Source organism: Castanea sativa, chromosome 5, assembly GCF_040712315.1.
Source record: "Castanea sativa cultivar Marrone di Chiusa Pesio chromosome 5, ASM4071231v1".
NCBI classification, from domain to species: domain Eukaryota; kingdom Viridiplantae; phylum Streptophyta; class Magnoliopsida; order Fagales; family Fagaceae; genus Castanea; species Castanea sativa.
This window is the reverse complement of record NC_134017.1, coordinates 73,257,596-73,326,141: the sequence shown is the minus strand read 5'-3', so window position 1 is coordinate 73,326,141 and position 68,546 is coordinate 73,257,596. Positions and strand designations below refer to the sequence as shown.

The 68,546-nt window shown below is 35.9% G+C and overlaps 1 protein-coding gene, 1 long non-coding RNA gene and 4 pseudogenes across 2 annotated transcripts; 5 read left to right on the top strand and 1 right to left on the bottom strand.

Annotated features, from left to right (window-relative positions):
• The first annotated feature begins 28,867 nt into the window (after positions 1-28,867).
• On the top strand, positions 28,868-32,153 carry LOC142635765 (G-type lectin S-receptor-like serine/threonine-protein kinase RKS1; annotated as a pseudogene).
• A 26-nt stretch (positions 32,154-32,179) lies between these two features.
• On the top strand, positions 32,180-34,963 carry LOC142635764 (thaumatin-like protein; annotated as a pseudogene).
• Positions 34,964-40,621: 5,658 nt separating this feature from the next.
• LOC142635762 (uncharacterized) lies at positions 40,622-41,032 on the top strand. The gene has a single exon (XM_075809859.1). The coding sequence runs from the start codon at positions 40,622-40,624 to the stop codon at positions 41,030-41,032; it is 411 nt and encodes a 136-aa protein (XP_075665974.1).
• A 12,186-nt stretch (positions 41,033-53,218) lies between these two features.
• On the top strand, positions 53,219-56,668 carry LOC142636455 (G-type lectin S-receptor-like serine/threonine-protein kinase RKS1; annotated as a pseudogene).
• On the bottom strand, positions 56,115-62,834 carry LOC142636460 (uncharacterized). The gene is made up of 3 exons (XR_012844325.1): positions 62,639-62,834; positions 62,123-62,180; positions 56,115-56,448 (listed from the first exon to the last, which is right to left on the bottom strand). It is a non-coding gene; the product is annotated as an uncharacterized LOC142636460 (long non-coding RNA).
• A 136-nt stretch (positions 62,835-62,970) lies between these two features.
• On the top strand, positions 62,971-66,737 carry LOC142636456 (G-type lectin S-receptor-like serine/threonine-protein kinase RKS1; annotated as a pseudogene).
• The last annotated feature ends 1,809 nt before the right edge of the window (positions 66,738-68,546 follow it).

Below are 68,546 nucleotides of genomic sequence, written 5' to 3'. Positions count from 1 at the left end.
CGGGGAAAAAAAAAACCCTAACTGAGAGAATGTGAGAGACACTAAACTGAAAAGAGAGGCAGCGAGGTAGTGTCACTGCAGCACAACACGACAATAGATTGAGCATATGTGCAGAATTGATCTTTTGAAGGACACTTGAGAGAGAGAGAGAGAGTTTACGGTGGACGAAATAATTTTTAAAGAAAAAGGAAAAAGATGAAACGAAGAAAGAGAAACAAGGTACTTGAGATAGTCGACATGTGTATCCTTCATGTGATTGTCTCTAGCGGGTAGGAGCCCTTGTGTTTTGATTTTTCCTCTCGGCCAATTTTTCCATCATCCTTGAATTCTTCCCGAGCATATATATGACTCTTCCTTTTGTGTCTATATTAGTGGTCATTATTATCATATTTCTCCGTAAATAGTATCCACAGTCCCATGCATTCCTAGAGTAGCTGACCCTCTATTTCCATATTCATCTATGTCTCAACCAAGAACTACTGAAATGCTCTTTAAAATCACGGGCTACAGTGATGAGTTTCAGTTACTCATCTAAATCATTTGTCCTAACTTGTCTCCCATTTCGATCTCGTGTCAAGTCTGTGATGATGAATCATTCTTACAAGCTTTATGCTTTGTTGATGGATGTGGCTATTGACATTTGTAATCACATTTGTAAGGTGGTCATTGCTACCCATCGGAGCACTTCTCAAAGAAGTTGTCTCATGTTTCCTTGTGTGATCACTCAGATTTTCTTGCACGTTAGTTTTATCATCCCTCCTAGTCTGAATCCTCTTAAACTTCCACTACTATTGATTGTGGTACTATGAAACTTAGTAGATCTTAGCAGAAATGACCTTGACCTCAATCTTCTTCTTCAAACCCAATTGATGATTCCAATTATAGACATTGATGCTATGGATGCAGCTACCCTTTTTGTGCTTCTTTGCCTACCGATGTTTGGGAGGACTTGTTAGCTTTTAATTAGTTTTGGTATCAAATTGTGCTGAATGTTTATCTATTGTTGATATGGGTTTGTTTCATATATGTTATGCTTATTGCCTGATTATCTTGCAATCTGATAAAGGATTTATGTAAGCCATCATTTTTAGAATTAATGGTGTAACCTGTTATGTTTTCCGCATGGTGCATTTATTGTGTTTGTTCATGTTTTCATGAAAGATAGGTTTAGTTTTATGTCTTATCAGTCAGTATTGGTTCAATTTGTGGTTTTTCAGTTTTGTCACAAATTGTGAAACGGAGAAATTGTTAGGAACTAAGTTGGCAAATTCCATGACTTTATAATATATTTTATTGATTTTGTAATGTGTTAAAAATCAGATTCTAAAAGACTAAGATGCAATCTAAAAGAGGACAAATTTTCAAGAGTAATTTGTAATTTTAGTAGCCACTCGATCAATGCTCTATCAATTGAAAGATGATTTTTGATAGATGTTTGATAATGACTAGATCAAACAAAAATTATTAAACCAAAATCTGACGTATTTTAATTGAGTATGCTATTGCCTTGTTTTTTGTGCCCTACATGCATATATATGAGAGGTTTATTATAGCACTATTTCAACAAGAGGTTTAAAACTCATAAAAAAAACAAGAGGCTTAAAGACTATTTGCATGTGCCAATGAGAGAACCTAGTCCTAGTTTTGATCAACTCATGTATCATAAATCTTTATTCAAGAATGAATTGTTGGTCTTTTGGTAAACAAGAGCTAAAGGCACAAAGTCTATAATCCCAATATGTTGATGCGGGCTAAAATTGGCAATTAACCCCAGTTGCTCAACTATATAGTTAATAGGTATTGTTTTGAAACTATATTTTTTACTAACATCTCAAGTTTCGAAAACTTGATTTAGAGCTTATAAATCGAGCCTCGGAGATTCGGTTTCCTTGTTTTTACCATGTCTTGATTTGACGCTTCTCTAGGTGGCGTCTACCTAGATATCGAGTCTTAGAGACTCGATTTATATCTCGACAATTAGAAGTTCGACTTATGTTCACACTTGCATCCACATGGATTCCAGCTAGATATCTAGCCTTACAGACTCGGTTTTCAAAAAGAGTAATTAAGTCTCTAAGACTTGATTTGCAAGTTGTGGTCCACAAGCATCCACGTGGCTGGGCAGCTACTTGTCCTTAGTCCTCATAATGTGAGTCTCTAGTCTCTCTGTTTCCTCCAAAAAAACCTAGCAACTCTCTCTTCCTCTCTCACTCTCATACAAAACTCACCCCCATTACAAAACTTCAAATCAAACTCACCCCACACATCCTCATATCAGGTAAGGTTTTCATAACAATCACTCTCTCTAGTTGTTAGTTACATATATGTATTGTTAGGTTTTTTTATGGGTTATGTATCATGACTATTTTTTTTTTTGTTTAGTTTGATATTTTTCTTTATAGTTTTGATAGAATGATTTGAAGGTTTGTAATGTTTGTAATGGGTGAGTTGTGTGTTTAGTTTTTTTTTTTTTTTTTTTTTGAGTATAATTAATGATTTTTTTTTTTAGAAACAAATGATAATGATTGAGTATATATGAAAATGTGGGGTTTGTATATACATATGATGTAACAAGTTAGTGTATATATTTGCTAGGCTTTTATAAAAAGTAAAAACAATATTTAAGATATATTTGTATTGTTAGGCTTTTATCATGACTATTTTTGTTGTTGTTTGGTTTAATATTTTTCTTTATTTTTTTGTTAGAATGATTTGAAATTTTGTAATGGGGTGAATTTTGTCTTTAGTTTTTTTTTGAGTATGAAATGATAATGATTGAGTGTGTTTGTATATAATGTGGGGTGAGTATATGCAAATGTGGGGTGTGTTTGATGTAAGAAGTTGTATTTTTTGTACTTTGAGTAGATAAAAAGGTTTTGTAATTGATGTTAAATGAAAGAGATAAAATAGAGTATAAAATGATAATCATTGATATATTTAAGATGTATTGTTGATATATTTGTATTGTTAGGTTTTAGCATGGTATGTATCATGACTATTTCTTTTGTTGTAATGGGGGTGAGTTTTGTCTTTAGATTTTTTTTGTTTGAATATGAAATGATAATGATTGAGTGCGTTTGTATGTTATGTGGGGTGAGTATATGCAAACGTGGGGTGTGTTTGTATATGCATATGATGTAACAAGTTGTAATTTTTGTACTTTGAGTAAATAGAAAAGGTTTTGTAATTGATGTTAAATGAAAGAGATAAATATGTCACTAACATATTACACTTGACTCTAATAGGTTCACAATCTCTGAAGAATATTGATATAAATGTATACTATGGTAGACCCCTTGTCAATCCTGAAGAGATTGATGGGTTTCCATTTCAAAGGCCGGGTATCGAATGCTATTACATGATAATATGTCGTAAGTTGAAGATGTTGAATGATTTAAAGATGAAAATAATGGAAGAATTGAATTTGAACCCTACTTGTTATGACATAAATATTATTTATCATTACTCACAAGAAGTCCTTCATGGATGAATAAATTACAAGTATATAGTGATCATGTTTAATAGGATCCATAAAATGCCCCAAGTAAATGTTGCTGAGTTGTACGCAAATTTGGAGACGCTCACAGAAGTTGATGCCGAGGAGGTGCAACAAACAACTATATCTTTACAATTTACAGCCCTAGATGATGGATGTACAACAATAGAAGGCTATACAATGGGAGGTTATACACTCCCATCTCAAGATCATACTGCCAATACTAGTGAAACACTCCAACCTCAAGAGACACATTTAGGAGAAGAAGACGAAGGCAAAGATCATATTGCGAATAATAATGAAAATCTTGAAGATATTGATGAGTACTAAGAGAGGATTGAGCGAGATGACTTTAATAGGGATGTGGATGACCATGAACTTGCTCCCAATTTTAAAGAGGAAAATATGGAGTATCAGGATAAAGGTGATGCAGACGATGATATTGGTGTCTAGCATGTTACAAATACGAGCACTGTCTACACACCTCCTGCTGAGTCATTCTATGCAAATACTTGGGAAAATATGGTCGATCCATCACGTCTTCAGATATCATTTGTTTCTACTTGGGAAGATGGGATGCATTTTAGTAAAGGGTTGACTTTTGCAAATAAAGAGGTGGTGAAGCGTGCATTGATAATATACGTAGCTAAGGATAATAGAAATTTCACAATCCGAAGGTTGAACAAAACTAAATTGTGCGCTGCATGCATTGACACCAATTGCAAGTGGTACGTTGGGGCATTCATAAAGGCTAAACTTAATGGTCTATGGATGGTTACATCTTATGTAGGTCCACACAGTCGTGTATCCTTTGGCTTGCAAAGAGACGGTAAAATGATGGATTCTAATTTTGTTGCATCAAAAATTGTGGGAAAATCGCGATAGGGTCACAGTGCTCGTATTGATTAGCTCTGGACATCATACATATTAAGTATTCATAAACTTTCTTACTATAAGGTATGGGACGCAAAACAAAATGCTATTGTTAAGATATTTGGGGATTGTGAACAGTCTTACCAAACATTGCGAAAGTTATTGTTGGCATACTTGGATCAAGATTAGGGTACCCAGGGATGTACACCATACCTAGGGACGTACCTGGTACTACGTTATTGCACTATGTATTTTGGGCATTCGCTTTATGCATTGCGGCATTCAGATATTGCAGGCCAATGATCAGTATTGATGTGACTCATTTGTATGGTAAATATTGAGGGGTGTTGATGATTGCAATGACAACCGATGCTAACAACAAGGTTTTGCCTCTCCCCTTTGCTGTTGTGGACAAGGAGTCAGGGCCTAGTTCGAGGTGTTTTTTAGAGTGTCTTAGGAGTTCGGTAGGGTATGTGATACCTGACGAGCGCATTTGCATTACTTCTGACCGACATAAAGGTATCAAATGCACCATTGCAGAGTGACCTAGAGGTGATGACAGAAGCTTACAGGTATTTCACTGATATTGCCTTCGACATGTTACTAGCAACTTCAATACACACTTTAATGACCTGATTCTAAAGGCATTGGCCTTGAAAGTTGGATATGCAACCCAGGAAGTTAAATTTGAGTCCATAATGCAGACCATTAAGGATGTCGAGACTAATGTACTTAGGAGGATAAACCCAAATTATGATGAACCTGAATGCTATATGCCATACACATATCTAATGAGTGAGGATCTGGACAAATGGACCCAGTCACATGATGGTGGAAGACGTTACGGGACAATGACAACCAATATCTCTGAGTGCTTTAATGGGGTACTTAAAGGTGCCCGCGGTTTGCCCATTGCCGCAATCGTTGAGTTCACTTGATGCAAACTTGTTGCATATTTCCATGATCGACATAAAGAAATTACTTCTGATCTCTCTCAAGGTAAGGTGTTTGTGGTGCCAAAATCAGAGTCATTATGGAGGGACGTTAGTGGGCCACGGTGGGTGCCTGACCCAAAATTGTTGCATGCTAAAGGTCGTCCTATGAAGTCAAGAATAAGGAATGAAATGGATGGGGTACGGCAAGAACAGGGAAGTCGGAGGGAAGATTCGGACTTGAGGGAGATTCAACTGAGATAGCGATGCGGAGTGTGTCATGAAGAGGGGCATAACCGCAGAAGATATCCCAATCCTCGTGGGGCTTCGACAAGCGGTAATGCTACAAACTAGGCAAGTGTTGTTTTTATATAATATGCTCAGAATTTCATTTGTTTTTTGTTCTTCGCATTTGGGAACTAACAACTGTATTTAAATATTTGTCAGGCAAGCGGAGACTTAATTTTGGAATGGCATTGTACGTAGAAGTTGTGGTATCTTCAATATGGACAAGTGCTAGGCGACTATGTAGACTATGTTGTACCGACTTAGTTGTTATTTTGTTTATTGCTGAATGTTGTTGTAATTGAACTATTCTCTATATATACATAATATATATATATATATAGGTATCTAGTTGTTTACTACTGCATGTGATGTGTTGTGAATTTGGTTTACTGTTGCAGGTGGGGGAAGAAAAAAAAAATCCTAGTGGAATGTGTTGTGAATTTGGTTTACTGTTGCAGGTGGGGTAAGAAAAAAACAATCGTGTATATTGTATGAATTTGATTGGAGAACTCTTCACTATGGCTACGGTAGGTAGGGACCCTAGATCCTACACAAAACAAAACCATGGATTAATATATGACAGTAAGTGCGTGTATATTGTATGAATTAAATGCATGTACATTGGTTAAATCTTTAGTGTTGTGTTTTACCTGCCCATTCCAAATAGCTTCTGACCGATGGTTGGCCTGCGACGTCAACATCGAGTCGTCAATGGGGCCAGGCTACGCATGGTCAATCTGTCCTGCATTTGCAGCAGCCATATTGCACAAGAATGATAAGCAATTAGCATGTAATAGATATTATTGAAAACAAAAACAAAAACAATCTAAGAAAGATTCTCAGAAAACAAAAAATTCAACAAAATGGCGGTACCGCAATATACAACAAATGCAGGCCTAATCTACGTCCAAACAAGATAACTTATAATTCGTATTTCCTAATTGAAAGGTGGCCAAGTAATGCAACCATTATTAAGGGCTTTTATCCAAAATGGATCCAAGAAATAAAGGCAAATGCCTTAAGAATGAAAAATAAAAACTATAAAAGACATGTATTGGTGCCAAGGAACAACATACTACCAACTTCGGTAAATGTTGAGATGGATGAGATCCATGAGGATGGCAAAAGGAGGATCATCTATAGGAACAAGAAGTCATTCTGCCATTTTTTTTTTCTTTTTTTATGAATGATAAAACTTCATTGATTGCAAAATTTTCTAATATATAAAAAATGCAACTTCAATAAGTAATAAACTTAATGTGAGTACTGAAGAAACTTATACTGTGGGTTCTCTGTAATTCAAGATTACAAAACCAACTTATATGTTTAGAGTATTGAAGAAATCCTTAGAATATTGAGAACCATTCTGAGAAAATTAACTTCATATAATGCATTCTGTGATTATTAATATATATATATATATATATATATATATATATATATATATATATATATATAAATATAAGAATGAAATGATTGATTTTGGTCATTTGCAATAATCAGGTAGATGAGGTGAAGTGAAATAGAGGATCATTTCCTTAAAATTGGGAAGTGGCTTATGACTATAACTGAGGGATGTTGAACAGTTTAAGGTAACCAAGCAAAAAGATTAATTACCTATTGATGGTAACAAATTGAAACTACATTTACATTTAAATTATGCCTTAATTTAAATCAATCAAGCTTTAACCTATATCATAATAACTCATTAATTCAATCTTTTTCCCCCTTGAATCAACCTACGCCCTGTTGAAGAACTTCCTTTTGGGTTTGTATGGTTGAAACAATCTTGGATGTTTCTACCTATGGAAAGGAGCAACAATTTAGAATTAGCAATCTTAATACATTGATTGTCAACTTTGTTTAGGCTCACCTAATGGTATGAAGGTAAAGACAATGATTTGCTAATACAATTTAGAGTTTGAGCTTACAAGACCTTAAAATTGAATAGATTTCTGGGTTTGGGATTTCATATGGATCACATAGTCATTTCATATTTTGCATTAAAAAAATAAAAAAAAAAGTAGTGCTCAGGTATTTCTATGCTAACAATGTTTAATGCATTGGCCAATTAACATAGTCAACCCAAGATTTCTGCCAAAAGGGGCACTACCATCACTAGCTACATGTTGACTAAAACTGCTGCCGTATGAATGGGCAACATATCATGTAGTAGAGCACATTTTTCTTTTCCTCAAACTTTCAGAAGCATACAAAGGAAAACATCCATTAACCTAGAAAGCATGGATGTTATCAAATAATAGTGTCAATTGTACTTCTAAAGTATTAAATTCAATGTGGTAGAACCAACGTAATTGGTTGAACATTGTAATGCCAATGGTCAACGCAATCACGCATTTAATGGTCAATGCAACCATGCATTTAAATTTAATTCGTAAACTTAATATATTGCACCCAAATAGCTGTATTTAAGTTTCGGCCGACGCATAAAACTCAATCAAAGAGTAACACACAAAACAATCTGCTATTCCTAAAAATTTCTCAGTTTCCTCATTTTAAATTTTCTCAATCACACCAATACCATCATAAAATGGAAAACTTTCTTGTCATTTCCTAGTCTTTTCCTGGGGAACCAATCAGAGAGTAACACACAAAAAAAAAGGTTCTAAAATAGTACAGTCAGTAATCAAAACAATCATAATTATGGAACAAAAACCATAAACCTCTGCTTATCCATCTAAATAGCAAGAAACAACAACAACAACAACAAAAACAAAACAAACAAAAAAAAAAATCAAATCAAATCAAGTTCTAATTACTATTCCTTAGGCCTCTTAGTTTCCTCATGTTAAATTTTCTCAAACACGACAATCTCAGCACAAAATGAAAAATTTTTCTCGTATTTTCTTAGGAACCAAACAGAGTAACACATGAAACAAGTTCTAAAATAGTACAGTCAACAATCAAACAATCAAATCAATCATAATTTTGGAACAAAAACCACAAACCCACATGAAAAAATCACACAATAAGAAAAACAACCGACAATGTACTTCAAAAGTGGGTTTAGGAGAAGAAAATCACACCTGAGAGAATTGGAGAAGGTTGTGAGAGTGGAGGTGCATGAGTGGAGATTGAGTGAGAGTGGAGAGGGTGAGTGAGAGGCGTGACAGTGGAGAGGGTCTATGTGAGAGTGAGAGGGTGAGTGATGAGCGAGAGTGGAGAGGGTGAGTGAGAGAGGTGTGACAATCTGGTCTGGTCTGTGTGAGAGTGAGAGGGTGGGTGAGAGAGGCATGCGAGTGGAGAGGCGTTAGAGACTTGGTTTAACTTTGAAAAAGCCCTATATGAAATCGAGTCTTAGAAACTTGGTTTTCAAGTGGCTTCCACGTGGAAACTGAGTCTCTAATCCTCGAGTTCCAAGTGGAAAAACGCCAACTCAGAACATGGAAATGCCAACTCAAAACATAGAAATCGAGTCTTTGAAGCTCGATTTATAAGCTCTAAATCGAGTCTTTTAAACTCGAGATGTTAGTAAAAGGTATAGTTTTGAAACAGTGCCTACTAACTATATAGTTGGGCAACATTGGGTTAATTGCCAATTTTAGCCTATTGATGCGAGGCACAAATCTTCAAAGGGGTCCTTAGAATCGACTAGAAGGTCTAATTGTGATCATAGACGCAATTCGTGAGACAAGGTATTCATAATTATATACGGAAGAGCACAAAAGGTTTAAAGCTAGTGTGGGGCGATTTTGTCACGTCAATAAGTTTAATTAATGAGTATAGTCTAGGGTCATGGGTTTGAACTAATTATACAACTTCTCTTCACATGGTGGATTACTTTATTGAGGTAGAGTTATCATCAGAGTGTTTATTTCCTTTGAAGTTGGTTTCTCACTTCATTATTAATTATGTGTGTTCTTGTGTTGATTGCTTCAATCAGTAGATTTTGTTTATATTGTAGCTGTGGTATATTTTATTAATATTTTGATCACCAAATTGATCTAATCAAATCATTGTTAATTAATCCGCATAAAAAAAAGGTGTTTAAATGAAAACTTTGGAATTATAATTTATCCTCAATTGTATTTCTCCATAGAAATTAAACTAGGGAAATCAAGAGCATATTGTCAAAGACTCTTTCTTTTTTCTTTTTTTTTTTAAGCTTGGCCTAATTTCAATCTAATTTATTTATATAGTAGTGATTTTAACAAAACACAGACAAGAGTATTACATGGATATTCTGGTTCACTGGCTACTATAACTAACTTTGGAATCTAATGGCTGCATTAGGAGACGACACCGTTTGGTGTGCAATACATGAAAGGCTTTTATTAAACGTCATCGTTTGTATCAATAATATCATGTGGACATGTTTGTGTTTTAATGACAGAACGAGAGGCCTGATAAGAAACGTTGTCGTTTTATTCGAAAATAAATAAGGACCAAACAAGACCGAATAGGCCGAACACATAATGGTCTCACCCTTTCCATCTCTCTCTCTCAGCCTTGATGTTGTGAAAGTCAGCATGGGTACTAAGGTATTCTATAGCTACTTAATCACGCCATTCTTTAATTCACATTTCTTATGATTGTTTATTGCTTGAGTGTTGGAGATATTTGTGATTTTACTTTTTGTCTGTCTGTGTTCGTATAATAGAAAGAGACTTTTTGAATTACTCTGACTTAGCTTTACCTGTCCTTTTACAATGTATGAAAATAACATCAAATAATATTCTTCTTATCCACCAAATTACTAGGGAAAGAAAGTTATAAATAAATAAATAAAATGAATATAGTTCCTTTTATCTATATTCATATACTATAAACTAGTATCCATATTAATTTTTTAACCTATATAATATGTTATCAATTTTTTACATGCATTTTAACTATTTATGAAAATATTAATCAGTCAATCAAATTATAATGGCAAATGCTATACAATGTAACTACTTATATCTATATTCATATACCAAACATTTCCTTAGTGTTTATTTCTTTTGGGAATTAATTCCTTAGTTAATATCACTTAGAAAGTTATTTAGGATATACATTTTAAAAAAAATAAAGAATCATATTGGAAAATATTAAAATTTAATTGGTTTCTTAAGGGATTTAAGTATTCACTAATACGGAGAACTATAGTTGCTGGAATTTTCCCTTTAGGGACTATTTTGGAGCATTTACTTGGTTGTGCCTCTCTTAAATACACTTGGGAAGTACTTTTGTTGCCCAACATTCTAAATGTGATTGTCATGTGAATGATAAGTCTGCTTCTAGTTTAAAATAGAGACAAGTGCCAAAAGTGTATATAAATTTCTCACAAGTAAACATTATCATAACAATAAACACAAACTATCATATTAAATACCGCAATTTAATAATTTATTATAGAAAAATAATAATATAAGTTCGAATGTATTTTAATAACTAAATTTTAAATATTTATATACAAAAATTTATGAAGAAAATTTTAATGATATTTGAATAGTAATTTTTTAGTTATTTTGATTGTATTTTTATCTTTGATTTAAAATTCTATTTCTTATATACCGTATTTTTCTTACTAACTCATTAATATAACTATTAATGGTGTATTTGTGTGAAAACTCACTAGTTTTGTTGGCAAAAAAAGGTGTGCAATGAAAGTAGGATAAAACATGGAGTCAAATGTTTTCAAAATAATTTGAAAGACAAATGGATGAAAATATTGTTTTAATGAAATTACTTGATTTGGCAGTTCATCAAGATCGATTTTTTTTTTTTTTTTTGAGTTGAATCTAAGGACTATTATCAGGAACTTGATTGAAAATTTACAGGATCCTAGCAACTAGGTGATTATCTGTCTCACAAGTTTTGCTTAAGCATAAATATTATCAGGAAGTTGCTTAAGCATCTAGGTGCAAGAATAAACATTTCTTTAGTTTGCTTAAGCAATCAATTAGTTGATGCTACAAACAAAAATTGGCTCCAAAGACAGTGCAACATTCTCAATGTGATTGTCATATTTGTGGTTTTTATGCTTCTAGTTTGAAAGAAAGGTAATTCCAAAGGTAGAAACTATAAACACTCTCTCTCTCTGAAACATTACATATATAAAAATCACACACAAACACAAACATTAACATCAACATATACATATATCCGAACTCATTGAATTATGTAATTTATAATTTATAGAAACCACAAACTAGTAAATAAATACACGTTTGTATATGTATTTATATGTTAATATATTAAGTTTAAATATTTCTATATAAAAGCTCACAAAGAACAACAAATTTTATTAGTTTTGAAAGCTAAGATAATTTTATAATTTATCCTTTTTTATTTATTTTTATTATTAATTTTTAATGGTCTTCAAGACCATGTATGGGGGAAAGATCCAAGTTCTTGGGCACACAAAATTGACCATCAGTGACACAAACTTTATTGCAAGCAAGGGCGGCCAATTGCAGTTGAATTAATATGACAACAAAAGGCCTAGAGTGTAAACCTGGCCAAAATGGCCCAATACCACAATTTTCAGAAATTTTTAGCAAAAAAACACCGTTTTGGAACTAAAGAGGGAAATACCACTTTTATGGTACTCGAGTTTGCCAAACTCGAGTACCATTTGGAACTCGAGTTTAAGACACTCGAGTTCCTAGAAGTTTTGCCACCATGGCACTGCTGAGGTGGAAATTTGGCGAATAAAAAAAATAATGTGATACTCGAGCTTGGTATACTCGAGTACCATGCAACATGCATTCATAAAATTTGTTTTTTGCATTAAATAAAACCGTTCACTGTTTTCTCATAAAAATTGTTCACTGTTTTCTGCATAAACTATTTCTAGCATTCTGCATAAAATTATTTTCTGTTCAGTATTATTTAAAAAATTGTTCACTCACTTTTTTGCGTAAATTATTTTTTGTTCATTATTTAAAAAATTGTTCACTGTTTTCTCATAAAACACCTAGTAAAATCGTGTTTTCTAAATTTAAACGCCAAATCTGAATGATTTTTCATGTTTGAATTTCACAATAATTAAATCTATTTTTCTGCATTGATAAAATCTACTTCTACATTAATAAAATTTTCTCTCTGCACATCATGTTTACTGTATATTCGAATATGCTTACTGCATTCATAAAATCTTTTTTTTGCATTAAGTAAAACTGTTCACTGTTTTCTCATAAAAATTGTTCATTGTTTTCTGCATAAACTGTTTTAGCATTGGTGCGGTTATTGCACTTAAATGGTTTTTGTGTGTTTTTTTTAAAAAAATATGTAACCATATGAATAATGGACAAACTCCATGAAAGAAAAATAAGTGATTCGTATAAATCACCTAATGGTAAGTGCCTCAAATAATTCAAATTTGTGAAAAAGTTTGAATTAGTTTAATGTAGAAATTTGGGAAAAATCAATGGAAAATCAATGAACGTACCAAATCGTGAATGTGTACATAAGATGTACAGATAGTCTAGACTTGTTGAGAAATTTGACTTCGTTGAAAGTACAAAATAATGAAAATTCAATGGAAAAGTATGTACGTTAGATGTACAGATCGTATGAATTTGTTTAAAAATTTGAATTCGTTGAATGTACAAAACCGTGAAAGCTCAAGGAAAAATAGTGTACATTAGATGTACAGATAATACGAATTTGTTGAAAAATTTGAATTCGTTGAGTGTGTAAAATCGTGAAAATTCAAATGAAAATTGAAGAACATACCAAATTAAGTAAACTCAATGGAAAATTAATTACATTAGATCTATAGATCATCCAAATTTGTTTCCAAATTTGAAGTTGTCAAATGTACAAAATTGTGAAAATTCAATTTAAAATTGTTTACTAATGTACTGATCATCTTGATTTGATGAAAATTTCAAAATTGTTGAATGAACAAAATCGTGTAAACTCAATGGAAAATCAAAGAACGTACCAAATCATTGAGCAGAACATGTAGCACTGCAAACATCAGTGTAGCAATGGTGGACAGCTCACCCCCAAAATTGATGCAAAAACTTTCTAGGGATGCTCTGCATCCTTGAAAATGGTACATTACAAAGGGTTGCATATTTGTGTATTCATGTGAGTGTGGATGGGTACTTCTGGTCAGGGCTCAATAGTACCGAGCTGTTGAACAGCACATGTAGAACTGTTTACTATCTTTGGTCATTTTCAAGGATGCTACTCGAAACGCTCTTCCCATATTCTGTGACTACTGGTTAGAAGTAATAGCACATGGGTATTTCTGGTCAGGGCTCAACAAGTAATGGACAATAAATCTAATTTGGGTGATAAGTGTTATGTGTGTAACATTTCAAATTACACAAACAGAATATTGGAAACATCAACATATCTAACTGGAGGCATTTCACTTCCTAAGGTGTTTCCTACATTACAAAGCAGAGGACATTGTCCAACCAAAGCACAAGAATAATATGTAGCAACAAAGAACAGTAGGGAAAAAATGAGCAAGTGATTTCATATAAACTTAGCCAAAACTAATGAACACTTAATCTTTATATTTGCAAAAGTTGAATGTACATAATCATCAGTTGTCAGACATTAACAACAACATTTTGTATTGCACATTACGTGTAGACGTTAACAACAACGTTTAATGTTCGTAGGTAGAAATTTTTGGAAATCATCATTACTTGAATCTGAGAAGTCTGAAATATCTCTTTCATCATCTAACGTAGTAACTTCATTAATAGACTTGATGGCTCGCTCTTGCGCCTTCCCCTTTAGATGCTTCCTAGCTTTTTGGATTGCATGAAAATGGTCTAATCGCCTTTGCATTTGATTGTTCTCTTGTTCAAGACGAGCAAGTATGTTGGCGGGTTCATCTCTAGGTAACTCAGTCGGCGTGCCTTAGGAACTCGTAACCCATGCCATCGACAATACACCTCCAACTCACACCTCTTCTCGTATAGGATTGACCATGGTGGTTACTGCTACGGTGAACTCTATTGCGTTGGTATTTAACTTAGTTTTGTAGGTTTGCCGACCATGATGTGCCCGACACTTCCAAGACTCTCGTACGTGTATATTGGCATATTAAGGAAATCTCTCTTCTTTCCAACCTATTTCCCTCCATAGTGGTACGTATGTCTATAGTTGTTGATTTGCTAGAACTTGTGATAATCCATTTGTTGAAGTAGATTCAAACTTGTTTCGCATTGTACGATTCGATGTTGAGGTGTTGCGACTCATAGCTTAGTTAATCTATGAAATTATTGGGGGTAGAAATAAGATCATTATTGTGGTGCATTTATAACCTCATTTCATATTCCAAGCATTATAATTTCAGTTATTAGGGCTTGTCATGTCAATACAGGCTGGAAAAACACTACATGAACAGGATTTTAAATGTTCCCAATGTCACAATGAGATTTGAAAATGTGGGCGATAGTTGCAGTGTTCTTGAACAGAAAATCATATTTAATTGACACAGTGCTATGTCCCTGGCACCAGGGTACGATTATTCATATATTTAAGTATTCTCATGAATGTGGATGATATGGCTGAACAGTGTGTGAAATCGTGCCGAACTGTTGAGCAGCATGTGTGAAACAGTGGCGTCTGTTGGCACATGTGGTTCGTATGATTACAGTTGGTGCTACAGCAGCGGGCTAGTGACGTGTTTTCAAAAAACTACTCATGTCACAGTTGGTGCTACATCATGTTTTCTGCACAAATTATTCACTGTTCATTAGGTGTTTTATGATCCACATGCTCTAATACCAATGACTACCCAAGAGAGAGCATAACAGTAATATGGAAGCAGAAACAATGATAAAATAGATAATAAACAAGTAAATAGCAAAATAGATATATTCAAAATAAGGTTAAAATGAAGTATGGAATATGAAAACAAAAACTAGTAAAATCTTACTTGAATAAAAACTTCAGTCTTTGATAAACTTGAAAACAAACTACTGTCTTTGATACAAGCTTGAAAATAAAACTGTCTGAAGAGAAAGGTTACAAGATTACAAGATGGGGAGAGAGTTCAAAAGTCTTTCTGAGGGAGAGGGAAGGCTATTACAAAATGCTTTCTAAAACTTGGAACTTAAAAGCTTAGAATCTTAGAAACTTAGAAACTTGTCTTCTGTCTTCGTAGTGCGTCTCTTTTATAGGTGAAATGAACCATGGTAAAGTAATCTGAGTAGGTAAATTTAACTCAAGTTAATCTGTCGGTGGTATGGAAATTAGTACTAATGAGTAATAGTCTGTTTGCGTCTGTCTGGGAATCTTTCAGATCTCGAGAATCTATCAAATATCTTTTTACCCATGCTAGTAAATAGTAGTAACTTTTGAACATCTGTCTATATCTGTTTGGACTGTCTTGATTTCTCTAAAAGTTATTCACGCGTGCAGGTGAATAGTGATCAGTCGCCGATGAATAGTGATCTATCTGTCTGTCTTTCAATCTGTATCATTCTAGGATCCTTAACAATCTTTCTTTTCCCAAATAGCCTCCTTGCTGAAGGTATTGGACCATATACGGTTATCCTATTTGTGTAACTATATAAGTAGAAGCCTCTGTCTAATTCTTTCTATATCTCATAAATCTTATTACTCATGAAATTAGACCATCTTAAGCCAGAGCATCGGGATCATCAAGTGGTAAATAAGTATCTCCTGTATACCAGTTGTATTCAAGGATACAACCCCAATCATGAATAACAGCCAAAATGTGTACTGGCCAAGCTTCCATATAATAACTACTGTCCCAAGTAGGAAGAGTACTCCAAATAGTGATCTTCATATAATTAAGTCCTCCAATCTGTGCGGCTACTTCTTGGATGACTTTGGGAAATAAACTAATCTGAATGCCAGCTTGTCATGCAGACTTTATTGTGAAATTTTTGAAAAAATATTTTGTCCATAACTTGCATTAAGAGAGGTAATTAAAACATACATATATATATATATATATATATATATATATATATATATCTTGTCTTTTTTAGTAATTTACAACTCAAACCGCCACTTTTATAAGTATTAGCCAAACACTCAACTTTGTCAAAAACCATTTTTTGATAGTTTTTACCAAACATACTGCTTAAAGAACTGTTTGAAAAAGCTGAACCAAACTCACCTTAGTAAAACTAATAGATTGTGGTTTTTTAGTCCTTTGAACCCACTCTTTTTTTTTTTTTTTTTTTTGGAATTACACTTTACCCACCTATGATTTGTCTCAAATTTAACTTACCCACCCATGGTTTCATTTTTGACACTTAACCCATTTTTGACATTTAGCTAGAAAATAATTCTAAAATTATGTAATAATAACTCATTTAGTTATAATTTCTCAAAAATATATATAAAGAAAATTCAGGATTAAAGTCATGCAACGCATGGAATTTTCACTAGTATCTTTTATAAATTTAAGCATTATAAAACATTTCATCCACACTTTAAGGGTATCATTTGATTCATTTCTTTCAATTTAAATTTTGAACGAATCCTTCTATATATATATATATATATATATATATATATAATCGTTCTATTACACTCCTTCCAAAATGGCAAAATGATAGATAGTTTGATAGCCATCCAAATGCATCACAAAACAAATATTTTTTTTTATTTATGAAAAACAAAAATCTTTTTTAAAAAAATCTTTTAAATATCGTAGAACATTTCACTTTTGTTATGTTTTTAGTTGATACCACTTCTATTTCTTGCAAAGTGACATTGTCTAGAAGTTCTTGTTCCATGTGTAATAGACAGTTTATTCAATTCAGTGTTAATTGTAGCTATGTATCTTATTAGACTTTGTTTCATAAAATTGCTAAAGAAACATGACTTTTTCTATACCTCTTGTTTCAAATTTATTTGACTTTCCTCTACTAATGGTTACGTTCTAATGTCAACTCGTACTTTTGATTGGAAGATTATTGCATATATTAAGCCTATGTGAGCGGACTCTGATTGGACCAGATATTGTGTATTGTTCCCCATTCATGTTTAGCTAGAAAATCTTTTGGTTTCTAAAGCATGGAAGCAATAGGCAGTAGAAATCTAAAAGAGACATTTAGCACTTGTATTGCATTAAATTTTGTAGAAATACAATGTAGCTTAGTATGAAAATAATACACATGAAAAATACTTAAAAAAAACTATGAGAATGGAATTATAATGTAATTAAAAATGTGCGATTCCTAGTGTATGTACAATGCAGTTGTTCAATACTAATGATTAGGTACCTAGGCCATGAGTATGAAAGAAGTTGCAGTACAATCTGCAAGCTAGCCAGCTTTAAAAGACTACAATGGGAGGTGTATGCATCCCTGTAAAAGTAGATTTGTACTTTCTCAACAAGTCTAGACTATTTGTACATCTTATGTACACCTTCACGATTTGGTACGTTCATTGATTTTCCATCGATTTTTCCCGAATTTCTACATTCAACTAATTCGAACTTTTTTACAAATTTGAATTATTTGAGGCACTTACCATTAGGTGATTTATATGAATCACTCATTTTTCATTCATGGAGTTTGTCCATTATTCATATGGTTACATATTTAAAAAAACACAAAAACCATTTAAGAGCAATAACTGCGCCAAAGCTAAAAACAGTTTATGCAGAAACAGTGAACAATTTTTATGAGAAAATAGTGAACAGTTTTACTTAATGCAAAAAAAAAAAAAAAAAAGATTTTATGAATGCAGTAAGCAGATTCATAAGGCAAAAAAAAAGATTTTATGAATGCTGAACAGAAAATAATTTTAAGCAAAATGCTAGAAATAGTTTATGCAGAAAACAGTGAAATTTTTTTATGAGGAAACAGTGAACAATTTTACTTAAGGCAAAAAACAGATTTTATGAATGCAGTAAGCAGATTCGAATATACAGTAAACATGATGTGCAGAGTGCAAATTTTATTAATGTAGAAACAGATTTTATCAATGCAGAAAAATAGATTCGATTATTGTGAAATTCAAACATGAAAAAGCATTCAGATTTGGCGTTTAAATTTAGAAAACATGATTTCACTAGGTGTTTTATGAAAAAACAGCGAATAATTTTTTAAATAGTGAACAAAGAATAATTTACGCAGAAAAGTGAGTGAACAATTTTTTAAATAATGCTGAACAGAAAATAATTTTATGCAGAACGCTAGAAATAGTTTATGCAGAAAACAGTGAACAATTTTTATGAGAAAACAGTGAACAGTTTTACTAAATGCAAAAAACAAATTTTATGAATGCAGTAAGCAGATTCGAATATACAATAAACATGATGTGCAGAGAGAAAATTTTATTAATGTAGAAGTAGATTTTATCAATGCAGAAAAATAGATTCAATTATTGTGAAATTCAAACATGAAAAAGCATTCAGATTTGGCGTTTAAATTTAGAAAACACGATTTTACTAGGTGTTTTATGAGAAAATAGCGAACAAATTTTTAAATAGTGAACAGAAAATAATTTACGCAAAAAAGAGAGTGAACAATTTTTTATGAGAAAATAGTGAACAGTTTTACTTAATGTAGAAATTAAATTCATATTTTGAAATTAAAATCTCTGTAGTTTACAATGCTTCTATTTAAATAAATAAATTCATAAAAAAACAACTTATTTTTATGTTTATGTTTATTTGTCGATAATCCCAAAAAAAAGAAAAGAAAAGAAAAGTTACAAGGTACTCGAGCTTAGTGAGCTGGAGTACTGTAGAAATAAAATAAACAGCATTTTATGTTTATGTTTATTTGTCGATAATCCCAAAACAAAATAAAATAAAGTTACAAGGTACTCGAGCTTGGTGAGCTCGAGTACTATAGCAATAGAATAAACAACATTTTATGTTTATGTTTATTTGTCGATAATCCCAACAAAAAAAAAAAAAGTTACAAGGTACTCGAGCTTGGTGAGCTCGAGTACTGTAGAAATAAAATAATTGACTTTTTATTTATAAAAGGTACTCGAGCATGTTATACTCGAGTATTGTGTTGCATGGTACTCGAGTATACCAAGCTCGAGTACCACATTATTTTTTTATTCGCCAAATTTCCACCTCAGCAGTGCGACAGTGGCAAAACTTCTAGGAACTCGAGTGTCTTAAACTCGAGTTCCAAATGGTACTCGAGTTTGGCAAACTCGAGTACCATAAAAGTGGTATTTCCCTATTTAGTTCCGAAACAGTGTTTTTTTGCTAAAAATTTCTGAAAATTGTGGTATTGGGCCATTTTGGCCGTGTAAACCTCCTTGAGGAGGAGGGGCCCAATTAGGCCCCTAAAACAACTCGTAATGGTGGCCCAATTCATGGCTCAAGCCCGTAGTAGATCCAACCCATTTAAAAAACCTCACCAAGAGAGATGCCATTTGGTTGAAGGGTTTCCCTCACTTTGTTTGCTTTTCAAGAAAATATTTTTCTTTTTTTTCAATATTTGTTTCATTTTAAAATATGTTTATTTTGACCAAAAAATCGTTTGTCAAATTTTTGGTAAAACAATTTACAAATTGGCGAGCTCGCACTATCTCCTCTCTATTTAGGAAGACGAAATGTGTTCTTTTTTTATTTTGGCAAATTTTAGAGAGAAGAAAAGATTAAAAGCAAAATATTTTTATAAAAAATGCTCCCTCGTAATGCTTTAGCAGTTGTTTACCTTACAAAATACTTCACAATAAATTATTTATTACAACCTTTACTCATTTATGGTAGGAACTTTTTGAAGACTTTTCCAGTTGAGCACATATACTATGAAGCCAAGATTCTCTATGCAAGTAATGTTGCTTTTTCTCCTATTTCAAAATCCATTGCCTGTGGCGAAGCAACTCTATACCTTCAATAATGAGGCTTTGGAATCTAACAGCTACATAAGGAGACGACATCGTTTTTGAAACAAAACTTTTTTTCTTTTTTTGAGAAATAGGTACAATACATTTAAATGGCTTTTATTAAATGTCATTTTTTGCATTAGTTAATATCATGTGGATTGTGGATGCATCACCATTTCATCTATTTCTATATATATATATATATATATATATATATATATATATATATATATATCAAAAAACTGAAACATAGTATTTATTGTTGCTACGCTCTACTTAAATCACACTAGTATCCACGTCATTATCAATTTTCTATCCAATTTTTCTATATTTTTTAACATTTACTTTTAAAAAAAAAATATTTACACTTTTTCTAACCTTTCTCTATCTCCTACCTTTTTATCTCCCTACTACTCTCTACCTTAATATTACTTTTTATCTCCCCACTATCCTCTACCTTAATATCACTATTCATCTTTCCCTTCATCTTTTTTTTTTTTGTCCTTTCTTATTGACACACTCTTACTATAAATTTGTCATTCTCTCTTCCATTCTTTACATACTTTTCCCTCACAAAAAGGTTTTCTCTCTCTCTCTCTCTCTCTCTCTCTCTCTCTCTCAATTTTTTGGTGATTTTTTTTTATTTTTCTTGCATCTCGGCTTTAGGTTGATAATTGTTGTGTTCTTTAGAATTATATATTGAGCTGATGTGATTTAGTTTTGTGATTTTAGTTTTTTTTTTCTCTCTTTAATTTTTAATTTTATTACATGTGTTTTACTTTAAGTTCTTAGTTTGGGTTGCTATGAATTCACCTATTTTGTTGTTCTACATATGTTATTTTTGTACAACATAACATTTGTTCTATGAAATTCCTTTTAGACTTAATACATTATCTTTTCATTTGAATTTTTTTTTTCTCCTCATGTGCAGTGATTGACTTCTAACAAAAACTATTCTATTTATATATTTAGAAATCTATTTCTTCTTTTCCAACCATTTAAATTTTGTATGGGCCATGGATTCTATTGAGCAATTAATATGGAAAATAAAATAAAAGTAAAATAAATTCTACAATAATTTGCTTTATGGGGATCAACTCCTCTAAGTTAAATATTGTTCTTTAAAAGTAGTGTAAGAGAAACTAATGTTTGGTTTGTCTATTTAACTAATGTTTCTAATCTTTTGAAAGTTTGTGGAGCATATACCCTACTAATTAGGCCATTTAAATAATTTGAATTAAAAATCAACTATAACATAAGGAACAAAGGGGTCAGTCATAATGCATTCATATTCTTCTTATATCATGATAAATCTGAATAGTTGAATAGTATTGTTATTTAATTTACTACTACTACTACATATTTTTAATTTACCAAATGGATATTTCAAAGTTCATTTGCATGATTACTTTGCTGTGTGGTGAGTTGAAACATTGTTGGATAATGATGTACGTTAGATTGTATGTGTTATATTTCAAAGTTCATATTCTAAGTTTTTGTTATTGGTATTCTTTAGAGCTATAATGGTTGATAGGTCTAATGAGGCTTCATCAATATATGTGAGACTTCAATTTCACCCAAATGACAAGAAATAAAACAAGACAATTCATGTTTAGGCTTTAGGTTTATTCTTTTAAAAAAAATGTTTAGCTTTCGGGTAACCACCGATTCATTTTGTTAACTCAACATCGTAAAGTAACTTTAATTCAATTATATGGATAGGGTTTATCATTTTTCATGTTGCAAAAAAAAAAAAAAAATCAAGCTAACATCAATAGCACTACTACAATTGACGATTTAAATTCAGTCATATCCTTCATATCATTAAATTATTAATATTTTCTCTTCTTTTTTTAACATTTACACTTCAACATTTCTCATTCCTTTCACATTTTATCTCCCCACTAACGTTTACCTTAATATCACTCTTCATCTTTTCCTTTATCTTCATTTATTTTGTTTCTTCTTATTCTTATCTTCTTATTATAAATTTTTTATTATCTATTCTATTCTATATTTCAATGCATAATTTTCTCTCACAAAAAGGGTTATTTATCTCTCTCAATTTATTGGTGGATTTTTTATATTTTTCTTACATATCTACTTTAGGTTATTAATTTTTTGTATTTTAAGAACTCTACTTTGAGTTGATGCAATTTAGTTTTGTGTATTAAATTTTTTTTTTTTTTTTTTTGTTCTCTTTGATTGTTAAATGTTATTCTATTGCATTATAAAGAATATGATATTATTTTATTACATAACATGATTTGGATTATTTTATCATATAAGAATTTGACATAAGTTACATAGACAAAAGTACAACAACAATTGTAAGCTCGCAATTTGAGCCCCAGCCCAACAAAAAGGAGGACGTAGGCCCAAAGAACCTGATACAATGAACGATAATGACAACGGCCCAAAAATCACAAAACAATAATGATGAACAAGTTTATAAGATGAAGTTTATCCTCGGACTCAAGCCGAGAACCAAGTGTTTATATTTCTTCTTACTTTCAAGATTCTTTACAAAAAACCTCCTCCTCCTTTTTTAGGACCTCCTTCCCTCTTATAGTCCCTTTACCTCTCCCCTAGATTCAGATTGCTTCCCTTGATACTTGTTCCATCTCCCTCTTTTGGAAGTCCCCAGGTAATAGTTGTAAAGCTAAAAATCACTATTTAGATATCACTTCATAAATGCAGCCAAAGACTTAGGTACATAGCATTTAATGCGGTGGTAGCAGATTTCTCTAAGATCTTTTCTTTATCTCTATTGCTCTCTGTGCCCCTTTTTAACATATCTTCATCCCCAAGATCGTCTAAAATATCATTTTAGTTAACATGACGTACCACTTGATCCTCACTGCACTCAGCCGAGGAGGTAGTCTTCCTCAGATTATTTACATTCACCTCATCCGCCACATTTGTTTTTAGGACTGTAAGTTTGATATCGTTATTACCATTAACCCGTCCTCAGACAAGCAAACTTCCTCCACTCAAGCCCATGGCCTATGTTAACGTACACTCATATGTGGGCTTGGCCCATCTAGATCACTTACTTGTAGAGCACACATTGTACTACTTGTACTGCACTCATATTTACTTGTACAGTACTCATATGCCTCCTATATAAAGGCACTCATGTATATTATTTTTGTGTGAAATACAATACTATTGAATTCAGTATTTCTAACATGATATCAGAGCCACTGTTCTGACCTTTTCTTCGCAGTCTTGTCTTTATTGGTGTAACTCCATTTTTAATATTGTTTTCGCTGTCACAACAACTGCCACAGCCTTTCGCTGTTGAACCTTCGAGTCTTCCAGACATTGTCCTCAGGTTCTGGACCTGTAGCAGCCGCCGTTGAAGAGTTCGAACACTGCAAAGACCACTGCCTTTTCTGGTACCGCCGTGAATATTGCTCTGATAAATTTTCCAAATGTACCACGAAGATCGCCTTGCTCTGATCTACCTGTTCGTGAAAACCTCACAGTAATCGGAGCATCCACGCGCCCTCACGCGCCGCCCAAAGTTTCTGCACTGAAGGTCACGTGCCCATGCGCCTCCACGCTCCGAACCGAGCTGCCACGCGCCGCCACCGCCTGCTCACGCGCCTCCACGCGCCAGACTGATCCTGCTGACGTCAGCCCTAGCCACGTCAGTTGCCACATCAGCCTGCTACGTTAGCTTGCCACGTTAGCCTGTCACGTCATCGCTGACGCCACCTTCCAGCGCGCTGCTGACGTCACCGCCACATCACCCTTGACCGTTGACCGTGACCGTTGACTTTGACCGTTGACTGTTAACTTTTTCTGGAGTTGACTTTTTGCAGTCCAGGTTCTCCTTACTCAGTTTTTCGCGTAGATTTCATTTTTGCAGTCTGTTTTTGCATATTGTGTCTCTAAATGGATAAAAAGGATGTTTTTCTTCCTCGCCCCATCAATACTGTATTGGAGGGGATTAGGAATTACTTATCTTGGTCTCAAGCTATGCGCAGTTTCCTTAAGGGTCGCATGCTCTGGCATTATTGCACCGGTGCAATCACTATTCCTGTGAAGGGGGCAAGTGAAGAAGATGCTGCTTTTCTCAATCGCATGATTGAATGGGATAGTTACAATCACATGATCCTCACATGGATTCGAAATACTTCCATTCCCTCCATCTCCAATTTGCTGGGTAACTTTGATGATGCGAAATTAGCATGGGATATGTTGGCCAAAAGATACTCTACCATTCACAGATCCATGAAATATCAGTTAGTGGTTGAATTGCATCAACTCAGGCAAGAACCGAGGCAGTCCATCAATGACTACTATGATCAGCTTCGCTTCATTTGGGACCAAATTGACCTTTCTGATCCAACTTGAGCATGCTCAAAAGATGCCCAACAATATGCTGCTATTAGAGATGAATTTCGTCTCTATGAGTTCTTGATGTCACTCTACAAGGACTATGAGCCCATTCGAGGTCAGCTTCTGAATCGTTGTCCTCCTCCCTCTCTTGATACTGCTGTGAATGAGTTAGTCAGAGAAGAAACTCGCCTTGCAACTATTCGAGCCCAGGATAAGTTTAATGTTCTGGCCCTTACTCCTTCTGCTCCATCCATAGAGCAACCTCAGCACTCAGGTGATCCTTCTGGCTCCAGCAATCGTCCCAGATAGACCAATAAAAAGTTCTGCAACTATTGCAAGCGCCCTGGCCACACTATTGAGACTTGTTACCGTCGCAACAAATCTACTGCTGCAGTTGCTGACACTGAGTCTACTCCACCAATGCCTCCCATTTCAGTTGAGTCCCAATCTTCTGGATCCACTATCAACCTCTCACCCACTAACCTACAAGAGATCATAGCTCAAGCTGTTCGTATGGCTAGTAATGCATCTCTTTCCACTGCTCTCTCAGTTTTACTTGGTAAGTCTCAAACTTGGCTTTTTGATTCTGCCTGTTGCAATCACATGACACCTCACTCGTCCTTATTCTCCAAACTTGACCCTGCTCCACATCCCCTCAATATTCACATAGCTGATGGTTCCACCATGCATGGGAATAGTCTTGGTTTTGTTTCAATCTCCAACCTCTCTATTCCTAGAGTCTACCATGTTCCTGACCTATCCTATAATTTGTGTTCTGTGGGACAATTAGCTGAACTAGGTTATCGCCGTATTTTTTACTATTCTGGGTGTATTGTGCAGGATCCGAGGACGAGGCAAGAGCTTGGGACCGGCCCTAGAGTTGGGCGTATGTTTCCAGTGGACAATCTTCATCTTCCACCTGTTGCTCCGGTGTCTGTTGTTGTTGCTGCTGCTGCGGTGTCTTCCTTACCCTCTCTCTCACTTTGACACTCTCGTCTTGGTCATGGACCCTCTTCTCGAGTACAACAATTAGCTTCTAAGGGTCTGTTAGGTTCTGTGTCTAAAGACGATTTTGATTGTACTTCATGCCAGTTAGGAAAACAGCCAGCTTTACCTTTTAATAATAGTGATTCTATTTCTAATAGTATTTTTGAGTTAATTCATTTTGATGTTTGGGGACCTTCTCCTGTTGCTAGTATTGGTGGATCTCGATATTTTGTTGTTTTCATCGATGATTATTCTCATTACAGTTGGATATTTCCTATGAAATCTCGTTCTGAAATTTTGCCAATATACGGTAACTTTGCAAAAATGGTTGAAACCCAATTCTCCAAAAGAATCAAAATATTTCATTCTGATAATGCTCTTGAATACACTCAATATGCTTTTCAAACTCTGTTACACTCCTATGGCACTGTATATCATCTAACTTGTCCAGGTACCTCTCAGCAAAATGGTTGAGCTGAACATAAATTTCATCATATTCTTGACACTATTCGTACTCTTCTTCTTTCTACCAAGGTTCCTCCTCCATTCTGGGGTGAAGCTGCTCTTCATGCTGTTCACACCATCAACTGCATTCCAAGCACTGTCATCCATAATCAAACTCCGTATGAGCGCCTCTTTGGGTTACCCCCTGACTATCATCACCTTCGCTCTTTTGGATCTGCTTGTTTCGTTCTTCTTCAGTCTCATGAGCACAACAAACTTGACCCTTGATCTAGACTTTGCTGTTTCCTTGGTTATGGCAAAACACAAAAAGGGTATCGATGTTATGATCCTGTCTCTCATCACCTTCGTGTTTCTCGTAATGTTGTCTTCTGGGAACACCGCTTGTTTGTTGAACTCTCTCATTTTCGTTCTTCCATCACTACCTCATCTGTACTTGAAGTTTTTCCAGAGGAGTCTCATGTTCCTTCTCCAACTCCACTTGATCCTCCTTTAGACTTCTCTATACAAACACCCGATCCTTTTAATGTCTCTTCTAGACAGGTCGAAGATGAGCAAATTGATGACAAGCTACCCCAACTCGAGCCTGGGTCCCTCGCTCCTGCTCCGCCTGAAGATCCTCCACAAAACCTTCCACCTCCACAAGACATTCCACCTCGTCACTCAACCCGGGTAAGATCCATTCCTACACATTTACTTGATTATCATTGTTACACTGCACTTGCTACACTCCACGAGCCTCAAACCTATCATGAGGCCTCCACTGACCCTTTATGGCAGATTGCAATGAAAGAGGAAATTGATGCATTAACCAAAAACCATACTTGGGACTTAGTTACTCTCCCTCCTGGACAGTCTGTGGTTGGTTGCAAATGGATCTGCAAGATTAGGACTCGCTCAGATGGGTCCATTGAGCGCTATAAGGCTCGCATTGTTTGCAAAAAGTTTTACACAGGAGTATGGGATTGATTATGAAGAGACCTTTGCTCCAGTTGCCCGCATCTCATCTGTTCGTGCCCTCCTGGCTGTTGCTATTGCTAGCAAATGGGATCTTTTTCAGATGGATGTTAAAAATGCATTCCTTAATGGGGACTTGAGTGAAGAAGTTTACATGCAACCTCCTCCAGGTCACTCCATTGACTCCAACAAGGTTTGCCGCCTTCACCGAGCATTGTATGGTCTTAAACAAGCTCCTCGAGCCTGGTTTGTAAAATTTAGCTCTACTATCTTTCGCTTGGGTTACACTGCCAGTCCTTATGATGCTGCCTTATTTCTTCGTCGCACTGATAAAGGCATCATTCTACTTCTCCTTTATGTGGATGATATGATCATAACTGGTGATGACCTTAGTGGCATACAAGAACTCAAGGATTTTCTTAGTCAGCAGTTTGAGATGAAAGATCTTGGACATCTTAGCTATTTCTTGGGTCTTGAAATCACTCGTTCCTCAGTTGGTCTTTATATTACTCAAGCCAAGTATGCTTCTGATCTTTTGTCTTGCGTTGGACTCACTAACAGCAAGACTGTTGACACCCCAGTTGAGTTTAATGCGCATCTGACTCACTCGGGAGGGAAACCATTGTCTAATCCTTCTCTTTATAGACGATTAGTTGGCAACCTAGTTTATCTCACAGTTACTTGTCCAGACATTTCTTATGCTGTTCATCAGGTCAGCCAGTATTTGTCTGCTCCACGGTCGACTCACTATGCTGCTGTTCTGCGCATTCTTCGATATTTGAAGGGCATTCTCTTCCATGGCCTTTTCTACTCAGCTTAATCTCCTCTTGTACTCTGTGCATTCTCTGATGCTGATTGGACAGGAGATCCCACTGATCGTAGGTCCACCATTGGCTATTGTTTTCTACTTGGCTCTTCCTTGATTTCTTGGCGAAGTAAGAAACAAACCTTTGTGGCCCGCTCTAGTATTGAAGCAGAATATCGTGCTCTTGCTGATACCACATCTGAGCTTCTTTGGTTATGATGGCTTCTTACAGACTTAGGTGTGTCTACATCTTCTGCTACACCTCTTTATTGTGATAATCAGAGTGTCATTCACATTGCTCACAATGATGTCTTCCATGAACGGACTAAACATATTGAGATTGATTGTCATTTTATCCGTTATTATCTTGTTCATGGTGCTCTCAAGCTCTTCTCCGTCTCCTTCAAAGATTTACTTACAGACATCTTCACCAAGTCCCATCCTAAGGGACGCCATCGTGATTTGGTTGACAACCTCAAGTTGGTCTCACATCCACCTTGAGTTTGAGGGGGGCTGTTAACGTACACTCATATGTGGGTTTGGCCCATCTATATCACTTACTTGTAGAGCACACATTGTACTACTTGTACTGCACTCATATTTACTTGTACAGTACTCATATGCCTCCTATATAAAGACACTCATGTATATTATTTTTGTGTGAAATACAATACTATTGAATTCAGTATTTCTAACAGCCTAAAAACATATCTTGGGTCTTTTGTCCCCATAACAACAACACCAACAATAATAATAATAATAATTTGTAAATGCCATTGTCAACTAGGAATACGTTGACTTATGAAAGCCACCGAGTGCCACAAACTTCATTGCAAGCAAGGGTGGCCTATTGCGGCTGAATTAATATGACAACAAACGTCCCAGAGTGTATGTATATCATGACAAACGGCTGAATTAATACTCTCTCTCTCTCTCCTCGATGTTGTGAAAGTCAGCATGGGTCCTAAGGTATTCTCTATATGGCTAATTATAGTCACGTCATTCTTTAATTCATATTTCTTACTTTTGTTTATTGCTTTAGTATTGCAGTAGATATTTCATATTTGTGATTTTCCTTGTTGTCTGTTTGTGTTAGCGTGATTGTCATTTTTTTTATATATATATAAATTGTTCTCATTTTTGTTTAATAGACCGTGACTTCAGCTCTTGATCACCAAAATACCAACTCCATTGTTGAATAAAGACTTTTGAATCGTAGGTTGATAAAAAAAAATGGTAAAAATGCTTGTTGTATAAAGTCCTCTATTTGTCTTTTCACTTATGGTAGGGAGACTTCATAATCCTCAATCAAACCACATATCAATATATTTTTTCCCCCCAAAAAATGGTCATGACTTTGATTCTGAGCATTCTTTTCTTCCCATTTTGCACTTCACTTGACACCTTAACACCAGACCAATTCATCAAGGATGGCCAATCTTTGGTTTCCAAAGAAAATAATTTTGCCTTAGGCTTCTTCAGCCCTGGCAACTCCAGCTATCAGTATCTTGGTATTTGGTTTGTCAAAGTGACAAAACAAACTGTTGTGTGGGTTGCAAACAGGGATGATCCCATCAATGATTCCTCAGGAGTTCTCTCCATCAACCAGTTTGGAAACCTTGTCCTCCATGACAGTTTTAACCGTCTTCTTTGGTCTACAAATGTTTCTGTCCAAGGGACAACCTCCTGTGTTGCTCAGCTTCAAGATTCAGAAAACCTGGTATTGATCCAAGGCAATAACAAAAAGGTGGTATGGCAAAGCTTTGATCATCCTACAGATACTTAGCTTCCAAACATGAGGCTTGGGTTGAATCGGATAATTGCGCTAGACAGGATCTTGACATCTTGGAAGTCACAAGATGACCCTGGAACTGGGGACTACTCGTGGCTCCCCACAAGTCGCCTTGTATAAGGGTTCGACCCTGTATTGAGTGTACGTGTTTGCCAGGGTATGAACCCAAGTATCCGAAGGATTGGTATCACAGAGATGGTTCTGAGGGTTGTGTAAGGAAGAAGTCGGGGTTGTCGATGTTTGGGAATGGAGATGGGTTTGTGAAGGTGACACGTTTGAAGGGTCCTGATTCATTCAATGCATCTTGGATGGACATGAGATGAGTAGCTCAGAATGTGAGCAGGCATGCTTGAATAATTGTTCGTGCACAACTTTTATCAGCATGAATATTGACGGGATGGGGACCCGTTGCTTGGCATGGTATGGTGAATTGATGGACATTTTGGAGTACTCATATGAAGTGTGGGACCTAAATGTGCGTGTTGATGCAAAGGAGTTAGGTAGCCTTCTCTGGTTGCTAGCATTTTTTTTTTTTTTGTAGACTTTCACTTCTGCTTATCTCAGTTCTTGGATCGTGGACTCACCGTTTGTTTCTTTGTTTTATGTTTTTTTTTTTTTTTTTTTTTGGTTTTGGTTTTGTTTGGTTTTTTTTTTTTTTTTTGGTTCAGCTACTTACACTAAGATGTCCAAAGGTTTTCTTGGCAATAAGAGGAAACTGGCTATTACAATATTGTCTGTTGATGTGCCATTGTTTCTGGCGTCCTTGGTAGCCTTTACGTGGCTAATGAAGAAGAGGAAAAAAAAGGTGACAAAATTGCTTCCATTGATTTCTCTTTGGAGGGTAATGGGCTTAAGGACAGTAGTAGACATCCAGATTTGTTGATTTTTGATCTAAGTTGCATAGTTGCTGCTACAGACAATTTCTTTCTGGCCAAGAAACGTGGGCAAGGTGGTTTTGGCTCTGTTTTTAAGGTACAGTTAAAATTCAGAATGACTCCCCCCCCCCCCCCCCCTCTTCCCTAAATTTTTAAAATTCATGGGGGAAAATGAGTTTCCTAAGGTAAGAGCCTAAGACATAATAGGCATTGAACTCAATTGCTTAAAACTAATAGTTATGACTTACTATCATGCTTAATTTTGAATCGAAAATGAGTTTCCTAAGGTAAGAGCCTAAGACATAATAGGCATTGAACTCAATTGCTTAAAACTAATAGTTATGACTTACTATCATGCTTAATTTTGAATCATGAATTCGGGGTCAATTATCTAATGGACAACTAATAGCTATAAAAAGGCTATGCTAGAATTCAAGACAAGGAATAGAAGAACTCAAAAATGAAGTTATGTTGATTGCAAAACTTCAACATAGAAATCTTGTCAAGCTTTTTGGCTGTTGCATGCAAGAGGAAGATAAGATGTTGATTTATGAGTACGTGCCCAACAAAAACTTGGACTCCTTCATTTTTGGTATGACTTATTTCTAAAGATCTATTGCATTCATTGATCTTAATTTCTTTTATTATATAAGTTCAAAGAATAATTTTGAAGTACACAAAACAACGTATTTTGAGTACAAGAGAAATATTGTGTTGTAGATCAAACAAGAAGTTCATTGTTGAATTAGAGGAAACGCTTTGAAATCATCATTGAGATTGCACGTGGGATTTTGTATCTTCATCAAGATTCAAAATTAAGAATTATTCATAGGGATCTTAAAACCAGCAATGTTTTATTAGACACTAAACTAAACCCCAAAATATCGGATTTTGCGATAGCCTATATATTCAAAGGGGATCAAATTCAAGATGAGACAACTAGAGTTGTTGGAACATAGTAAGTATCAAACAAACACATGCCAGTCATACAAAAAATAATGGCATACACAAAGTTTAACATTATCTTTAACATTGTTCACATGCAGTGGCTCTATGTCACCAGAGTACGTAATTTTTGGGAAATTTTTAATCAAATTAGATGTCTTTAGTTTTGGTGTCATATTGTTGGAGATCATAAGTGGCAAGAGGAACAATAATTCTTATCAGAATCACCCTTCCCAAACTTTAATAGGGCATGTAAGTAACAAAACACAACAATGTTTACCATTTGCTTTTATAATATAGCCCTTATGGATAATGCTAAGAACCACACAGGTCTGGGAACTATGGAGAGAGGATAAAGCCTTGGATATAGTTGATTCATCAATAAATGAGACATTTGTTTCCCATGAAGTCTTGAGATGCATTCAAATTGGGCTCTTATGTGTGCAAGAAAACGCGATAGATCGACCAACAATGTTAGCAATTCTTCACATGCTGAGTAGTGAAACAACTCTTCCTTCTCCTAAACAGCCTGCTTCTTTTTAAAAGACCTACCAATGATTTGAGATTAATGAAACGGGGAGACTTTTATTCTATAAATGACATGAAGATTACTAAGGTTGAAGCTCGCTAAAAAAGCTTCTAGTTAACTGCATCTAAATGGCTTCTGTAAGGATTTGTAAGACAATATAACTAATAGGCCAAAAAGGTTTGACCCCTTGTGATGAATTAATTTATTAATTAGCCAAGTTTATTAATTAATCAAATTAACATGCAAACGCGTGGTAGTACAAACAAATCACCAATAATCTAAAGTATGCAGTGGAAAAAAAAATAACACAGTGATTTGTTTACGAATGGGGCAAACCTACACAGCAAAAACCCCACTAGGTGATTTTGAGGTCACCACTCCTGAAACTCCACTATTATCGCAACAAGCGGTTACAAGTAAAGGAATCTCAAGTACCTTACCAACCTACAGTTGAACCCTTACCCCAATATCCAATTAGACTTGTTCTGTAGTGATAATTTCTCCTTTCGATGCACGGCTCCCAAGTACTAGACTAACCAATTGCGCAGATCCCAATATGCGACTTCAATCACCAACTAGAGAAGATTGTTGGCTACAAAGTTCTTCAATTCATCCACACGATGAAGATCAAGAAGATGCTTGGTTACAAAACCCTACGGTGCAAAGACACAACAACTTCTTCACAAGAGAGATGAACTAGGACAAGAACTTTGTCTCAAGTTACAATTTGCATGAACAAGAATTTCTCAATGCTTGTGCAACTTGTCACACTTTGACGGCCCTTAAAATAATCATTTTATATGTCTAAGGTTAGGATAAAAGAAGGCTCAAAGACACATCCACGGATTGGAATCAAAACAAAATTCAGAATTTGTTTTTCTTAAATCTCAACAGCTAAAGGTGTCGAGGTGCTGTCGAGTAGCTGTCAAGCCTCGGGGCCAAAACAGCTTCTTAAAACTCGATAGATGCAGCTGTTGAGCTTTAATAAAAAGCACTTCTAAGCTTATTTCTTGGACAGACTTGATGACTTCAACACTTGATCTTGAAACACAGTTTCTTGAAGTATAAAACTCATCCTAATTCTACCCAATTACAAGTAAAATGTGTTTTATCAAAGGATTAGCCAATTACATAAATAGTGAATGACATATGTTCTAAACAAGTGAAACACATACGTCCTAACAATAACATTTTAATCTTTTTGTAATAAAGAACATATGTAAGTTTGTGTTATTGCTTATATTCTTACTATTAGGCTGAATGCACCTTAACTTGATTAGTGGGGTTTGAATTCTCCCTCCCCGTTGCTGTAACTATCGAATTATTATTATAAACAAAAAAAAAAAAAAAAAATCAAAACTTGGTCATTGCCATAAGATTTAGTAATTGAGATGCATACTACTTTTCTATTTGTTTTCTACTAGTTTAGCTCCCGTATGTAAAGTGAAAATAATACGTCTCTTCTTTCATTTAAATTTGATGAAATGAAAAAAAAAAATTTATTCTCTTTTTTTACCAAGTGATCCAAAAGTAAGACATAATTGTGTAGGGTCTAATTGAGTAGGGTCTCATCCTTCCAGATTAAATTTAATAGCTCCACAAATGTTGCTCAATTTAGTTTTGTACATCTCATAAACACAGGATTGAATAAAAAATCCAAAGAAAAGATTGAAATGATTAGGTTATTCTCTTTGATTGTTTGAAAAGAAATTTCTTCTTCTTCTTCACTCTTTTGTTTTTTTTGTTTGTTTGTTTGTTTTTTATTTTAAAGATTATATAGATTTTTTTTTTTTTTTTTTTGAGAAGAAAAAGTCTAAAGAGGGAGAACTTGGGCGGAAATACAAATTAGTCATTTTTTTTTTTCGTGCTTTAACATTAACTCTGTTTTCACTCACTTTCTCTAGTCTCTACCAACTGAACTCCCTTCTTTCTCTGCTCTGTTCTCTGTTCTCTCCAGTCCCCACCACAAACCACTCTCTGTCTCTGCTTCGGCTAAAGGTAATTCCTTTCTCTCTTGGGGTTTGTTTTGCTCTGTATAGATCTTTCCATTTTTTCTCTTTTGGGATTTTGCGGTTTTCTTTAAATGAATGAATGTCTCTCTGTGATTAATCCAAGCACATAATTTAATAATAGTTTCTCTGGGAAAGTTCATATGGTCAATTAAGAGCCATAAACCTTTACAACAAATGCACCCATCCAAGTTTGGCCGGGCATTCAACCCGGCGCAGGCAAGCCCATCTTAGCCCGTGGTGGCTTCAAGCTCCAACCAAGCAAGGCCTACTCTCTCCACCTCACTGCTCTCTGGTCCGGCTGCGGCCTCTGCGCCACTGGTCATTGTGGCGGCTCACTCCTCTGCAACGGTCTAGGTGGCACCCCACCAGCCATTCTAGCAGAAATAACTCTTTGAAACGAGCAAGACTTCTATGATGTAAGACTTGTTGATGGCTACAGCTTGGCCATTTCAATCACACCCATCGAAGGCTCAGGCAAATGCAGCTACGCTGGGTGTGTTAGCGACCTCAACATGATGTGTCCAGTTGAGCTTCAAGTTCCGTCCCATGATAATAGAAAAGTTGTGGCTTGTGAGAGTGCTTGCTTTGCGTTTAACTTGCCGAGGTATTGTTGTCCTGGGAGCTTTGGAAGTCCTCAGGTTTGTAAACCCACAGCATACTCTAGGATTTTCTAGCGGCTTGTCCTAAGATTTACTCTTATACTTTAAGATGATCCTACTAGCATTTCTACTTGCACTGGTGGCAACTATTTGGTCAAATTCTGCCCTCACCACCGTTGATTAATCAGATCAGATGCTTAAAGTTAATTGCTGATATAGTAATGCTAGTTCGTTTAGTTATTGGTGTTTGTGTTGGTGAGTTATGCGTCTTGTAGCTGATTTGGAATAGTGGAAACTTATATTACTATTGGTACTGCTTTCTGTTTACTTGAAGACTTAAGGTTTTTTAATTTTTTTGTTTGTTTGTTTGTTATTTGTTTTTGTTTTTGGTTGATGTTTGTGGAGGGAGGATTGGCTAAACGAAAGGGCATTCTTGGTAAATCAGCTTTCGCACTTCTCTCTGAGCTGAAAGGCATGCCCACTGGGGTGTCCGATTGGGCAGAAAAAAATTTAGCTAGTCCCTGCTCCAGGCTCTAACACAGTGGGGTGGGCTCTACACTTGAGTCGCGACACAGGGCTCAACCACTTTGTGAAAGGTCGAAGACTACCTAAGTATTGCCTGATTGGGCAAGGCTTTTACCCCAAAAAAAAATCTCACAGGGTACACGTTCTTTATGAGAGTCTAAAGTACTGCTACGGGTCTACTTATGAGTAAATTTTTGTCAAAAATTGAAAATATGCTATATATGTTCTAGCAAGTATTTAGACCCTTTAACACAAAGTTTTACGGCTTAATCACTTTTAGTAATAAACTAACAACTTAGTCTAATATAAGTGTTTAGCCAAGTTTCATATTGCAAACATGATAAAGAACAATCTAAAGCAAGTAAAGAGCAATAAGAAAATGCAGAAAATAAAACAAACCACATGAAAACACCAAAATGTGTTTTCGAAGAGGAAAACTTGATCACCCTGGTGAAAAAACCTCTCTGCTGACCACCCGTCAAAAAACTCCACTAGCATGAATAGTTGTAGTACATAGATGACTATAAACCCTCCAAGCCTATATTTCTCTGTGTACTTGAGCTCTTCAAGCTCCAGCTAGCAACCAACTTCACTGAGTCTTTTCTTCATCTAGCATTTTAGAGTCACCACCGTTGAGTTGCCAACGGAAAGCCACCAAAAGATTTGGATTTGATTTGGCTTTACTGAGTTTCCAGTCCTTTAACGAACTCACAACACTCAAGGTTTGGGGATGAAGGTGAAGGTTACAAATTTCTTTGAAGGATATTTCATTTGTAAGAGAACAGGAGAAGAGAGGATAAATAGATATGTTTCTCTAGACTAAGGCACTCTCTCTCATACAAAAGGGTTGGGATGAACAAATGCTCTCTTTTGATCTTATAAGCTCTATTCACACATGCGAAGGGTGTGTGTTTTAGCTTATGTGGTGTAGGCTGAAAAGAAGATCAAAATATGTACAGAGTAGACTGCTAGCGGGTATTTTGCAACCTTGTTGTGGGCTAATTGGTTGCAAGATGGTCCTGTCAATAGTCTCTCTGGATCTTCTGCCATGTGTCACTCGCGGGCTGTCTGGTCGCCAAGATCACTGGTTGATGCAACTTTCCAATGTTGTGGGAAAGGCTCAAGTATATCTACCCTAAATTACATTAAAGTCCTGAAAAGATACATTAAAAAGAGAGAATAATTACAAATAAATTTGGCACGGAATAAAGCCAACATAAACATGAATTTTACATAAACATGTGGTGAGTTGTGTAGTGTCTAATTGTGTAGTGAAATTTTTATGGTGGCGCTTGAGGTCGGTTGGAGGGTCTAATAGCGATCATAGATGCAGATCATGAAAGAAGGGATTCAAAGGGAAGAGTTCAAAAGGTTTGAAACTGGGGTGGAGTCATGAGAAACTATAGAGAAGGAACTCATAAATTGGGTTTTGAGTTGGATTGTATGTTTGTATTAATTTAGTACAAACCCAAAAATAAATTGTATTAATCTAGCACAAAAACTATCAAAGAAAACGAAAACGAAATGGACGAAGAAAGAAACATAGAGTCATGGGTTTGTACAGTTGGTGTCTTTGAAGGGTTTGTCTACTTCAAAATTATAGAAATCCAATTTTTTGTTTACATTCTTGGTAGCGGAGGCAATGGTGACGGTCGATCTGCCATGGGAAGTTGCTAGTGGTCATGTGGGTCTATATATCAATTATGAAATTTGGACACTTGTGATCAAATAATTAACCTCAAGTATTTGACAATGTCTTTTTAAATATGTAACAGTATAGTGGTTGAATTACTTGTCATCTTTAGTGCACATACTCTTCAAAAGGTATGTCTATTGTCTAATTTTTGCGAAGTATGATGCTTCTCACATGTGGCCAAACAAAATTTCTAATTTTACCAAACTATTTATTGATTCACAAAATTGGTTCCCCTAGTATAGCATGAAGGGTTTTAGTGTCCCATTTGAAAGTTCAGTTTTGATTACCTGTATAAGCTATTCCATAGCAATCTAATGATGAAATTTTGTGATCTTTGTTGAAATTTGGTGATGCAAAGATTATAACAGAGAATAAACTAAGGGCGTATTTGGATTGGGGGGGAAAAGAGGGGAGTAAAGGGAGTAGAGTAGAGTTAACCAAAAATAGGCTAAATTTGGGCCTATTCTATTCTACTTTCTCTCTCTCTTCCCCTTAATCCAAACAGAATTAAGCAAAGAAGAAAATAGAATAGAGTCTATAAAAAGCCTGTTTGGTAAGAGGATTTTTGTTTTAATTTTTAAAACAGTATAAAATCAATTTTCAAAAAATTAAAATTGAAACTAGTTTTAGATAATAGTTGTTACATTATCTGTGTTTGGCTCCCATTTTTAACAACAATTTTCAAAATATTGAAAACAAAATTTTGGGAGACCAATTCTATTTTTGAGATTTCTTTAAAAACTTTTTAAAAAAAGTAACTTGTAAAATCTGTAAATAAAAAAAAAAAAATTGGATAGTGATAAGGTAATAAAGCTCATGTACATTTTTTTAATTATTATTATAATGATAAGTGTCAAATTTGAAGTGTGAGAATTTTTTATGATAAAGATAAGCTTCTTAATTTAAGAGATAGAAGAGTTTAGAAAAATCTATAGGGTCCAATGTTATGGGTTTGCCCATTGGAACAGAATGTTTCGGTACCGACCTATTTTGGCATACCATTTCAGGGTGTTTTAGAGTTACCATGATTTTATGATAAAAATATATATATTATTAATAAAAACCCCATATAAATTATTAAGGGTTTTAAAGAAGGTATAAGTACATATTTCAACTAATTTGTAATCTCTAAGCCCAAATAATAATAATAATAATAATAATAATAATAATAATAATAATAATAATAATATCACTTCAATCATTTATAAAATATAATAAGAGTAATAATATGAAAAAAAAAAAAAGCCTAGATACTAATTGTAGGGTTAATGGGCTCCAGAATATGTGTTGAGTTGGCCCAAGAGTATTTTGTTGGGCTAAAGGCCCAATCTCAGGACACTGAATGATTCAAGGATGTGTAAATGTCAATCCACGAAGCAATACTAATAGGTAAAAAAGTGATATCTGGTCAAGCATATCTAAGAGGGTAGTCCGAGGAAGAGTATGTCATCGGCTATGTAAAGCCGATGTAGGAGAAGGGCTGGTTAACGTCCATAGGCAATATTCTAAAAGACTCTATAGGTAAGGGTAAACATGGAAGATGTAGAAGATAAGAAGAAGGGCGGTGGAATATCTAAAGATAAAGTTGTTACCACTGCCACAACATTAAATGCCCTACAACTGCTTCTCTAGCCACATTAATGAGGAAGTGATGCCTGAGTATCAGGGTTCAGCCTTATAGTTGTCTCCACAGACTTCAAGAGAGGGGGATGGGTCAAGTATCTAAATCAGTGATCTAATCCATATGTGGACGGTGGGGAGAAGAGGGTGAGAGATATAAAAGGAAGAGGAAGACATAAAGGAGAGGGGAGAAGGAGAAAACACTATACACCTGACCATCCATAATTGTAATCTATCTTGGAAAAAGATAATACAAGTCATCCTCAGCTTATGTCCGAGGGGAAATTTTGTTAGATAAACAATTCCTTGTATGCAACGTGGGGATCGAGCCCATTATTTTTGCTATCCACCATCACTAGAACCTAGATTTCAAGCCCACTCTCTACGAATTTCATTGTGTTGGGCTCTTTGGGCTTATTCCCTTCTCACTGTTGGGTTTGGGTGAAATTTTGACCTTACAATTGGCGCCATCTATGGGAAATCTTGTTTTTTAGGAGGTTTAGCATTATGGTAGGCTCAGGTCCACACTATGCGGAATTTGTGGGGTCCCTACGTGAGGATCACTCCTTGCATCTTGAGCAGGAAAGTGACTAAGAGGGTAGTGTGCATACAACGCACACTAGTAGGAGTCATTCACGAAGTGGAAATAGAATTCCTCACGAGGAAAATGCCAAGGCCATGCAGAAGGAGATTGACCACTTGAAGAAAAAGTTGCGCCGCGAGAGGCGAAGGCGAACTCCTGCCTTTTCAGATCCTTCTTCTATAGGCTTTAGGGATGACAATTACAGGACCAGGTCAAAAACTCCCCCGAATGAGTCTTTCTCCTATAAGGAGGAAAATTTGCATGAACATAGGGGTAAAAATTCTTTTCCCTAGGGCTTGAGAAATGATGCTATGAGTAAGGCATTACATAAAATCTCCAAATCACCGTTCACGCGCAGGGTGGAAGAGGGGAAGCTCCCTTGGCGCTTCACACAACCAACATTCACCATTTCTAATGGCCAAACAAATCCTGTGGAGCATGTAAGTCATTTCAATCAGAGTATGGCGGTGCATTCTAAGAATGAGACTTTAGTGTGCAAAGTTTTCCCATCCAGCCTAAAACCGGTGGCAATGAGGTGGTTTAATGGCTTGGGGGCAGGCTCCATTGATTCCTTCATGGAGCTTACCCGGGCGTTTGGATCTCGCATTATTACATGTAGCGAAGTTCCTCGGCCTCTAGATTCGTTATTATCCATGGCCATGCGAGAAGGGGAAACCTTGAAAACGTACTCTGACTGGTATTGGAAATGTTTAGTAAGATCGATGGAGACTTTGATGATGTAGCGATGAGGACCTTCAAGGTCGGCCTGCCTGCCAAGCACGACTTAAGGAAATCTTTGACCAAAAAGCCTGTGAGGAGTGTACGTCAGCTCATGGATTGCATTGATGAATATAAAAGGGTTGAGAAAGATCAACAGCAAGGTAAGGGAAAGGCAAAGGCAAAGGCAAAGGTTATCCCTCAAGAGAGGAGGGATTTCAGGTAGGACAGATACAACAACAGACCTAGAAGAGATTTTGCCGAACAAACTGGTCTTACCACTCCTCAAGTGGTTAATACTATATTTCGGGAACCAATGCATAAGCTGTTAGAAAAAATACAGAATGAACCATATTTCAAATGGCCCAACAAGATGGCAGGAGACCCCATGAGGCGCAACCAGAACTTTCTTTGCCAATATCATTGGAAAAGGGGTCGCACCACTAAGGATTGTCAGACTCTGTGGAATCATTTAGAGTAGTTGGTTAAAGAGGGAAGGTTAAAAAATTCTTGTATCAACCTAATGGGCAGGGAAACCATTCAGGCGCGGTGAACCAAGGCAACACTTCATCAAGGCCTCCTCTAGGTACGATTAATGTTATTTTTGCTGCTCTTGGAAGGACTAGTTCTCGTCCTTCTAGGGTGATATCTGTAGCCGGGACCCTGGCCAAGGATTCTAGGTTTGAGCCGAAGAGGATTAAAGGGAATATCCTACCAATTTTTGGTTTCTCAGAAGAAGACAAGATCGGGACTATCCAACCACATGATGATGCTTTGGTGGTTACGTTGAGGATAGGGGCTATGACGTGAAGAGAGTGATGGTTGATCAAGGTAGTGGCACAGACATCATGTATCCTGACTTATTCAAGGAGCTAAAATTAAAGCTTGAGGATCTTACGGCTTATGATTCGTCATTGATAAGCTTTGAGGGGAAGGCTGTCATACCAAAGGGGCAAATTAGGTTGCCTATGCAATCAAGTCCAGAAGTGGTAGAAGTGGATTTCATTGTGGTAGATGTCTATTCTCCCTACACAGCCATTGTAGCAAAACCTTGGCTGCATGCTCTAGGTGATGTTTCCTCAACTCTACATGTCAAGGTAAAGTTTCCATCTAGAGATCAGATTGAGGAACTAATTAGGAGTCAGTCTATGGCTAGACAGTGCATAGCGGTTGCAATTCTGAATCAGCCTAGGCCGGAGTCCTTAGCTTCGACTAAGGGGGGCTCCTAGCAATCAATGTCTCTGGCCACACCCAGGGCGGCAACAGTGGAAGAACCTACGTGTGAGGAGCTAGAAAAGGTTATTATTGATGATGACCTAGAAAAATTCTTACAGTTGGGAGTTCAGTTGCCACCTCAAGAGAAAGCGGAGCTGGTTATGTTTTTGAGAAGAAATATGGATGTATTTGCATGGAATGCTTATGAGGCCTTTAGGGTTGATCCAAGTTTCATTTGTCACCATTTGAATGTCAATCCGGCTGTGGTGCCGAGGAGGCAACCACCTCGGGGCTCGTTTAAGGAGCATTTCGAGGCCGTCAAGGAAGAGGTATTCAAGCTCAAAAGGGCTGGTGCTATCAAAGAGGTGTTTTATCCTGAATGGTTGCCTAATATAGAAGTAGTGAAGAAGAAGAAGAATGGGAAGTGGAGAGTATGCATAGACTTCACAGATTTGAACAAGGCTTGTCCTAAGGATTCTTTTCCAATGCCTCGTATAGATCAGCTGGTGGATGTCACTATTGGGCATCCTCGAGTGAGTTTTTTGGATGCTTTTCAAGGTTATCACCAAATACCTTTGGCTTTGGATGATCAAGAGAAGACAGTCTTCATTACTCTTATAGGCAATTATCACTATAAGGTGATGCTTTTTGGTTTGAAGAACGCAGGAGCTACCTATCAAAGGATGATGACCAGAATCTTTGAGCCACAACTGGGAAAGACTATTGAAGTGTATGTGTATGACATGGTGGTAAAAAGTAAAACGGTTTCCATGCATGTGGAAGACCTAAATGATACTTTTCAGACGCTAATGAAGTACAAGTTTCGCCTTAATGCTTCTAAGTGTTCTTTTGGCGTGGGATCTGGTAAATTTCTAAGTTATATGGTAACTCATCAGGGAATTAAAGTTAATTCTACGCAAGTTAAGGCAATTAGTAACTTACAATCATCTCGGAATCCTAAAGAAGTTTAGAGGTTGACAGAGATGACTGTTGCTCTCAACCGGTTTATTTCTCGGTACACAGATAAGTGTAGACCTTTCTTTCAATTGTTGAATAAGTGAAAGGGATTTAAATGGATCGAGGAGTGTACTTTAGCTTTTCAACAACTTCAAGAATATCTTTCACTACCACCTATTATGTCTCAGCCAAAAATTGATGAAGTTCTGTTCGCATATATTGCTGTGGCAAACCATGCTGTTAGCTTGGTTCTGATACAGGTTGAGAATGGTGTACAGAGGCTAGTTTATTACATAATTAAATCTCTAAATGAGGCCGAGGTGCATTATTTACCATTGAAAAAAGCAATCCTAGCAGCGGTGCATGCTACACATAAGCTTCCCCATTACTTTCAATCTCATACAGTTGTTGTTTTGACTCAACTTCCTCTTAAGTTTATACTTCAGAGTGTTGACTACACAAGAAGAATTGCCAAATGGGGTACCATTTTTGGGGCTTTTGATATCAAGTATATGCCTCGTACCTTTATGAAATGCCAAATCCTTACAGATTTAGTGGCAGAGTTTGCTAAGCCCTCATTAGAAGAGAAAGCTAAGGGGTCAGACATAAATGAAAAATTAGTTGGCATGATTTCGTGCAAAGAACCCGTGATATGGAAAGTGTATGTTGACAGAGCAGTGAATCATAGTGGATCTGGTGTGGGGTTAGTTTTGGTGTCCCTAGAAGGAATTACTTTTGAAAAATCCTTAAGACTGGGATTCTCGGCCACCAATAATGAGGCAGAATATGAAACTTTATTGGTAAGAATGGATATGGTTTAGAAAATGGGTGGAAAAACAGTGCAGATATTCTCAGATTCACAATTAGTGGTGGGCCAGGTGGAAGGAAAGTTAGAGGCTAGAGATCCGAGAATGCAAGAGTATTTAACCTAGGCCAGGTATTTACAATCAAAATTTAAATCTTTTAGTTTTTTGCATATCTCCAAGAGTATGAATACTCATGTTGATTCCCTAGCCACCCTTGCGGCATCCTCAGCACAAAGCCTACCTCGGGTCATCCTTATTGAAGATCTGTGTAAGCCTGCTGGAATGATTAGTGACACCATTCGAATTCATCAAATTGGGTAGGACCTATTTGGATGGATCCAATAGTGTCATTCTTTAAAAATGACATCTTTCCCGAGGAGAAGTCTGAAGCAAATAAAATACGAAGAAATGCACCTCAGTTCTGGCTGTCCGAGGACTAGAAGTTGTACAAGCGCTCTTTTTCATGACCATATTTGTTGTGTATACACCTTGAAGTAACAGAGTTACTTTTAGAAGAGTTACATGAAGGGATCTGTGGAAGTCACACAAGAGAAAGGTTTTTATCTCATAGAGCTCTTACACAAGGGTATTGCTGGCCAAATATGCAGAGAGAGGCACATGATTATGCAAAGAAGTGTGACCAATGTCAGAGATTTGCTCCCAACATCCATCAACCAGGGGGTGTCCTTAATCCTCTGTCTAGTCCTTGGCCTTTTGCTCAATGGGGGTTGGACATTGTAGGGTCTTTCCCAAAAGCAGTAGAGAATAGGAGGTGGTTACTTGTTAGAATAGACTATTTCACTAAATGGGTTGAAACTGAGCCCTTGTGAAGCATTAGGGATGTGGATACGAAGAAATTTGTCTAGAAAAATATTATTACTAGGTTTGGAATTCCTCATACTCTTATTTCATATAACGGCCTACAGTTTGACAGTAAGGCCTTTAGGAGATATTGTTGTGATTTAGGCATCACAAATAGATATTCCACTCCAGCTTACCCACAGGGGAATGGGCAAGCCGAGGTTGTCAATAACGTTATAGTTAATGGGCTTAAGAAGAGATTAGATGATGCTATGGGGAGGTGGGTGGAAGAATTGCCACATGTCTTGTGGACGTATTGAACTACACCTCGAAGATCCACTAGGGAGACACTCTTCTCTATGACCTATGGAGTCGAGACTGTGATTCCTCTAGGAACTGAGTTTTCGACATTGAGGACAAGCTCCTTCATCCCAAGCAGTAATAACAATTTATTGGGAAAAAAGTTTAGACCTAGTTGAGGAACAACAAGAAAGTGTCATGGTACAACTAGCTTATTATCAGCACAAACTCAAGCAGGGATATGATTCCCATGTGAAACTAAGGCCACTAGCACCTAGAGACTTGGGACTGAGGAAAGTTTTAGGTACTGTCAAAAATCCAACATGGGGAAAGTTGGGACCTAACTAGGAAGGACCTTATCGTGTCACCTCGGTAGCTGATATAGGGGCATATTATCTTGAAGATTTAGATAAAAAGATTGTACCACGTCCTTAGAATGTAAACAACCTACGAAGGTATTACTATTAATGAAAGGCTTTTTTGTCATTTTATTTCCGTTGACATTGTATTGCATTAGCTATCATTTTTCTAAATATCAAACTGAAACTTGGTCATATCTGGCTCCTCAGACCACATGCCTTATATAAATTGATATTTTATTAAGTGGTGAACAAAACCTTAGTTATGTCTGGTCCTCGGATCATCTACTTTGGGAAAATTAGCACTTCATTTCATTTTTCTAAATATCAAACTGAAACTTGGTCATGCCTAATTCCTCAGACCACATGCTTTGTATAAATTGATATTTTATTAAATGTTAAACAGAACCTTGGTTATGTCTGGTCCTCGGATCATCTACTTTGGGGAAATTAGCACTTCAGTTCATTTTTCTAAATATCAAACTGAAACTTGGTCATGTTTGGCTCCTCAGACCACATGTCTTGTATAAATTGATATTCTATTAAATGTTGAACAGAACATTGGTTATGTCTGGTCCTCGAATCATTTACATTGGGAAAATTAGCACTTCAGTTCATTTTCTAAATATCAAACTGAAACTTGGTCATGCTTAGCTTCTCAGACCACATACCTTATATAAATTGATATTTTATTAAGTGTTGAACAGAACCTTAGTTATGTTTGGTCCTCGGATCATCTACTTTGGGGAAATTAGCACTTCAGTTCATTTTTCTAAATATCAAACTGAAACTTGGTCATGCCTTGCTCCTCGGACCACATGACTTGTATAAATTAATATTTTATTAAGTAGTGAACAGAACCTTAATATTATCTAGTCCTTGAATCATCTACTTTGAAAAAATTAGCACTTCAGTTCATTTTTCTAAATATCAATTTCAAACATGGTAATGCCTGGCTCTTCGGACCACATACCTTGTTTCAATTGATATTTTATTAAGTGTTTAATAGAACCTTAGTCGTGTCTAGTCCTCAGATCATCTACTTTGAGGAAATTAATACTTCAGTTCATATTTCTACATATCAACTTCAAACTTGGTCATATCTGGCTCCTCAGGCCACATATCTTGTAAAATATTGATTATATTTGATCCTCGGTCGATCTATTCTTGGGTCAATTTGTATCTAGTGTGGATTTTGGCACTATATTTTTTGCCGTTCTGGTTGCATATCTTAAAGAATCCCAAAACGATGAATAAATGGGGGTTCATGAGCATCACTTAAAGTATTTGCAAATATGTTAAACATGTTTATTGTCTGGTTCATGTCTCGCCTTATAAAATAAAATAAAAAAGTAAGGAAACGTCAAACACGTAAAGAAAATAACTCGATATCTTCATTAATTTAAAGTCTTTTGGAAAGACAATTTGTTTACAGAGCATCAAGCTACATCAAATAAAAAGACAACTAAACTAGAGTGAAGAAAAGACGAGGCTCAATCATGGCTTCAGTTTTATCTTCAAAGGGCCCTTGGGATCCTTTGGAGGCTGGATTGGAGTAGAGGAATCAAAGGCAATCCCTTTGCCCTTTAGATCTTCCACGATGGTGATAGGGACAGTAGCCAAGACAAGCTCCATCGACTCGGTAGATCCCTTTTCCTTGGTGGGTTCCTTGGGAGCATTGGGAGGTTGGGTATCATCATGGGTCACCCCGTCTGCTTGTTTAGTAATTTTCTTGGAGGCCTCAGATTGCTTAGCGTCCTCAGGCTCACGTTCAATAAAGGCAAGGGCTTCAACTGAGTTACCTTGTTTGGTATCTTTTCCTTAAGCAACAATGTCATCCTTGGTGCTAGATGAAGCAGAAGCTCAGATGGCTGGGGGGTAGAAGACATTTTTTGTCCTCCAATGGGCAGAATAGGCATCAACCCCAGCTTGGGGAAGTGCCTCATTCCACACTTGGAGGCAGTAATGCCTACATACCTTTAAGAACTATGATTTAAGGTCTTTCGTTGTCTTAGCCACACCGACCTCGTATCCATCTTGCTCAGCTTTGTCCAGTGCCTTCTCAGCCTCTTCTTTGGCTCTTACATCTTCTTCCTTAGCTTTGTTGGCCTCTTCCTTAGCTTTCTTAGAATCCTTTAGAATTTTCTTTAAAGCCTTTATTTGTTTCTTTGCCGCTGCGTTTTCCTCGTCGGCCTGGAAAAGTTGCTGACGTTGAGCTTCGGCCTGTTTCTCAGTTGTCTTTAAGGCTGCATCAGCACTCTTCCATTCACTTTTTGCCTTGATTAATTGAGTAGTGACCTCTTATAATTTCTTGTCCTTTAGCTCAAGGGTCTTCTGTTTTTAGTTGCACCTTGTTTCCTCATCTTTAAAGGCTTTGTAGGTGCTAATAACAATCTCTTCAGCTCTGTGAGCAGATTGGACAGCTTGAGGACAATGACAAGGTGGAACACAGAAATATATTCAAAAAATAAAAAAAACCTAAGTACAAAAGAGAAATGAAATGTAATAGGTACATAGGATCTTACCATAGCAAGCTCCTTTTTAAATGTCATAAAGAAATTTTCGTCCCTCATTTGCCTTAGCTCGTGCATGTCCTCGGGCAGTAAAAGAGCTTGTTCAAGTGCATCTACCACACAGGCAGCCGTTCCTGCATCTGAACCCCTGATGGATGCATCGGCGGTAACCGCATGGACAGTGGGGGAGCCCAAATCGGGGTAGATATAGGTGCATAAGTCTTAGTCCGTCTTTTGAACCTCGTCTGCATTGTACGAGCCTGTTTTCCTCCCTTTTTAGGCTCCACATCCTTGGGAAGGATGTCTTTCCCTCCCTCAATCACATCCTTCCCCTTATGTTAATCCCTCTTTCTCTTGTGATCAGCTTGGTCAATGCGTTGGGGTTGGGTAGGTGGAGGAGGAAGGAGTTTGAGCTGAGAAGATTTCTCTGGGCCTTTATCCTTTATCTGGGGAGGTTTGGTTTGAGCTACCTTCTGGAGCTCTTGGTTCCCTACTTGGGCTTCCATTATATCTTTGAGGCTCTATTTAGGCTTGCACTAGATTCCCATCGTGTTAGGGTTATGGGTGTCTTCTTGTGGATGACTTGAAGAGGGGGTGTCGAGGACAACAAATCAATTCCTCAGGGGAAGGGGGTTGATTGAAGACTTCAAACTTGTCCTCAGAATCTGATACTTCAACAATCTTTTATTCTTCCTATATACTAGGTTGAGAAAAGGTTGCTTAACCAGATGTGTGTTGAGTTGGAAGAGGGATGAGGGGAATACAGTCTAGTATGAGTTGTATAGGTTGTGTGACAAGGGTGCCTTGAGGAATGAGGGTGCCCTCAGGTAAAAGAAAGCCCTCGACAGCAACACTTATCCAGTGTAGGTGAGGGTCCGCCGCTCTAATCACGCACTTCGGCGCCTGGAAAGCTTTGGAGATGGGGTCGTAACCGAGGATCAAATGCGCTGCTTAGAGTTGGTTATCTATGTGCACGAACACCTTGACCTTCAATATTTCATCCAATTTTTCAAAGTTAACAAGACTGGGGTGGCGAGTAGCTGCGTGTGGGTCTCCAAAATTGTTAAGAAAAACAAAATTAAATCAATTCAGTGTTCTTATATAAACTCAAATTAGGAAAGAAAGAGATAAGGTGATTATGAATAGTTCATCTAAAACTAGGGCCTCACCTGGTTCCCCTTCCTTGGTCGGACAGGGGACGCCATCGTACCAATCCTCCGATATGATCAGGAAGTCTTTTTCATTCCCTTGTTAGATTCAGGGAGACATTAGATTAACCTGACCTCGGGGTACCTAGATTTTAAGTAATAACCCTACCCCTTTAGGTGGTGGAGATTGTAAATCCAATTCACTTCATGATGGGTAAGTCCTAGACCCATCTTTTCGTTTAGCGCATCTATGGAACCCAAAATCCTAAACATATTCGGGGCGCACTAGGTAGGAGATAACCTAAAGGCCCTAAGGTAGTCTCTTATAACTGTCCCCATTGGAATTTTCTTTGCTTCCTCTATGAAAGCGATCATCGAGATTACTATCTCTCCCTATTGCCTTTTCAAGAGTCATTTCCCTTCTTTACAATATGTAAGGGACACTCTCAGTGGAATCCTATACTTCGCCTTAAATTGTTCTATTTTTTCATCAGAATCTACTAAGGAGGCAAATCTACCCATTTTTTAGGAGAAGGTTAAAAATGTTGGAGAATAGATAAAAGGAAGGTGAGCCGAGGTGAAAGAAATATAGAAAGGAGAAGAATATGTAAAAAGGTAATGAACAAGAAAGTTTGGGAAGAATTACTTTAAAGACAAAACGACCACCTCGGACTAAATCTTGGGAACTATGAGGGAGTGTGTAGACCGAAAAATTTTGCAGGTTCGTTGAATGGATTGTTGAAGTGAGGAGGATGTTTAAATTGTTGATATTTATATCAACAAGAATTGTGAAGCAGGAAAGTTTTAGCCTATGTTCCTATGTAATCCTCAACCATTAGATGTGCATCGTGTGATCGAACGTGGAGGACAAGAAGCCGTCAGAATTTAATTAAGGGATGCTTCACATACCGAAATGTTAGGAATATGCAGTGGGCAGTTCAAGGGACATCATCATTGTCATGGAAGAGGTGTAGTGAGTAAGGATCAACGGGGACAGATGTCGAGATCCTCTTTCCTCCCGAGGTAGCAAAAATGAAAATCTCGAGGGGCTATTGTAGGGTCAATGGGCCCTGGAATATGTGTTGGGTTGGCCCAAGAGTATTTTGTTGGGCTAAAGGCTCAATCTAAGGACACTGAATGGTCCGAGGATGTGTAAATGTCAACCCACGAAACAATACTAATAGGTAAAGAAGTGATATCTGGTCAAGCATATCTAAGAGGGTGGTCCAAGGAACAGTTTGTCCTCGGCTTTACATAGCCGAGGTAGGAGAAGAGTTGGTTAATGTCCACAGGAAATATTCTAGAAGATCCTATAGGCAAGGGTAAACAAGGAAGATGTAGAAGATAAGAAGAAGGGCGGTGGAATATCTAAAGATAAAGTTGTTACCACCGCCACCGCATTGAATGCCCTGCAACTTCTTCTCTTGCCGCATTAATAGGGAAGTGATGTTTAAGCATCAGGGTTCAGTCTGAGCATCAGGGTTCAGTCTTATAGTTGCCTCCACAGACTTCAGGAGAGGGGAATGAGACAAATATCTAAATTAGTGATTTGATCCATACGTGGACGATGGAGAGAAGAGGGTGAGAGATATAAAAGGAAGAGGAAGACATAAAGGAGAAGGGAGAGGGAGAAAAAACTATACACCTGACCATCTATAATTGTAATTTATCTTGGAAAGAGATAATACAAGTCATCATCGGCTTATGTACGAGGAGAAATTTTGTTATATAAACGGTTCCTTGTATGCAATGTGGGGATTGAGACAATTATTTTTGTTATCCAACATCACTAGAACCTAGATTTCAAGTCCACTCTCTACAAATTTCATTATGTTGGGCTCTTTGGGCCTATTCCCTTCTCACTGTTGGGTTTGGGTGCAAATTGTGACATTACACTAATGTTAGTAGGTGAAACAATGGAAAAGGGTTAAAACTTAGGCGAAAATACACTTTTGGTCTCTACATTTTGAGTCGATTCTCATTTTGGTCCCTAAAATGAATTTCATTCCTAATCTAGTCCTTAAAAAAGGAAAATCAACTTTATTTTGGTCTTTGCTCTCAACCCACTAATAGAAATCTCCTACATGACAAATGAAACACCCTACTTGCTGACGTGGCAATGATGTGGCGATTAAAATATTATTAAAAAAATTTATTTGACATTTTTATATGCCAAGTCAGCATTTTAATTTTTTTTTTTTTAAACCATGTCAGAAAATTTAAACTGGAAAAGAAAATAAATTAAAAAACAAAACTTAAATCTAAATAAAAAACAAACCTTTAATTTCTTAATTTTAATTTAAGTTGAAAATAAAAATTTGATATAAACTGAAAATTTAATTTCTCAATTCTCATAATTTCTCAATTCTCAGTTTTAAAATTTTTTTATCACAACCCTTTACACCAAACCCCAATCCCAACCCCACGAACCCAAGTTACCCAACCCAACATCAAATTTTCTTAGCCACCAACATCAAAGCTTCAATTTAGTCCCTCTCTTTGTCCATTGTTCTCTCACTCTCTGTCTCTCTAATTTCTCTTTGATCTACTCCTAACCCAGACACCCATGGCCAAAGACACCAAACTCCAAACCCAGAAACCCATGGCCAAAGACCCCAAGCTCTGCCTCTCAAGATCACAAGCCGAGGAGGTGAATTTCTTCAATTGATAAGGAGGACGACGACAAGGCCAAACACTCTCTTCGATTGATGAGGATGACGATGACGAGGAGGTAGTCATTTGTCAGGACTGCGTCGTTTGAAATAGTGGCCGAGTAGGCAGAGACAATGGGATTTAACGGCGTCATTAGATTTGAGGAGGCAGAAATGGTGCCGTTGGATCTACTCCAAACCCACAAACTCAGATCTACTCCAAACCCAAAAACGTTAGAACTTGCTGAGAAGGTAAAGTGTGGGAAGCAAACCCTAGAAATTTCTTCACGAAGCTAATGCTTTTGAGAGAGGGAGAGATATCTCAGTTGGATTTGGGTTGGTGTTGGGCATGAAATTGAAGTAGATGTGTTTTTTTTTTTTCTTTGTGTTTGTTGTAACTTGTTGATGTGTTTGGTTGCTAAGAGATGTGAAATTTCGTTTAGACCCCTTAAACCAGATTGTTTAACTTAATTTATTAACAAAGTGATTACTTAGTTTAATTATTCAGATTTAGGTTAAACACAAATATATTATATCATGCAAAGATGCGGAAAAGTAAATAACACCACGATATGATTATCCAAGTAAACCAAAGAGACTAACCTGTTTCAAGGTAAAAATCTAAGGATAATTTGACCTACCTATCCTTAAGGTAAACCAAATCCACTATAAGAGAATTGAAGTTTTTACAAAAGATTAAACCCTAAATCTAATGCTATCTCATGTAGTAACTTACTGACATGACCACGTGCAAGCTCCAAATCCACAAACTCCTTCTCTTCTTGGATTAACAGCAACACAAGCACACCCTTGCTTGTGACTTTAAGACTCCACTCAAAAGTTTCATATCACCTTTTCTTGTTGATCTTGATGTAGCAACTAGTTCTACCAATCCTTGATTGTAATTTAAGCTCCAGTAGAATCTTGTGTAGTTAGAAGGTATAGAACCTCTTAAATCTCACAAAGAGTAACACACAAGTCTTCCAAAAGTCTCCAAAATGTAGCTAAGGTTTTCTTTTTATATGTGGAGAAGTTTAAGTGAAACCCTAAACATTTTTGTACTGATTGGACTAAAATAACCTTCTGTAGAAAACCATATCTACGATTTTCGATCGGTTAGGTCTATTTCACAATCGGTCAAGAAAGGCAGATCTTGACTTCTCTTTTCTGCAATCAGCTAAACTTTGAAATCTTGAAACACACTTATTTAAGCACACTTTAAACACTTAGATTAAACATATTTTTCTCTCGATTTGCCAACACAATACCACCATGATTCTAAACATGTAATATAAATCTTTAGAACCTAACAAGATGAGTTTGTTTGGTTGGGATCGACTTGCTCTTAATCGATGGTGGTCGTGGGTTTGATTGTGAGAACGTGAAGTTTGCTTGGTTGCTCTTGTTCTGGGTTTGCTATTGTTCTTGGTTTGTTTGGTTGGGTTTGACTTGGCGGTGGTGGGTTTGATTGTGAGAACGTGAATTTTTCTGGGTATATTGATTGTGAGAATGTGAAGTTTGATTTTGGGTTTGCTCTTATTCTAGGGTTTGGGAAGAACATGAAGAACAAGTTTTTATGTTCTTATGAAAAAAATAATGAAAGTAAGAAAAAAAAAGTAATAATAATGATAATAAAATTAGATTTAAGGTTTGTTTTTAATTTAGTTTAAATACTCTGAGCTGGCTTTTTTTTATTAAATTAAATGCTGATGTGGAATTTAAAAAATGTTAAATATAATATTTTTTTATTAGTCATGTTAGCATATAACATGCCAACAAAACACTCTATTTGCCACATATGCATTTTTTGTTATTGGGTTGACGGCAGGGACCAAAATAGAATCGATTTTCTGATTTTAGAAACTAAATTAATTAAGAGCAAAATCAATTTAGAGAGTAAAACGAGAATTGACCAAAAATGTAGAGAACAAAAATCTATTTTCGCCTAAAACTTAAAAGAATGGAACATTCTATTTTTATTGTTATTCACGTGGGGCTCACAAAAAAAAAACAAAGAAAAAAAAAATCAAATTTCCAAACCGAACAAACAAAAAATTTTAAAACAGAGGACATAGCATTAACCTGTACAGCACACAAGTAAAGAAGGAAAGGCAGATTGTCAGGACCGAAAACCCACCGGAAGAAGAAGAAGAGAAGTAGAAGAAAAAAAAAAAACAAGAAGGGTCCGAAACCCAGAAGAAGAAGAAGGTAGGATTCGCTGTTATTTGAAAAGTAACGATTTCACATGAAAGTCAGGATGTTAGGTACTGAATGTGTGATTATGAGTTTAACTCATGTAGTCAATTATGTTACACTGTTGAGTTTGACTGGTCAATAAGGGAAATTACAAAATCCATGTGTTTTATAAAATTGAAGCTTGGATGCCTCCGGTCCCTAGACGCAATTCTGCGTCACTTGTGATGCTTGGCTGCTCCTTTTTGAGTTTGAAGCAAAATCCTTTTTGATAGGCTGCTTCTTTGTTTGAAAAAAGAGAGGTAAAAGTTGAGGCGTGTAGTCCTAAAAGAAACAACTAGTCAGCGATAGGTATCAGAAATAGAAGACTTCAGAATTTTCTCTCTGCTTTCTTGTAGGAAGACTTCGTGCCCACCCACCACCCCCTCCAAAAAAAGAAAAGAAAAGTTATTTTAAGTGGAAGACCACTGCACACAAACATGGATGCTGAAACCATGGTCATGCCATTGTTTCTGATCATGCTTTTCTTCCCATTTTGCACTTCCGTTGACACCTTAACACCAGACCAATCCATCAAGGATGGCCAGTCTTTAATTTCCAACAAAAATAATTTCGCCATAGGCTTCTTCAGTCCCGGCAATTCTAGCTACCGGTATCTTGGTATTTGGTTTGTCAAAGTGGCAAAACAAACTATTGTGTGGGTGGCAAACAGGAATGATCCTATTATTGATTCCTCCGGTGTTCTCTCCATCAACCCCTATGGAAACCTTGTCCTCCATGACAGTTCTAACCGTCTTCTTTGGTCTACAAATGTGTCTCTCCAGGGGACAACCTCCTCTGTTGCACAGCTTCTAGATTCAGGAAATCTGGTATTGGTCCAAGGCAATAACAATAAGTTGATATGGCAAAGCTTTGATCATCCTACAGACACCTTGCTTCCAGGCATGAGGTTTGGGTTGAATCGGATAACTGGGCTAGACAGGTTCTAGACATCATGGAAATCGCAAGATGACCCCGGTACTGGGGACTACTCCTTTAAGATGAATCCTACAGGCTCTCCACAAGTCATCTTGTATAAGGGTTCGACTTTATATTGGCGGTCAGCTCCATGGCCGTGGGCAACATCATCATCATCAGCAACTGTCTCATCGGGTTTTAATTACGATTCTATTAACAACGAAGATGAGGTATCATACGCCTACTCTATTGATGACCCCTCCATCATTTCTAGACTAGTGGTTGGCAACTCTGGATTACTCCAGAAACTTATGTGGAATGATGGTGACCTTCAATGGAAGGAATTCTGGTCGGCACCTAAATACCGGTGTGACAACTATAGACACTGTGGTGCCTACGGTAAATGTGGTCCCGAGTCTACCAGTTTTAATAGGTTTGAGTGTACTTGTTTGCCAGGGTATGAACCCAAGTCTCCGAAGAATTGGTATCACAGAGATGGTTCTGAGGGGTGTGTGAGGAAGCAGTTGGGGTTGTCAATGTGTGGGAATGGAGAAGGGTTTGTGAAGGTGGAGCTTTTGAAGGGTCCTGATTCATTTAATGCAGTTTGGATGGACAAGAGTACGAGTAGCTCAGAGTGCGAGCAGGCATGCCTGAGAAATTGCTCTTGCACAGCTTTTGTCAGCATAAATATTGATGGGAAGGGGACCAGTTGCTTGGCATGGTATGGGGAATTGAATGACATTTCAGAGAGTTCATATGAAAGGTGGGAGCTAAATGTACGTGTAGATGCAACTGAGTTAGGTGGCCTTCTCCACTTGCTTGTATTTTTCGTAAATTTTCATTTCTGCCTATTTTACCTTACAAATCGTGGACTGATTTTTATTTTTTTTTTGTCCTCCAGCTACTTACACAAGGAAGTCCAATGGTTTTCTTGGCCACAAGAGGCAGCGGACTATTACAATAATTTCTCTTATGGTGACATTGTTTCTGGTATACTTGATAGGCTATATATGCCTAATGAAGAAGAAGAAGAAGAGGAAAACAAAAGGTAACAAAATCACTTCCATTGTATTGTTCGCACAAACACAGAGGAAAATATATATATATATATATCAAGAGTCATTTTGGTAGACCACTTGAGCTATATAAATGCTCAATTGCAAAATTATAGTCAGCAATGTCTATCAATCTATCAATATGTTTTAGGACAGTCAAGAGAAAATTGCACAATCAATCATTATATTTTACCGGTGCCATGGACTATTTGGAGGGAAATGAGCTAGAGGAGAATAGTAGACAACCAGATTTATTGATCTTTGATCTAAGCTGCATAGTTGCTGCCACTGACAAATTCTCTCCAATCAACAAACTAGGAGAAGGTGGCTTTGGTTCTGTTTTTAAGGTAAAGTTACAATTCATAATGGCATCGTTGAATGTTGATATCTTGTATACTTTCCATTCTTTTTCAATTTCCATTATTGTGTGCGTGTGAATGCAAGAAAATGATTTACATAATCTAGGACATAAGTTATTGAAGAATCAGATTGTGGCATTGAACTCAATTGCTTTGAACTAATTGTTACAACTAAGCTTAATTTTGGATCATGGATTCAGGGTCAATTATCTAATGGACAACAAGTAGCTGTGAAAAGGCTATCCAACATTTCAGGACAAGGAATAGAGGAATTCAAAAATGAAGTTACGTTAATTGCAAAACTTCAACATAGGAATCTTGTCAAGCTTTTTGGTTGTTGCATTCAGGGGGAAGAAAAGATGTTGATTTATGAGTACATGCCCAACAAAAGCTTGGATTTCTTCATTTTTGGTACGTCTTCTTTCTATTAATCTATTGCATTCATCTATTTTATTTTCTTCTAATATATATATTCAGAGAATATTTTTGGACTACATAAAACCAAATATTTTTACACTATTTAATCACATTTTGAGTATTTTGGAGTTGAATTTTATTGTAGACCATACAAGAAGTTCATTACTTAATTGGGGGAAACGCTTTGAAATCATTATTGGGATCACTCGTGGGATTTTGTATCTTCATCAAGACTCAAGATTAAGAATTATACATAGGGATCTTAAAACTAGCAATGTTCTCCTAGATGGTGAGATGAATCCAAAAATTTCAGATTTCGGAATAGCTCGTATATTCAAGGGGGACCAAATTCAAGACAAGACAACTAGAGTTATCGGAACATAGTAAGTACTTATGTGCATACAAAGCCTTGCACACTTTCCACACATAAAAAATGAAGGCCTATGCAAAGATTAACTCTTTTGTTAATACTATTCACAAGCAGTGGTTATATGTCACCGGAGTATGCAGTATTTGGGAAATTTTCAACAAAATCAGACGTTTTTAGTTTTGGTGTCATATTGTTGGAGATCATTAGTGGCAAGAAGAATAACAGTTCTTATCAAACACACCCTTCCTTAACTCTGATAGGGCATGTAAGTAATAAAAAAACAATTGTCTTTTCCATTTGCATTTATAATACCACCCCTTTTTGATAATGCTATAAACCATACAGGTTTGGGAACTATGGAGAGAAGATAGAGCCTTAGATATAGTTGATTCATCGATTACTGAGTCATTTGTTTCTCATGAAGTTTTGAGATGCATTCAAATTGGGCTCTTATGTGTGCAAGAAGATGCAACAGAACGACCAACCATGTTGGCTATTCTTCTCATGCTAAGTTGTGAAACAACTATTCCTTCTCCGAAACAACCTGCTTTCGTTTTCAGAAGACCAAAAAATGATTTGGGATCAATCACTGAAAAGGGGTTTTATTCTATAAATGACGTGACAATAACTATGTTTGAAGCTCGCTAAAAGGTAAAGATTGCTGCATCTAAATTGCTTCTATAAGGATTTATGGGAACAATTAACATTTTACTCCGTTTATAAGAACAAATATAATTCTTATTCTTTTTCCTCCTTTCTTTCCTTTTGTACCAGGTGATCCTAAAGTAAAGTATCCAAAAGTAAAATATAAGAGTTAGAGAATATAGCTTACTTCAGTGGATTTCCCCTAACCTCTGAATATATATATATATATATATATATATATATATATATATATATATATAAAACTGCAAAGCAAACCTCATATGCTAATAAGTAATAATTGAAATATATTAGAGAATGATGTAACCTACAAACAATTTCCTGTGCTCCAAGCATAAGAACTTTTAGGAAAGCCAAAAGGCAAACATGCAATCTGTGGTGGATAGTACTGTAGGAACAATGTTCTTTCAATTTTTTCGGTAAATATCGTCGTCATAATCATATGACAAGACTGTGTTTGCTGTTTATTCTCACTTATTAATAGCTTATCTAATCTAATTACCTGAAACCCTTGGATATTTTGATTTTGTAATATATGTCAAGTCCAAGTTTCATAGGCCTAAGATGCAGCTCAAAAGAAGACTGTTGTTTATGAGCAATTCGTAATTTAGACATCCATTTAATCAGTTGAAAGATGATTTTTGAGGGATGTTGAATTTGATAGTGGCTCGATGCATTGAAAATTGTGAAACCAAAATCTAATTATGTTCATTAAGTCAATTGCTGCCTTGTTTTTCACTCCCTACATGACAACATATAAAAGACTTATTATAGCATGACTTCAACAAGAGGTTTAGAGAGAGAGAGAGAGAAGGCCTAAGCTTCATTTTGATCAACCTATGATTCAAAAGTCTTTATTCAACAATGGAGTTGGAATTTTGGTGATCAAGAGCTAAAGTCACAGAGACTATTATCTCAATACATTGCAGCAGAGAACAAATTTTTATGGTGGTCCTTGGGAGTCATTTAGAGGGTCTAATTGTGATCACAGATGCAGATCGTGAGAGAAGGGTTTCATAAGCAAGAGTCCAAAAGGTCTGAAACTGGGGTGGGGTCATGAGAAATGACAAAGAAGGAATTCATAAATTGTATTATTCTAGCACAAAAACTATCAAAGAAAACGAAGAGATAAACATAGAATCATGGGTTTGTACAATGCCCTTAAGTGTTTGGCAATGTCTTTTTAATGGCTTAATGCACATACTCTTCAAAGGGTATTGTGCCTCTCACACTTGACCAAACAGAATTTTTAATTTTACCAAATTATTTATTGATTCACAAAATTGGATTCCCTTAGTATAATATGAAGGATTTTAGTGTCCCACTTGAAAGTTCAGTTTTGATTATCTGTACAAGCTATTCAATAGCTACCTAATGATGAAAATTTGTGCTGAGATTTGGTGCTGCAAAAGATTACGACAGAGAAGAAACTTAGCGAAGAAGAAAATTGAACAGAGACTATGAAATCTTAACTAACTTGAGATCAACTCTAGCAAATTGAACCGACTCATAACAACTTTTTTAACCTGCTCACTATAATGGCTACATAAGATGACACCGTTTGGTGCTTTACACTTAAAAAGGCTTTGTTAAAACATCATCATTTGTACCAGTAGTACTATGAGGCCACTCTATTTTAATGACGGCACATGAGGCCTAATAAGAAAACCCATTGTTTGATTATTATTATTACTATTATTATTATTATTATTATTATTATTATTATTATTATTATTATTATTATTATCAAATCTTTTAAGTTTTTAGTCATCTAACTTTACTTTTATTTAATTGAGTTTTCTAAATTTAAAATTTATTCAATTTAGATATTTTGTCCAATTCCGTTAAAAAAATGTCATTAAATATACAATTAACTAATGGAAAAATAATTATCACTTAAGAAAATCTATAAAATTAATAAATAATTCTATTTTTTTTATTTGAAAACAATATTTTTTAATGACATTTTTTTAACAAAATTGGATAAAAGACTTAAATTGAATAAATTTGAAAATCATTAAACGAAAGTAAAGTTAAATAACTGAAATACCAAATTTGAGATCAATTAGCATTTTAGCTTTTTTTTAAAAATTTATTTAATATTATTTTTTATGTACATTTATGTTGCGGGTTCCAATTAGTTTAACTAGTAAAGTCTAAAATGGTTGAACAAGAGATTTGGATTCAATCTTCCCCTACACCAAATACCAATTGGTGTAATAGTATGATTATAAAGAGTTATCATTTGGAGCAGAAGTCATAGGTTCAAACTCTCTCAAAAATATTAAAAAAAGAAAAAAGTTGCTTCGGTTGGGCATAAAACGATGTACTACCACACAATTTGTCACACCCTAAACCCAAAAGGGTCCAAAGCATGAAAAACCGAGCCTTCAAGAGATATATTGTGGGGGATTTTTTTTTCTTTTCATTTGATAAAATAAATAAATATACTAATCTCTCCACAATATACGTCAAAGCTCTATAACACACTTACAAACAATACAAACTATAAATCATGTGTCTCCAAATATACATGAAAATCCAAAGTTCCAAATAATTAAACACAAAGTCATGATCCTCTCTAAGATACGTAACCTCAACAGAAACCTCAACAAAAAATCTAGGCCTATCACACCCAAGGCTAACAAACCTCAAGAGCCCAACCTCCAATAGAATTAGATATGGCCTCGAATAATTTAGTAAGTTGAGTCACCAACAATTTATAGCACAAATCTCCCACTTAGCATAGTACTCTAATCACCACCAACAAAATAAGCTCCATGCTCGACGTATGGCTAATTTATTTGTAAAGCTATTGGAGAGTGGAATGAGCTAAAGCCCAATAAGTAATATTTGGGTAATTTTTAACCAAATCTGATGTCTTTAGTTTTGGTGTCATATTATTAGAAATCATAAGTGGCAAGAAAAACATAGATTCTTATCAGAACCACCCTTCCCTAACATTAATAGGGCATGTCAGTAACATAAAACATTAATCTTTACTATTTGCATTTATAATACAACCCATATATGGATTATGCTATGACTCACACAGGTTTGGGAACTTTGGAAGGAAGATAGAGCCTTGGATATAGTTGATTCATCAATAAATGAGTCATTTGTTTCCCTCGAAGCCTTGAGATGCATTCAAATTGGGCTCTTATGTGTGCAAGAAGATGCAATGGACTGACCAACAATGTTGGCAGTTCTTCTCATGCTGAGTAGTGAAACAACTCTTCCTTCTCCAAAACAACCTGCTTTCATTTTCAAAAGTGCTACCAATGATTTTGAATCAATCACTGGAGGGAGCTTCATTCTGTAAATGACGTGACAATAACCAAATTTGAAGCTCGCTAAAGGCAAAGATTCTACTTAAGCTACATCTAATTTGCTTCTATAAGGATTCTAGTTAGCTACATCTAGATTGCTTCTATAGGGATTTGTAGGACAAATTAATTTTTTACTCATAAACATTTGAAATATCTCTTTATGATTAGTGAGACATTATTTTTGTAATTTCAATATAGTAAAACTTGTAATACCGGTATGACTCATAAATTAATGTTGTCTTGTGTGGCAACCGAGAAGCCCATGACACAAAACACTGGCAAAGAGGCCATAAAAATTGCTAACAAAACAAAGGTTTTTTTTTTTTTTTGGAGCCAAGATAAGCTGGGAGCGTAAACACCCACCAGCTTGTGTTCTTTGTGACCAAACCCAACTCCATTGTTGAAGAAAAATGCGAGCTTGGAGAGAGAGAGAGAGAGAGAGAGAGAGAGAGAGAGAGATTGTTGAGACTTGAGAGTGTACTGTTTGAGCTTGCATTGTGGTATTGTTGAGAAAGCAAGATGGGTCACTAAGAACAGCACCCAACTGCAGGTGAGTGAATCAATCAATGGTTGTAGGATTATCTATGTTAGTTAATGTTTGTAATGATGCCCCTCTCTATGTCTTGTGTTTTATTTGTGTGTGTGTGTGTGATTTAGATTGGTAATAGATTGAGCTGGAGAAGAAAGTATGCAGCCAAAGATATAAAATTTGGGCTTTTAGCCTGGGCTCTGTCTTATGCTAAAGGGTGTGGAGGAGATTGCTGTTGCTGTCAAAGTCACCATGGGTCCTAATCACACCATTCCTTAATTCATATTTTTGACCATTCTTTAATAATGCCTCAATAATAAGTTTAACCAGCATTGGTCTTTCTACTCACTTTAGACCCAAAAATCAATCATTCATTTAAGTTTTCCATATCTGCTTTCTTCATATAGCATATTTTGCAATGGATGGGAAATATGGTACAATAAATGAGGTGAATATAATGTTACACTATTAAAGGGTCAATAAAAAGACTTGTGTAAGTCCATGTGTTTTGATCATGAGATAATTACAATATACTGTTAATCTCACAGCGCTCCAATCCGATATGCCAATCTCAACCTATTTTCTAGATCCTTCATTTGCCAACCTATTATGTTGCTCTAAAACTTAAGAAAAATATATTTAAGATAAGTATTGTGATATTTTGTCACACCCCAAACCTAAAAGGATCCAAAGCATGAGAAATACATTCCAAAGGTACCTATAAATTTTTCTTTTTTGACAATTCAATCCAAACAATTCATACCAAGTACCAACATCAAGAACTTTCAAAATAATTTCATTAAAGATACTTCCAAAATAAGTCAAATTCTCATGCAATAATTACAAGGACCATTGGCCACAAAAGAATGGAGGTCTGAATTAACTACATATAAACATCTTGTTTCTAAGATGGGATAAAAATCATCACCAAAGTCAATTACAAAACAATTGTGCAAAATATCCCTAGTGTGTGCAGCTCCATCACTAGGTTAGGAGTCTCATACTCCTAAGGTTAGGAGTCTCATACTCCTAAGGTCTATAATATCAAAAGTCTAGCCTCCAAAAAGTAGTTGCCTATCTACTATAAGCCATGACATCTAACTCAAAAGGTTGTTGCCTACTTTGTAAAAATCCATAATTAAACAGTAGTGGGACAAAGCTCAATAAGTAGCAATGTTAATGTGCTAGCCGTGTCACAAAGACTGCAAGTACCAGTTACTGGCTACCGTGTCACACAGACTTAGGTGCCATAATACAATCCACCATGTCATAAAGACTTATGCTATGTTTGGATGTTGGGGGAAAGAGGGGGAGTAGAGTAGAGGGTGATAGAGTAATTTAATTACCTTGTTGAGATGATTTTTAAGAAATGAAGGGAGGGATTTGGAGGGGTTTGAACTACTTCTAACCCCTCATTTTTAATTCCCCCAAATTAGAGAGATTTGAAGGGAGAGTAGATTATAAAAATGTTTGACCAAATGAATTATCAAATTTACCCTTACCATACAAATTTCCCAAATGACTTCCCACCCACTTGTCAAATGATGCTTTCCAATTCTTTAAATTATCTGATTATTTGTAATATCCATTATAAATGATCACATCAAAGCCAATCTCCTAGAATTAATAAAAACTTCGCATTATTCCCACATTATATATATACATACATATATTACACGTTTTATTTAGCTACTTACCTTGCAAGACCGCATAAAAGCCTAGCTTCCAAGTGCTTCAACAAGAATTAGTTAGAACCTAAAGAAAAGGTATACAAGTTTATCAAGACAAGTTTGAAAATCTTAAACTAAGTCTAGTTAAGTAACTTTAATCTCCCCTAGAAACAGTTCACTTAGGCAAGCCCAAACTTAGAATGTTAGGCATATTTTATTACCTCCTTTGAGGTCACCCTCTTGCCAATCACAACTTTACCCAAAAATCTCCTTAATCTCATAATTTCCTCACTTGAAAGATCTCCCACAAAACTAGCATCACAAACATTTACCAAGACAATAAGGCATCAAAATTCAAAACCGCCAAATCTTAGCTATAGAAAACCTCAAATGGCCACCATTCATTTAAATAAATAAAAACACTAAGCCCTCCATCAGAATATGTTCACCAAATCAAAACTCTTAAGGCTTAATCATGTGAATATCACTTCAAAAGCTTAGATCAACAATATGAAAATCCACCAAATTATTTAGAGTTTTTACCTTATTAGTTTGAGATGAAGGAGCCTAGAGATTCTTATGAAGTTCCTCGGTGAATCTCATCGTTAAAAAGATGGTGGTAGTGATCCAATGGAGTGCTGGTTGGTAAGGGTGAGAGAGAGATGGAGGGGTATATGTGTGTGTATTTTGTGAATAAAAGAAAGCAACGTGGGAGAGAAGGCCTTAGGTGACCGGTTAAGAGAGAGCGAGAAATATTTTAAGAGATTGTGCGGTGGGGGAATAGATGAATAGTTGGGAGCAAGTGGGGGATTTTTAAAAAAATATCTGCCAGTCAGTGAAAATTGATGCCTAGAATCCCAGCAATCCCTCGACGCCATTCTGGACTCCTGACTTATTGACTTGACCCAGCATCCATTTTCTTTTCTGCAAGGAGGCTTCAGAATCGTCAATCAAACCAAATATCAATATATTTTTCCCACCCCATATTAAAATAAAAAAAAAAGACTGCTGCACACAAACATGGATGCTGAAACCATGGTCATGTCGTTGATTCTGATCATGCTTTTCTTCCCATTTTGTACTTCCGTTGACACCTTAACACCAGACCAATCCATCAAGGATGGCCAGTCTTTGATTTCCAACAAAAATAATTTCGCCTTAGGCTTCTTCAGTCCCGGCAATTCTAGCTACCGGTATCTTGGTATTTGGTTTGTCAAAGTGGCAAAACAAACTCTTGTGTGGGTGGCAAACAGGAACGATCCTATTATTGATTCCTCCGGTGTTCTCTGCATCAACCCCTATGGAAACCTTGTCCTCCATGACAGTTCTAAGCGTCTTCTTTGGACTACAAATGTGTCTCTCCAGGGGACAACCTCCTCTGTTGCACAGCTTGAAGACTCAGGAAATCTGGTATTGATCCAAGGCAATAACGAAAAGGTTATATGGCAAAGCTTTGATCATCCTACAGACACCTTGCTTCCAGGCATGAGGCTTGGGTTGAATCGGATAACTGGGCTAGACAGGTTCTTGACATCTTGGAAGTCACAAGATGACCCCGGAACTGGGGACTACTTCTTTAAGATGAATCCTACTGGCTCTCCACAAGTCGTCTTGTATAAGGGCTCGACTTTATATTGGCGGTCAGGTCCATGGCCGTGGCACACATCATCAGCAGCAGCAACAGCCTCATCGGGCTTTAAGTATTATTCTGTTAACAACGAAGATGAGGTATCTTACACCTACTCTTTTGATGACCCCTCAATCATTTCTAGGTGTGATTGGCAACTCTGGATTACTCCAGAAACTTATGTGGAATGATGGTGATCTTCAATGGAAGGAATTCTGGTCAGCACCTAAATACCGCTGTGACAACTATAGACACTGTGGTGCCTACGGTAAATGTGGTCCTGAGTCTGATAACAATGTTTATAAGTTTGAGACTTTGAGTGTACATGTTTGCCAGGGTATGAACCCAAGTCTCCGAAGAATTGGTATCACAGAGATGGTTCTGAGGGGTGTGTGAGGAAGCAGTTGGGGTTGTCGATATGTGGGAATGGAGAAGGGTTTGTGAAGGTGGAGCTTTTGAAGGCTCTCGATTCATTTAATGCAGTTTGGATGGACATGAGTATGAGTAGCTCAGAGTGCGAGCAGGCATGCTTGAGAAATTGCTCTTGCACAGCTTTTGTAAGCATGAATATTGATGGGAAGGGGACGAGTTGTTTGGCATGGTATGGTGAATTGATTGACGTTTCCGAGAATTTATATGAAAGGTGGGATCTAAATGTACGTGTAGATGCAACTGAGTTAGGTGGCCTTCTCCACTTGCTTGCATTTTTCGTAAATTTTCATTTCTGCCTATTCCAACATACAGATCGTGGACTGATGTTTTTTTTTTTTTTTTTTTGTCCTTCAGCTACTTACACAAGGAAGTCCAATGGTTTTCTTGGCCACAAGAGGCAGCTGGCTATTACAATAATTTCTGTTATAGTGACATTGTTTATGGTATGCTTGATAGCCTATATATGCCTAATGAAGAAGAGGAAAACAAAAGGTAACAAAATTACTTCCATTGTATTGTGCACACAAACACAGGAATATATATATGTACATATAAATCAAGAGTCATTTTAGTAGTCTACATTAGCTATATAAATGCTCAATTGCAAAATTATAGTGAGCAATTTATCAATATGTTTTTGGACAGTGAAAAGAAAATTGCACAATCAATCATTATATTTTACCGGTACTAAAGGCTATTTGGAGGGAAATGAGCTAGAGGAGAGTAGTAGACATCCAGATTTATTGATCTTTGATCTAGGCTGCATAGTTGCTGCCACCGACAATTTCTCTCCAATCAACAAACTAGGGCAAGGTGGCTTTGGTTCTGTTTTTAAGGTACAGTTACAATTCATAATGACATCGTTTAACGTAAATATCTTGCATATTTTCCTTTCTTTTTCAAATTCCATTATTGTGTGAGTGTGAATGTAGGAAAATGATTTACATAAGCTAAGACATATGTTATTGAAGAATAAGATCGTGGCATTGAACTCAATTGCTTTGAAGTAATTGTTATGACTGAGCTTAATTTTGGATCATGGATTCAGGGTCAATTATCTAATGGACAAGAAGTAGCTATTAAAAGGCTATCCAACAGTTCATCACAAGGAATAGAGGAATTCAAAAATGAAGTTTTGTTGATTGCAAACCTTCAGCATAGGAATCTTGTCAAGCTTTTTGGCTATTGCATTCAGGGGGAAGAAAAGATGTTGATTTATGAATACATGCCCAACAAAAGCTTGGACTTCTTCATTTTTGGTATGTCTTATTTCTATAAATCGATTGCATTCATCTGTTTTATTTTCTTCTATTATTTATGTTCAAAGAATATATTTGGACTACATACAACCAAATATTTTACACTAATTAATCACATTTTGAGTATACTGGAGTTAAATTTTATTGTAGATCATACAAGAAGTTCATTGCTTAATTGGGGGAAACGCTTTGAAATCATCATTGGGATCGCTCGTGGGATTTTGTATCTTCGTCAAGACTCAAGATTAAAAATCATACATAGGGATCTTAAAACCAATAATGTTCTCTTAGATGGTGAGATGAATCCTAAAATTTCGGATTTCGGGATAGCTCGTATATTCAATGGGGACCAAATTCAAGACACGACAACTAGAGTTGTCGGAACATAGTAAGTATCACCCAAACACATGCACGCCTGCATGCACAAAGCCTTGCACAACTACCACCCTTACGGAAAACGAAGGCCTATGCAAACTTTAACTTTATTTTTAATATTGTTCACATGCAGTGGTTATATGTCACCAGAATATGCAATATTTGGAAAATTTTCAACAAAATCAGATGTCTTTAGTTTTGGTGTCATATTGTTGGAGATCATTAGTGGCAAGAAGAATAACAGTTCTTATCAAAGGCACGATTCCCTAACTTTGATAGGGCATGTAAGTAATAAAAAACAACAATCTTTACCATTTACATTTATAATATAGCCCCTTATGGATAATGCTATGAACCATATAGGTTTGGGAACTATGGAGAGAAGATAGAGTCTTGGATATAGTTGATTCATCAATAAATGACTCATTTGTTTCCCATGAAGTCATGAGATGCATTCAAGTTGGGCTCTTATGTGTGCAAGAAGATGCGATGGACCGACCAACAATGTTGGCAGTTCTTCTCATGCTAAGTTGTGAAACAACTCTTCCTTCTCCAAAACAACCTGCTTTCATTTTTAGAAGACCTACCTATAATTTGGGATCAATTACAGGTGAGCGGTTTTATTCTATAAATGACGTGACAATCACTGAATTTGAAGCTCGCTAAAGGTAAAGATTCTAGTTAGCTGCATCTAAAATGCTTCTATAAGAATTTCTAGGACAAATTAAAATTTTGCTCTTTTTGTATTTATGAAAAAAATGTAATTTCTTATTCATTTTATTCTTAAGTGTTAAATTTTTACCTTTTTTTTTTCAGTTGTTACTACTACTACTTATATTGTTACTAATAATCTGTTTTTCTTAACTTAGTCAGTGGCATTGCCTGTAGGGTTTGAAATTCCACTCTCATTATTGTAACTATTAAATTATTTAAAAATAAATACACATTAACTTGGTTTTTTATCATAAGATTCAATAATTGAGACACCCGCTACCTTTCTAGTTCGATTTTTAAATTAATTCTCCAAGTTTGTTCAGCTCCATTGTGAAAGTAACGATAATATTCTTTAATTTCTAAATAAGATGAAATATAAAAATAAATTGACTCTCCTTTTACTCCAAGTGATCCAATAGTAAATAGAATTGTTGGTGAATATGACCTACTTAGGTGGACTGCACTCTCCCTTGACCTTTCAAGATCATTCTTTTTTTTTCTTTTTCTTTTTTCGGCTGAGACTTTGATCTTTCAAGATCTATAGACTATAACGCAGTGCAAGCCTCAACATCTATATATATATTATTACTAAAAGTTGAAGCGTAGCATTTAATGTTGCTACGCTCCAGTTGAGCCACCTCATCCTCCACCTCATACTTTTTTTTAAATATCCTTTTTTCCTTTATGATTTCTCTCTATTTTTTATATAAAAAAAATTAAATATAGATCATGGGCAAACATGTTGATGCACTCTAATAAGATTACTATTCATCTCCTTCTCTAAAAAAAAAAAAAAAAAAAACAGAGACTTTTCATCTGCTACTAATCTACTACATATACTAGATCATCTCAATTGTTATCCATACAACATGAGTTATTATCTTCAGTTACGACTATTCACATCCTTCCATCCAAAATTGGAATTTGGAAGCAAAACGTTTTCTTTGTAACGTAAATGCAAAGTTAGAGTCTTCAATCCAAATCACCCTTCCACTTTCAATAGCTAATCCAAATCTTATATATTCTGCCTGTAAGTTCTCTCTCCATCTCCACTTTAGTTTTTTTTCTCCCAAATTTCTGAACTTAGCCAATGCCTAGTACATATGCAAGACAAAGGTGTGCAAACTATCAAGAATTCAATTCCACTATTGATTATTGCTTACAATCCCAGAGGAATTTATCGATTCTTTATTGAAATTTTGGGTAATCAATTTCTTTTACATATCACTCTTGATTTTTGTTTAGGTGTGTTTCACAATGTTGAATTATCACTATATTTGTATCGCAACTTTTGATGACTTTTTCAATGGTTAGTATTTTTTGTTTAACGTTAAGACTGAATGCTAATTAGCTCACAATGTGCATGATGTTATATTTCTAAAAGGTAGTCAGTCAATCAATATAACTCATATTTTTTTTTTAAACAAAAAATAATTATTTTGTGTTTTTTCATTTAGTCACAATACAAATTGTTTTTTTTACCAACCATTGGCACTAGCACCCCTATCTACGTGTTTAACAATATTCATGAACTCTTCTCTTAGCTATGTATTTTGACTTATTTTCTTTATATATACGAATTTTGGTTTGTAAAAAATGCGTGCCTTTATTATTTTCGAGGTATCTCTCTCCCATTACATTTTTCTTATGTGCATCATGTTTTTATTTATCTATCTAACTTATATATATTGTATTTATCTATCTAAATTTTATATATATATATATATATAATCTTTTGACTCCTTTTTTTTCTGCCCTTAAGGTTGGCCCTTACAACAAATAGATTTCATACTAAACAAAAACTCAATTATGTTGTCATCATTTTTGTTTTTTGTTTTTTTTAATATTTAAGGGATATTGAAGGAGAATAAAAGTGACTTTTAGAGTAGTTTGGAGTTCTAATCTTTCTAGGTAGACTTAAAAGTTTGAACTATTTTATACAAAAAATTTTGTGTATATATGTCAAATTTTCTCAACATAAAACTTATATGCGGGCCATATTTTGTCTATGAAAGCCAAATAGAATCACTTGGCATTTCTTCAA

Excerpts from the sequence above, each read along its gene's own strand:
- LOC142635762 (XM_075809859.1), top strand. The coding sequence starts at position 40,622 with ATGGTTGATCAAGGTAGTGGCACAGACATCATGTATCCTGACTTATTC.